Source organism: Vombatus ursinus, unplaced genomic scaffold (assembly GCF_900497805.2).
Source record: "Vombatus ursinus unplaced genomic scaffold, bare-nosed wombat genome assembly UNPS02015255.1, whole genome shotgun sequence".
NCBI classification, from domain to species: domain Eukaryota; kingdom Metazoa; phylum Chordata; class Mammalia; order Diprotodontia; family Vombatidae; genus Vombatus; species Vombatus ursinus.
Window position 1 is genome coordinate 25,404,639 of NW_020955033.1, and position 72,089 is coordinate 25,476,727.

The 72,089-nt window shown below is 37.4% G+C and overlaps 1 protein-coding gene and 1 pseudogene across 1 annotated transcript in view; both read right to left on the reverse strand.

Moving 5' to 3' along the window:
• Nucleotides 1–26,477: 26,477 nt before the first annotated feature.
• Nucleotides 26,478–43,992, reverse strand: LOC114031764 (annotated as a pseudogene).
• A 7,882-nt stretch (nt 43,993–51,874) lies between these two features.
• Nucleotides 51,875–72,089, reverse strand: part of LOC114031822 (E3 ubiquitin-protein ligase MIB1) — a 144,243-nt gene continuing 124,028 nt past the window's right edge. Inside the window, exons 17-21 of the mRNA XM_027846954.1 lie at nt 70,153–70,345; nt 64,112–64,190; nt 60,204–60,317; nt 58,082–58,182; nt 51,875–53,944 (exon numbers count right to left, since the gene is read on the reverse strand). Coding sequence (XP_027702755.1) covers nt 53,804–53,944; nt 58,082–58,182; nt 60,204–60,317; nt 64,112–64,190; nt 70,153–70,345 — 628 coding nt within the window. The 3' untranslated portion in view covers nt 51,875–53,803. The remainder of the gene's footprint in view (nt 53,945–58,081; nt 58,183–60,203; nt 60,318–64,111; nt 64,191–70,152; nt 70,346–72,089) is intronic.

Here is a 72,089-nt window from a genome sequence, read left to right on the forward strand (position 1 = left end):
TAATATATGTAAAGCTCTATACGAACATGATATAGTAATTATTATTACTCTGATTTCCTCTATAACGGAAGCTTCAAAATAAAAACAATTTTAATTAATATCTCATGTTAAAATATTAACTTATCAACTCCCTTTCTCCTCCCATTCCCCTCACCCTTGCCCCAATAAAAACTCATCCTTGAGACATGCATTAATTGCTGCCTTTTTTCTTTCTCTCCCTTCGAACTGGAGAAGAATGACGTCTTCCTGGACTTCCTCAGTAAGTATATGAAAACCCCATAGGACTGAAAGGAATCCTTGCAAAGGCAATGTAAGACTATTCTGAACCAAAGGAGTAGAAAGAAGCCTTGGTGAAGGACTGACAATGGCTGGAGAATCCCATTAAAGTCTTCTCTCAGGAGCCATATTTATGTTCATGAAAGATAAGCATATCCCCTGAATCCATCCCAACTAGCCCACTGTTGGCTCTGGGAATAAAGATGACAGACTAATTAATAGCCCTAGTTTAAATTCATATACATCACTAGGCCAATCTGGTTTTACCCTTAACATGACTAAACAAGCCCTGAATCTGAAGGAGACAAAAGAGGATTTAATGGACCTAGGATTTATTTTTTTAATTTAAATTTATTTTTCATCTAACATCTACTTTCTCTTCCACATCTCCCCTCGCCAAATGAACAACAACAACAGCAGAAACAAAGAAAGAGAAAACCCTCATAACAAATGTTTCATTGAGAAAAGCAAATCCCGCATCGAACATGTCTGAGTATGTACATTTCATTCTGTATCCTGAGTCCATCACCTCTCTTTCAGCAGGCGGGGAGGAACTTACAGATTCTTATGGGAACATAAGGACCCATTTTTGCAGAGTATCCTGTGCGTGCAAATGCATAACATTTTAGGAAGAGAAAGATGGGCAAAGCACTATAGCCACAACTCAGTCCAGCTCATTTCCAACACAGTTTAATGAAGACTAAGAGGGACAAGAAATCCTTAGTTGTCAATATGGAAAGTGACAGATAGAGTGATATTTGTTGATCTGAAAACATGGATGTGGTATTAATGGTTTCATAGAAAGGTGCGCCTGTCCCTCCCCCTTCTTTCCTTAAGTATCTTGTCCCATTTTCCCCCCAATCCAGTTCCAAAATATCCCCAATAGAAATCAGACCCTATTTCCCCATCCTGTTGCCCAAGACTAAGGCTAGAGACGTGTTTTTGTTCTTTTAATAAAGGGGAAAGGAATAGTCCTGAGAAGCTCAGAGGTACCCTTAATTTTACTGGGCTCAAACCCAGGAATGCCTTCATACAGAAGGCATCTATATTTTTTCATATAGGGTAGATCAATCAACAAGCATTTATTATTCAACTACTTCGTGTTAGGCACTGTGCTAGGCACTTAGGGTACAAAGATAAAATAAAGAATCCCTGTTCTCAAGGTTACATTCTATAAAATGATTCATTGGGATTCTTACCCCCACAGAGTTATGAGAGGGTTTGTGTTGTGCAACCCATGAAAGGTACCTCAAAGTTAGGTTTGAAAATGTAATTTAGGAACTTGAACCATTACAAATAGAATGCATCCCTTGCCAGACTCAGTAAACTTTTTTTGATGTGCTAACAGATCCTAATGAAAATAGCCCAACACTTACATAAACAAGGGATTAGGTACTTTTGATCTGTTATCTATGTTTAATAGATCTGTTATCTATTATTTGATGATATTAGCCTCCTCCTCCAGCTAGAAGACAAGCTAATATCACAAAGCAAAGCAGAGGATTACCCATCTCTTTAGAAACTGTGTGAGTCTGAAAAACCCCTGACCAGTGTCAGAAATGGTCAGAGGAATAAGAATAGATTTGAAACACCCAGATTATAAGAAGAAACCAACAGTTCTCTTTATGGAAAGGTAGTGTCAGAACCATCCCCTATTGTAGCCTATTTTTTGATTGATCGACCAATTGATTTAAGGTATTTATTTAAGGTATTATTTAATATTAATATTAAGGTATTATTTAAGGTAAATAGGTAAAAAGAAGTCAATTGGTCAATCAATCAAAAAACCTGAGAGGAAGTAAAGAAAGACCTTCAACTAGAATATCATGCTTGGATAAGCCTTCGAAACTTGATGAAGTCCCAGGGATGGTCTATATAACATCTTTCAAATTGAGAAGGGAAGAAATTCCAGAAGTTAGAGTGAATATGTAGTTCTAGCTGAACCCTCTGACAAGAAAACATCTGGAGGCAAGGAAAGGTCTCAACCAGGTTTACTTCTCTGCCTTTCCCTCTGACTGGAGAAGGACTTTGGCAACTTTGTCCTTGACTTGTGAGTTCCGGATTTTGGTTATAATATTACTGGGAGTTTTAATTTGGAGTTTCTTTCAGGAGGTGACTGATGGATTCTTTAAATTTCTACTTTGCCCTCTTCTGGTTCTAAAATACCTTGGTAGTTTTTCATTAAAATTTCTTAAAATATGATGTCTAGGCTCTCTTTTTTTGTTCATGCCTTTCAGGTAGACCAATGATCCTTAAATGATCTCTCATGATCTGTTTTCCAGGTCAGTTGTTTTTCCTGTCAGATACTTCATGTTTTTTTCTATTTTTTTCAGTCTTTTGACTTTGTTTTTTTATCTTATGATGTTTTATATCTATTTTTACTAAGCTTTTTTACTAGCTCTTTTCCTAACTTTCTTGGTTAGCTCCTATTTCTTTTCCCATTTTTTCCTCTATCACTCTTATTTGGTTATAAAAATCTTTTCACTCTTTAAAAATTGCTTTCTTTCGCTCTTGTTTTTTAACTCTTCCAGGAATTCTTGTTGGGCTTGCGTCCAATCTGAATCTTTTCTTTGAGGTTTTGCTTGTAGATGCTTTGAAGTCTTTGTTTTCGTCTGTGTTTGTGATATGAGCTTAGCTCTTTATGGTTGGATTCTTCTTTTGTTTACTCATCTTTCCAGGTTACTTCTTGACTTTGACCCTCAACTTTATATTAGTGATGAATTCTGCTCACTTTGGGGGGAGTGGAGGGTGGGGAGTATCTGGCCTGAGTTTTTGCTGTTTTCACAGCTCAATCTGGGGGCCTATAAGTTTTCAGTGCTTCCAAAGTAAGGAGAAGTCTGTCACGGCCCTCTTGGTCTGAGCTCTGCTAATTCTATCTTGTGTATAGTTGAGTTCTAGTAGATTGTTGCTGGATCCAGTCACTGTTAGCCTTCTGTGAAGTCCTGCAGATTCAGAATGACTGAACTCCTGGCTCCCTTTTGGTTTTGGTCTTCTGCCCTGGTTTTTCCACTGTAGGCTTGTGTGCTGGGTTAGAACTGAGTGACAGCTCTGCTCCTGGGCTCAGAGCCACAGGGCTAAGTTTCTGGAATTTATTTTGTATTCAGCATTTAGCTAGGTCTCCATGTTTAATCATGGCTGCTTCTCTCTGACCTGGATCTGTGACCCAGAACTGGGTAATGGGTGACAGAGGTGCCAAACAAAACCTATTCTTGTTCCTAGGGCTAGGTCAGGGGTTTCCCAGGATCTCTTTCTATCCTACTGCTTCCTGCCCTGTTACTCTCTCTCAGTTGCTTTTCAGTCTCTGGGTGCTGAATGCTTCTGGTCCTGTCACTACCGCCATGCTGCATTCCTGACCAGCCTCCACCTCAATGTCTACAGACCTCTCTGTCTTCCTAAGCTGCCATGGTCTATGGAAAAAAAATGACTCACTGTGACTTTTTCTTGGCTTTCTCCATTAGAATTTGGTCTCGTGCATTTTCTAGTTTGTGGTGAAGGAGTTATATTGGGAGAGCTAGGCAAAAAATGTTGACTCTCACTTTACCATCTTGATTCTATCAATCTTGACAATTTTTAAGGATCCAGGGGATGTTGCCTCTCCCCACTTTTCCATCTTTCTCCTGGCATCATGTCCCCTAGGGAGAACTTCTTCCCTTTGGTGTCCTAAACTGAATCCTTAGAATAGGTGTAATAGTGTCTGCATCACTGGGAGTCAAGGACATTCTGGACTCGTTGCTCTACAAGAAGCTCGGCAAAGAGACTCCATCATATCCAAGGGGAACAAACTTCTTGAGCATCCCACAAACAGGAGAAAAGGACTGCTGCTAACTAGGAGCTGTGAGTCAACCCTTTGCTCTCTAAATTTGAGCCTACTTTGCCTAGGACTTGTAGGTACTGGAAGGAAAGTGTGTCAAAGATTTTATTTTTTTGGGAGGAGGCATATTTGTACCAAATGTTGTTATTATCCCACCTTTGTAAATACCCATTTCTAAAAACACTACTGGCTGGCTGACTAAATGACTCTCTGATAATCTGATGAACTTGAGGGAAACCACATCACTGGGGGTTCGACCCAATGGCATTGGAAAATCAAGGATGATTTTCCAATCTCATTTCTTCCTCTCAAAATCCTTCCCTCCCTTCAAGGCTCAACTTAGGTATTATTTTCATGAAACCTCCTCTGATCCTCCCAGCTAATGATTGCTCTCTCAAATATGTATGTACATGTTTATTATTTTAATGTAAGGTCCTTCTAGGAAGGAACTAATTGTTTTTCTTTGTATCACATAGCCTAGCATGGTAAGTGCCTTGCACGTATCAACACTTAATGCTTGTTGAATTGCTTAAGTGAAATCCTGTGCAACAAAAATTTTTTTGATCCCTGACCATACAATAGTTGTGGTTTATAAAGGAAGTGCAAGACTAAAATGCTATTTATAGTACACACAGGAAGAAAGAAAAGCTGTAACTGATCACTTTACAGTTCTTTTGTTCTGACAACAAGTAGCAATTATTCGTCATATCCTAGTCACATATCCAAACTACCTGCCACAGAAAGGCCCACTTAACCACTTAGATTCACAAATTGTCCACTAAAAACACCTCTCCCCACACCCATTAGGTGGAAAACTGAATGTATTAGGGAATAGGGAATATTTGAACAATAGCTCTTTCCCCAATTGAGTTCAAAGCACTCTTTTTACCTGCTGATTTTCAAAAGAATTATACATACTTCTACTTCATCTTCAGATCCTACAGGCGTGATATCAACATTTTCAGCATGGCAAAATAAATTGTAAAAAGAAGAAAATCAAGAAGTCGCTTGGCTTGTTATATTGGGATTTTACTTAGCCTCTTTAGGCAGGATCTGACCCATTATTTACCTTTTAAAATACAATTAAATTAATAAGCATTTATTGGAAGCCTACTATGCTACCACATGCACTGATTTTGTTCATTTTTTAAACTAATGACATGAAGAAAAAACCCTTTGAATGCTTTATACTGATACAACACTGCACCATTTTTTTTTTGTAACCTCAAACTGCTTAACTAATTTCCTGTTTGTGTTTTTTTTTTCCTTCTAACACATATGTTGGGTCATGACCAACTGAGTTAAATCATTCTGGGGATCTTTGAGGCTCTCTTTTCATAGTTGCTCCCCATCACCCAACCTTTACTCAATTAATTTTTGTCAGATTAGTGCGAAAAGAAGTTTCAAATATATAGTATAAACAAGGGCCGCTAGGTGGCACAGTGGATAGAGCATTGGGCCTGGAATCAGACTCATCTTTAATTCAAATCTGGTCTCAGACACTTACTAGTTGTGTGTCCCTGGGCAAGTCACTTAACCTTGTTTGCCTCAGTCTCCTCTTCTGTAAAGTGAGCTGGAGAAGGAAGTAGCAAAACTACTACAGTATCTTTGCCAAGAAAATCCCAATTGGGGTCAAAAAGAGTAAAACACAATGACTGAACAACAATTATATATAAGTACCAGGCCTGGAGTCAGGAAGATTCATCTTCTTGAGTTCAAATCAGACCTCAAATACTCACTAGCTGTGTGACCCTGGGCAAGTCACTTAACTCCGTTTGCCTCAGTTCCTCATTTGTAAAATGAGCTAGAGAAGGAAATGGCAAACCACTCCAGTGTCTTTGCCAAGAAAACCCCAAATGGGATCATGAAGAATCAGACACGACTGAAATGCATTTTATACAAATGTGGATAAAACCAGGCATATAGATGTGGATATAATTTAGGTCAAATAAAGTTATAAGGACTCCAGGAGTCCCTCATGACCCAGTTCAAATTTCAGTTCCTCCACAAAGCCTGCCCTGATTCTTCCAGTTGGAAATGATCCAATGATCTTTTTTATTCCTCCATATGAAGAGTTAGGGAGGGGAGGGAAACAAGTATTTACTAAAAACCTACTACATGCCAGCCACTATGCTAAAAACTTTACAAATATTTCATTTGATCCCCACTACAACCTATGAGGTAGACACTATTATTATCATCATCTCCATTTTATGGTTGAAGAAACTGAGACAGATAGAGATTAAGTGGCTTGCTTAGGGACACACATTTGGTAAATGTCTGGGGCCATATTTGAACTCAGAACTTCCTGACTCCCAGTCTAGAACTCCATCCATTGCACCACCCACCCATCTAGTACCTTACTTGTACTTCTCATTCATTTCTCATTTTTCACTTTGCATTGTAGTTATTTCCCTGTGTTACATCTCCCAAGTAGATTTTTACCTCTAGAAAGTCAAGAACACTATCTTATTCATTAATGCATCATTGCATCTCCTCCAGTAAATCTCAGGGTGCTCTGCACATTGGAGACACTTGAAAATAATCGATGGATCAAAATAAATTCATTTTAATTTAAAAAGAGCCCAATTTAACAGTTAGCCTGTCAAATTCTTAGATGGTATAGTAATATATAGTATACAGGGTGGTATAGGGTGTGTGTGTGTGTGTATGTGTGTATACATATATATATAGTATATAGGGTGGTATAGGGTATATAGGTATATAGGTGGTATAGTAGAATCAGAACTGAACCTAAACTTAGGAGGCCAGGATTCATGGACAAGTCATGAAGAGCTTCAGTTTCCTCACCTTCTGGAATAGGGATAATACAACTCAGGGAAGCAAGGCAGTGCAAATGAAGGGAAAAGAATTTTAAAGCATTAAATAAAAGTGAGGTCCTACTCTTCCCCAAAGCTAGAATTATAGAGAGATTTCTCTCTACCATAGGTGTCAAACATCTCTGCCTGTGACCCTCTAACTGAACCAGATTAATGTGTGATTAGGAAATATTTAACAAAATAAATAAAAATGTAATAGAACATGGATGTTAATATGAGGTTTTCTAAGTCAATGTGTGTCCTGTAGGTATCCTTATGTATAGCTAAATGGCCCCTGTTTCTATCTGAGTTTGATATCACTGACCTACACTGAAAAATACAACAAAAACAATAGTATAGACTCAACATTTCTTTAGTCACACAGACAGTAAAATTCCATGCCTGGCCCTTTGGTCTGTTTATGGCCTAGAATTATTTTGCCTTATGTTTTTTTTTCTAGTTCTATATGAACCTATATCAGAGTTCTTAACCATTTTGGTATTACAGAACCTTTCCGCAGTCTGGCAAAGCCAATAGACCTTATCAGAAGAATGTTCTTACATACATAAAATTAAATACAAAGGATTACGAAAAATGCCAATTATACTGAAATACAGAATATAAGCTGCTTGATGGCAAGGTGAGTCTTTGCTCTATTTTTCTATCAGTAGTGCCTACATAGAGTGCCTTATACATAGTAGGTGGTTAATGACGGTTTGGTCAATTGAAATGATATCAAAGCTTGCATTCTGTCAAGGAAACCAAAAGATTGGCTAGGCCACTTTGTTTACAGATGGACAGCCAAGAAACACCAAGGGAAGTATCATCCTTGCTCTAGGCCTGGGAGATCAGCTTAACCAAAGAACAGTTTTAGAAAGAAAACATATTTTATAAAATTTCTTTTTTTAAAAAAAGAAACTTTGTATTTCTATCCCACCAGGGACTAGAATTTTAATGAACCCATGAAACAACTAGGTGACATCTTTATCAGCCCTCATAAACCTTGATTGAACACACAGTGATAAGGCCTGTTTAAACTGTCATCCTCCTGATAACATATACAGAGTCAGCTCAGGCCTTAGCAACCGAGTTGTGTAAAAGAGGCCTCTCCAAACCCCAAAGTGCAGGCCCGTTAGGTAATGTATATCTTGTAAACAGTTCAAAGCCCTGTGCAGTTGCTTTAGGTGAAGTTTGGGGGTGGGGGTGTGGGAGGGGAGGGATAGAAGACTGAGGAGAGGAGGGAGAAGAATGAAGGGGGAAAAGTACCACCCCCCTTATTTTCTTGTGCCATCCCTTTCCTGATCACTTTCTTCAGAGTATGTGTGGTTAAGTTGGGGGTGAATTAGGGGCTTGGAGGGAGGGTGGGCTTTAAAGGCAGAATGACCTTTAGCATTTACATTTACAAACAGAGAACTCTGTAGGGGAGATTTTAAAGGATTTGAGGAAAAGCTGCTCTGGTTTTCTAGTAGCATCATAAATGAGGGTAAGGCACCAAGATCCAAAAAAGAAAAGCGGATTATGGAGTTCATGAAGATGAACTCAGTTCTCAATGCTACAATTCTCAACCTCTCTGCCCCTCCACCCCTCACCCTGAGGCCCTCTCTGTCATCCAATTTCCTTTTTGATAATTTTAGAATCTCCTGGGCAGGCCTCCTTTCCACTGGCAACTTGTTCCTTCCATTGGGCTCTCCTCCCCTCCCCCCCAACTCTCACCCCAGTTCCTTGTGCCTACTTCTCAATCCCATGGTCACAGTGACACCCAGAGGCTGTAGCAGGGGCAGGACTGTGTAGTAATCTTAATAAACAGTCTTGCAAAGGGGCAGAACAGCTACACCCAGAGAATGGGGAGAGTTCTGGAAAGAAAGGGAAGACACAGCTTTTGAAATCAAAAGCTTCCCTATGTATATATTCACATACATATATATTTACCATGTCAGACACACGTACACACATAGATGCATATAATATACACAGTTATTTCATATATGTCTGTGAATACATATACATACATGCATGCATGCATACATACATGCATGCATGCATACATACATGAGTTCTGGAGAGAAAGAAGAGACAGGGAATTCAGTTTGTGGATTAATTTCCTATTTTGAGATTAAAAACCTCCCCTACTGCAACACATATATAATACTTATTTTCACCATGTCATATATTTATATGCATACATGATGTATATATATATATATATGTATGTGTGTGTGTGTGTGTGTGTATATATATATATATAGTGAGAAAGAGGAGAAACAAGAGAGAGGGGAGACAGACAGGGGAGATAGGGAAAAAGGGAAGAGACAGGGAGCAAAGTTTGAAGATTAATTTCCTATTTGAACTTAAAAACCTCCTTACTTCATACCTTGCTCCCTGCCTCTTCCCTTTCTCTCCCAAACTCTATATACATATTCATATATACGTCCATACACACACCATGAATGGCACCATCATGGATGGACAACTGGACACCAAGTACTACCTCTGACCCACACAGGCTGTATAACCTTGGGCAAATCATTGAACCTTTTCAATGCCCTAGGTGACTCTAAGACTATTGCTGTGGTAGAGAAGATGCCTGTATTGGTAGAAACAATTAAGAATGAAAAATGATAGATCACATCCCTCCAGCCCCAGTTTTTTTTTCAACAATTAAAATCAATAGACATTCTTTTTTGCTTTCCTTTCTTTATTTTTTCCTAATCGTATTTTGTTAAGTGAATTATTTTTTCCAATTACATGTAAAGATAGTTTTCAACATTCACTTTTCTTTTAGGCAATTGGGGTTAAGTGACTTGCCCAGGGTCACACAGTTGGTAAGTGTGAAATGTTTGGTCTGAGGCTGGATTTGGACTCAGGTCCTCCTGACTTTAGGGCCGGTGCTCTATCCACTGTGCCACCTAGCTGCTCCTCAACGTTCACTTTTATAAGATTTTGAGTTCCAAATTATTTTCTCCCTCCCTTCCCTCCCCTTCCCCAAGACAGCATGCAATCTGATATAGGCTACACATGTACAATCATATTAAATATATTTCCACATTAGTCATGTTGTGGAAGAAGAATCAGAACAAAAGGGGAAAACCACAAGAAAGAAAAAAAAAAGAGAGAAAATAGTGAGCTTCAATCTGCATTCAGATTCCATAGCTCTTTCTCTGGATCAACAAACATTTCTTAAGTGTTATGCTTAACCCAGGGATTGGAAAACAAAATAATACAGTCTCTGCCCTCAAGGTGCTTACAATAAAGGAAGGTTGAGAGAGCACTAGGGGACAAACACAGACCCCAACAAATTAAAATGGGCTGGGTGAAAGGGCGAGGTTCAAAATGCCAGGGGGCATTGGAGGAGGGAGCAATTGGAGGAATACTAGAAGGCTTCCTGGAGGAAGAAATGGGTGACCTGGGCCTTGAAACGAAGGAGGGATTTCAATAGTTAGCTATGGAGGAGTGGGGGAAGAGAGTCTATTAAGAGGGTATGGGAAATACAACCTAAACAGAACCTAAACAGAAATGACTAAAAAAAAAAGGGCATCCTCTTATACAGGACAAAAGAATATATTTCTTCTTAAGTGAACCACTATGATATATGTTTTTTTAATATATATTTTGTTTTTTTCCCAATTACATGAAAAGACATTTTTTTACATTCATTGTTTTTAAATTTTGAGTTCCAGATTTTCTCCCTCTCTTTCTCACGTCTCCCCTCCCTGAGACAGTAGGCAGTTTGATGTAGGTTCTACGTGTGCAATCATGCAAAACATGTTTCCATGATATAGTTTTTTTAACCACTTTTTTTGAGTGTACAGAAGACAATACATTTTATTTTTTAAAAGATGAAGCTAGAGCCAAATTTAGATGATGCTTGGCACCCATATCCCAAAGGTCATTAACCTGGAGCTTCAGCAGAAAAGGAATGAGAAGGGGATTTTACAGCTGGGAAATTCCACAGTTCTATGAAAACCACCTGGCTATTAGAGTGTTCAAGGAATGAATTTTAGCAATTCTCAAAATTAGTGAGTGTTCCAGCCTTTCTCAACTATGAGGGCATACTACAGGAAGAGAAGTAAGCACCAAAGTAACCAAGCTTTATGATTATAATTGGTCCTTTAAACAAACTCAGCTTATGTGCCAACTTACTTAATATTATGCACATCCATGCCATGTCATATCTGTAAAATGTTGACCTATCAAATCCAATCAAATGAGATATTTAGAAAGTCCTTAGCACAGTGCCTGGCACAGAGTGGACCCATAATCAACGTTCATTCCATTCCCCTTTCTCCCCTATCATTTTACTACCATAACATCAGGTAGGTTTTGTTACTCACCACTCTGCAGAAGAAGAATCTGATGCCCAAAGTGATTCAATGACTCGCCTAGTATACAAAGCAAGTTGGTGGCAAGTCAAGCATTGGTAGGTTCAAGCTTCTGAGTTTATAGTGGTGAGCTCAACCTTTAGACCTTTGTTGTTCATCATATATCAAACATAACTGGAAGAGAAACTTCCTGGTGGTTTTCAAGGGCCTCTCTCAAAGTCTTAAGCATTCTTGTGATCCATTCTGATGAGCAGCAAGAATAATAAGAGAGGTCATTCCAGGCATTGACCCCAAATGAGAAACACAGAACTCTAAATCAACTCAAAGCTATAGACCTCAATACCAAGAAGAAAAAGCAGACGTCCTGATTTTGTTTTTGTTGTTCAGTCATTTTTTAATTATTTTTCATATTCAAGTCTTTGTGACCCCATTTGGGGTTTTCTTTTTGTTGTTCAGTCATTTTTCAGTCATGTCCAACTCTCCATGACCCCATTTAGAGTTTTCTTGGCAAAGATCCTGGACTGATTTGCCATTTCCTCCTCCAGCTCATTTTATAGATGAAGAAACTGAAGCAAACAGGGTAAAGTGACTTGCCCAGGGTCACACAGCTAGTAAATATCTGAGGTCACATTTGAATTCAGATCTTCCTGATTCCAGGCCCAACACTCTATTTACTGAGCAACCTAGCTGCCCTAGATATCCTAATAACAGAGTTCAAAATAATCAACCACATTTCCTTACACTCTTACTGGTACTCATGAGTCCCCCTTTCACCCCTGCAACACTGACATAGGCAATTACACTCAAATATTCAAATGGAACTTTTGTCTCATTGATTTGGGAGTCCCTACCAATGATGCAGATAGAAATACATCCCCAAAACTGCTCTCTGTGCCTACTCATAAATTCACCACCAAGGGCACACCCAAGGTGCAGGAGGTCTTCCTTGATTTTTTCTGTGAAGTATTATGCCTGACCTCCTGCCACTATTTACCTTCACCCCATGAGCAATCCATCTTTTATTCCTACCTTGCATTTCCTTGATGATACCTTTTTCTCCTGATCTTCAAAGCTCTTCATCGTGTTTAAGATACTGTGGAGGGTACAAAATTGAACCATGGTGCTGGACGTGGAGTCAGAAAGGCCTGGGTTGGAATCTCATCTCCCATTACTTACTAGCTGTGTGACCACGGACAAGTCATTTAACATTTCTGAGCTTGGGTTTCCTTATCTGGAAAATGGCAATAATAATATCTATAATACATACCCCATTGTGTTATTGTGAGGATCACATGAGATAATGTATGTAACACACTTTGCAAACCTTAAAGTACTATGGGAATGTCAGCTGTTATTATATCTGATATCTTCTTGAGGGCAAGAGTTGTCTTTTTGCATCTTTTGGTATCCCTAGCACTTAACACAGCACCTGGCACATAGCAGGCACTTAATAAATGTTTATTGACTGACAAACTTTACAATAAACAAAGTCTTTTGCCCCTAACAACACTATTTATCATGTAATATGAATTGTTCCTACTTAATTTTTTTTACTGAACTTCACAAATACCAAATAAAATTAGCATTTCCATATCCATAGTAGAACGGAAAAGGAAGACGGCAAATGAAACTGTGAATCTCTATTATGCAGAGCTTGCTTTTCTCTTAAAGTCTAAGATAAATTCATACGTATACATAAATACATATGTACACATACACATACACACATATACATATACATATACATATATACAGCTAGGTGGTGCAGTGGATAGAGCACTAGACCTGGAATCAGGAAGACATCTTCATGACATCAAATCCGGCCTAAAGCACCAACTAGCTGTGTGACCTTGGGCAAGTCACTTAACCCTATTTGCCTCAGTTCCTCATAAAACAAGCTGTAAAAGGAAATGGCAAACTACTCTCATATCTTTTGCCAAGAAAACTCCGAAATGGGGTCATGGAGAGTAGGATACAACTGAACAACAACAGCAATAAAAATAAATTCAACATGTAACTTTCAAAGCTGTCTGGCTTGTCTAGGATTCCTTCAAAAAATGTTTCCATTACTCTTTGGTTTCTTTTTTGTTTGTTAGCACCAATATCCTTATCCTCTCTTTCCTTATCTCCCCTTTTTCCCCTTCCCCCTAACATTAAAAAAAGAGAGAGAGAAAGAGAACAGAGCCCTTGTAACAAATATACACAATCAAGGAAAATAAATTCCTGTCTTGGCCATGTCCAAAAATATATGCCTCATCCTACATCTTGAGTCTATCACCTCCCTGTCAGGAAGTGGGTACCATGCTTTGTCATCTGTACTCTGGAATAATGACTGGTCACTGCAATGACTAGAGTTTTTAAATCAAAATTCAAAGTTTTTTTTTCTTTATAATCTTTTTTATTTCTCTCCTGGTTCTTCTCACCTTGCACAGTATCAGTTCTTACAAGTCTTCTCAGGTTCCTCTGAAACCATTCTTTTCATCATTTCTTATAGTATAATAGTATTCCATTACATTCATATACCATAATTATTCCCATTTTGTGGAAGAGAAAACAAAGGCACAGGGTTAAGTGACTTTCCAATGGACCCATGGCTACCAAGTGAGAGATCCAGATCTCAAACCCAGGCCTTCTGATCCCTGGTCTGGCACTATAGCCACTGCACCACACTGCCTGGGAGTTTATATTACTCTTCCAACATTGTATGGCATTTTGAAAATGGTCTTTCCCTCACGCTTAGGTTGTACCCAAGAATCTATATGCTTTGTTGTCCATATGAAATGAACAGCTAGACTGATTGTCTGGCTTGCAGATTATCCAAAGCCAATCCACACTCCTCCTTCTATGTACTTTCGTGTAGGTATTAATACACGTGGGATAGTCTACCATTCATTGGTAGAATGGTAACAACAAGTAGAGAAACCATAAAACAAGGAGGGAGCAAGAGAGGGAGCAAATGCAAATTGGTTCATTTTGTGGCTCATTACCGAGGGCTAAGAATTTAGGGGCTGAAACGAATTGCTTAAACAATCCAAAAACTTTATTTCTACTTTCATGGCCAATTGGGTTCATCACACTTGCTAATTCCTAAACCTGAGTTTAGATGCATACGGGGCCACCTCAACAGTGACCCTCTGGTTCTCCCTGCAAAGAAATGGATTGCCCCAGAAGTCCTATGGTCCAATTTCAAGACCAACTAAACAAAAACATAGTGAATTCAGTAATCTTTCAGGAGCACAAACCCTGAATATTATCAAGAGCCAAGCCTGAGCATAGAGACACTCTAGATTCTTTTGTGTATTGGAATTCCCATTGAGACTTTCGGCCAGTCCTCCACAGGATTTTAAGTATGTAATGTCTTGCAGATTTCAGCACTGGCTTCTGACAGCTCTGACATAGCTGAACTAAGGCTCACCTCGGCTATTTACTTTAAATCCTGATAAGTTTTACTGTACCTGTCAGAGTCTCTCGCTTGACTCAGAGACTCTCTTTTCCAGGATGAAAAAAAAAAAGAGAGAGAGAGAGAGGGAAGGTGAGAGAAAGAAAAGAAGGAAGAAAGGAGAAGTAGGGAGTGGGAGGCTTTTTCTGACTTCCTTTGGCTATGTCTATGTTACAATTGCCATTGCTTGATTTTAATCTTGATTCGTACTAAGAAGGAGATAGAATCTGGGAAGAAAACCCATTAAAGCTATTCCCCTATCTTTATTGAGAAATTCTGAGATTAGGGTTGGGATTTGGGATAGTGGAATAGGGACTTGGACCTGGGATTTCATTGGTTTGAGAACTCCTCTGTCAATATAGGTAACTTAGACTAGTAAAAAGTTGCCTAAGGGGCAGCTCGGTGAAGACAGCACCAGCCTGCAGTCCAGATGACCTCAATTCAAATCCAATCTCAGACACTTATTAGCTATGTGACCCTGAGCAAGTCACTTAATCCCGTTGCCTAAAAAAAAAAAAAGTTGCCTAGAGCACTAACAGGCTCCATGACTTGCCCAAGGGCACACAGCTAGTATGTGTCAGAAGTGGGACTTGAACCCAGGTCTTCTTGGCTGTGATATCCACTATAACAGACATTGGTGAACAATTGTATTTTAAAATGTAAAAACCTTCCTTAGCTGGCTGTTAGAGGGCCATATTTAGCCTTGGATGCAGTCATTTGTTAACCCCTGTCTATACCATGAATAATGTTTGTGTGTATATGTATGTGTACGTTCATATATGTATGTGCATCTGTGTACATGTATGTGTGTATATGTATGCATATTTATGCGTGTATATGTATAAATAGATACATATAAACATATACCAAGGGATCATTGGTCTTTGACCACTTGATTTATTACTCACTCTCTTGCCCCACCTTCTTCTTCTCCATTGATGTAGCCATAAAAAGCAAATGGCAGATTTGGTCAGCAAACAAAAGAATTAGACTCATACAAATAGAGATGCTGGTATCCTTGGACTTTTAGCTAGAAGTGAGCATCTAGTCTAATCCCATTTTACAGATGAGAAAACTGAGGCCCAGAGAGGGTCTTGCCAAAGTCACACAGATAGTAAGTAGCAGAGACAGGTTTCAAACCCAGGCCTTCTTGACTCTGAATACAGTACTCCTACTACTATTGTGATTTGCCCCCAAATAGGCCCAGTTCTAGGGATATGCATTGATAGAACTTAGTAGTGGATGGTTCTTAAGTAATTCCTGTCTTTTATCAGACATGGAAAGAAGCTGAAATGAGATGGCAGCATGCATTGCTCACCCCTACCTACCCCACATGCTATCCCAGGGGAAGTTGGCACTACTAGAGCCTGCCATCTCTCATCAGTTGAGAACAACGAAATAAATTCTCAGGAGATCTCTATGGTAGCCACATATCCAATGACCCCTTCCCTCTGCTTGCAGGTCAAGCCTCTCTGGTTCCTGATCAGCAGAGACTTTTCTTCAGAGATGAGGGAATTTCTGAATCTACACAATTGCCTTGATCCAGGCAAGTAGAATAATTTTAAAAAATATATGAATAGGGGCAGCTAGGTGGCGCAGTGGATAGAGCACCCCGGCTTTGAAGTCAGGAGGACCTGAGTTCAAATCCGACCTCAGACCAAACACTTGACACTTACTAGCTGTGTGACCCTGGGCAAGTCACTTAACCCCAATTGCCTAAAAATATATATCTATATATATATCTATATCTATATAGATATATATATGAATAATAGAACATAATTATATAGCACTTTTACAAAGCACTTTCCTTATAATAATAAAAACGTTAGCTAGAGTTCTTATAGGCCACTGAGGTTGAGAAAATCCCACCCATACAAAATTATATTTGATTCTCATAACAAGCCTGGGGAAGGGGGTAAGATTTTACAACTATTATTGTCCCTGATTTACAGATAAGGAAACATCCTCAGAAAGTTGAAGTGACTTGCCCATGTTTACATAGTTAATATATGAAGCAGATTCTGAAAAGGTTTTCCTGATTCCAAGTCCAGTACTTTCTACACCACATGGCCTCTTTCATCAATAAAATCACAAATTAAACATGATGTTCAAAGAGGATTTTTCAGAAAGACTACCTTATGGAAAAGCAAAATTAAGAAACTCAAATAGAACAGATTTGTCATTTGATCCTAAAAAATTATTCTCCTTCTTTGTGCCTCAGTTTCTTCATCTATAAAACGAGCATTTCAAATGCTTTCCTCACAAAGGTATTGAGAGAAACATAAAACAGTTTTGGAAATCTTCCACAAACACAAATCCAAATGCTATCGCTAACTCTTCCTTTCTTAGGAAACAAAATTATTGCAGCTAAGCAAATATCATTGCTGAAATAGGATCCGTTTGACCCATCCTAAGATACAAGAAATAACTGTCGTTCTAGAATTCAGAGAGGCAACCTGAAGCCCATAGTTATTGGTTAATCTTGAAAGCTGGCTTGGTTCATAGTTTTTCTACAAGTTGACTCTCCAGGCAATTGAGATTGATCTATGTTAGTGCCATCAACTCTCAGTGATCCAAGGACTGATTTTTGGCTTCTTTTTTCTAGTTTTGGGTGCCCACCTTTAGGCTGCTCCTTATTCAGGAAGAGGGGCTGGTAAAATGGAAGGATTATAGTCAAATAGTCTGCTACTTGTTAGCACCTCTGCTAAGTGGTTCATAGGAAGTGGAGGTAAAGGCAATCAGCTAAAATAAAGCTCAGACCTTGTCTATAAGGTTTCGTTTGTCCACAGGGTACCTTCACACCCCCATCAGCATACATAATCAAGAGTTGGCTATAGCCAAGATTTATGGGGGAGTATATTTGGATTTCCCTGGTCTAATGATATCCCAGTTGGCCTACATTCAGGGCACAGGGCCAGGCCTATATTTTGGGGAAGGATCGTCCAGAAAGATAGGGTCTGATATGATTTGGCTGCTGTATTAGATCTGGCATGTGTTGTTACGTGCTTCAGTGTTATGTTTCCTAAACTCTGTACATGCACTTAGCTGCTTTTTCATCATCGTCAGAAAATATCAAGGCAGCACCTTCTTGGCACTGGCGGCCTTCTGAATATTTTTTTAAATCATATTTTAAGTGTGGGGCCCAGCAGATACAAAATGTAGTGGCACAGCATGGTACTAATAGGTTACTGTGGTACTGAAGTTACATAGAAAATTAGAATATTTTCCTTTTTCTGGAAATCAAAAGCACTGTGGGAAGACATGAGATAATAACATACTTTTTTTTTGCCACATGTATAAACATTGGCAAGTACTTTTTGAAGACTAGAAAATAGGACCTTACTACCTGAGCTAATTAAAACATCTAGGGAAAGAAAAATGAAAAACAAGGGAATGTTAGAATTACTTAATAATTTTTCTCCTTTACTAACTTGCTTAGCTAATCCACAAATGACATGAAAGAAAAAAATTCTTCCATTCTTTTTCTTAGTGTAAGCCTGCCCTAGCTGCTATTTGAAATTTTTTTTTCTAGATTTCCCTAGTCAGATTATCTCTAATTGGGATTTTCCACTGGTGAGAGTTGATTCTGGCACCAGATTCTCAGAAGGGAGTGTCTATATGCTGTATAACAAAACCTCAGTACTTCATCAAAACCAGAGGTACTTAACCAGGGGGCCATTAGCTTGCTTTTTCAAATATTTTGATAACTGTATTTAAATATACAGGAAAATTTAGACTTAAAGAGTGATACCATAAGCAAACTAGGAGAGCAAGGAATAGTTTGCCTGTCAGGTCTATGGAGAAAGAAAGAATTTATGACCAAACAAGAGATAGAGAACATTATGAAATGCAAAATGGATAATTTTGATTACATTAAATTAAAAAGGTTTTGCACAAAAAAAACCCAATGTAATCAAGCTTAGAAAGAAAGCAGAAAGATGGGAACCAATTTTTACAGCAAGTATTTCTGATAAAGGCCTAATTTCTCAAATATATAGAGAAGTGAGTCAAATTGATAAGAATACAAGCCATTCCCCAATAGATAAATGGTCAAAGGATATGAACAGGCAGTTTTCAGATGAAGAAATTAAAGTGGGGGCAGCTAAATGGCTCAGTGGATAGAGCTCCGGCTTTGGAGTCAGGAGGACCTGAGTTCAAATCCAGCCTCAGACACTTGACACTTACTAGCTGTGTGACCCTGGGCAAGTCATTTAACCCTGATTGCCTCACCAAAAAGCAAAAACAAAAAACAAGAAACAAAAAACTAAAACTAAAACTAAAACGAAAGCTATCTATAGTCATATGAAAAAATGCCCTAAATCATGATTGATTAGAGAAATGCAAATTAAAACAACCTCACACCTATCAGATTGGCTAATATGACAGAAAAGAAAAAGATAAATGTTGGGGAAGATGTGGGAAAATTGGAAGACTAATGCATCGTTGATGGAGTTGTGAACTGATCCAACCATTCTAGAGAGCAATTTGGAACTATGCCCAAAGGTCAGTCACAGTGTTTAATCCTTTGATCCAGCAATACCACTACTACCAGCAATACTAGAAGGTCTGTATCCCAAAGAGGTCATAAAAAACGTAAAGGACCCACATGTACAAAAATCATTATAGTAGCTCTTTTTGTGGCGGCAAAGAATTGGAAATTGAGGGAATGCCCATCAATTGTGGAATTGGGGAATTGGGCTGAACAAGCTGTGGCATATGAATGTAATGATATACTATTGTGCTATAAGAAATGATAAGCAGGTAGATATTAGAAAAACCTGGAAAGACTTACGTGAACTGATGCTGAGAGAAGTGAGAAGAACCAGAAGAAAATTATACACAGTAACAGCAGCATTGTGTGATTTTCAACTATGATTGACTTAGCAATACAATGATCCAAGACAATTCTGAAAGACTCATGACAGAAAAAGGTATCTAGATCCAGAGAAAGAATGATGGAGTCTAAATGCAGATCGAAGCATACTATTTTCACTTTTTTGGTTTTTTGTGGCTTTTCCCTTTTGTTCTGTTTCTTCTTTCACAATATGACTAATGTAGAAATATGTTTATGTGATTATACATGTATAACCTAAATCATATTGCTTGCCATCTTGGGGAGGAGGGTTGGAAGGGGAGGGAAGGAGAAACAATTTAAAACTCAAAATCTTATAAAAAATGAATGTTGAAAACTGAAAGAAAAAAAGAAGCATTAAGATGCATGAACTGAGGGGAAAAAATAAAGATTGCCTGTTTGATCCATACTCCAAAAATAAATAAATAAATATACAGGCAAGTCCTAATCAGTGTGAATAATGAATCCCTAAAGCAGTCACATATTCAAATTAGCAATATATGAAATTATAACGGTCTAGTCCAATGGAAATTCACAGTGCTGATTCCAGCAATGCCATCATTTCATTATTTGAAACAATAGAACTCTAGCTATAACTGGCTTCCTTTGTAATCCTATGAATTTTATTTTATGCATTTAAAAAACATTCTGCTGAGAAGGGAATAGTCTTCACCAGACTGACAAAGGGGTCCATGATACAAAACAAGTTAAGAACTCTTGATTTAAACAATTGCACCTTTTTTATCTTGTCATACAAATTTTTGCAGACTTTGGGTAATGAAGGACAGCCTCTTGTTAAGAAGAATCCCAAAGTCAAATACCTAAGAAAGCATAAGGGTTAGTTTTAGAGGAATAAGAAGTCAGCAAAATGTTTAAAGCAAGCTTGTCGCCATATTCTTAACATAAACCAACAACTTTTACAATGCACAACACGTTAATTCCACTAATAGGGCATTAACAGTCAACTGAGGCGATATAATGAATAGAATCTACACTGGTAGGAACAGTTTCTTTGCCAGGAGTTCCCTACACCAGTGAAATCACAAGTCCAGGAAAAACAAAAAACAAAAAACAAAAAAACAAGTCACCACTTCAGTTTCCCCGAAAGGGATGACAGCCCAGAATAGCAGGAAGAGGACTGGGGGGAATCAGGTCAGTTCTCTCACACAGCCCCACAGAGAAATCAGCATTGTCCACCACCATATCCTTATCAATATCTTTACTACAAATGAAATCAGAAGAAATCAAGAAATTGCAGCTCAGTGGAAAAACATCTGGGAGGCTCAAAGATCTGGTTTCACTCTGGGCTAAAGGCAACAAGTAACATCATTTCTTGTTTCTCCTGTGAACAGCTAGGTGACACAGTGGATAGAGCACTGGAGGCTGGAAAGACTTCAGTTCAAATCCAACCTCAGATACTTTCTAGCTGTGTGACCTGGGGAAGTCATTTAACTCTGCCTGCCTCAGTTCCTCATTTCTAAAATGATTATAATACATAGCATGTAACTTCCCCCTGGGTTGTGAGATAGAATAAGAAAATATTATTATTAATTAATATTTTAATTAATTACTAATTAACATTAGTATTAATTAATAATATTAGTGAAGTGTTTTGCAAACCTTAAAGCGCTACATAAATGTCAACTATATTGCCTTGTAGCGTCTGGGGAACTAGGTAAAAAAAAAAATCAACATGAAGTTTATGTACCAACATCCTACTGCGGAGGGTGAAGAAGTAGAGAAATTCTATAAAGATGTATCATGAAGCGCAGAGGGCATAGCGCCCAATATGGCATGCCATTTCCTTTCTCGCTTCTTCTTGTCTATTTTGCCTCAACTTATTCTTATTCTAACAGATATGAGGGGTTTTCCAGAGATGAGGGTGGACCACCCTCCATGAGGGGAATCCTCATGGCTCTGTTTCTGATTTTCCCTGGACGTTAAAATCACGACTATTCTATTGTCTCATCCTAGAACTTCTTTCAGCTATCTGAGGCATCCTTGCCCTGGAACAGTCTCCAATACCTGTGGCCTGATCACCTTAAGCTCAAATACTACAAGATCTTGAAGTCTGAAATCTGCAGAGCTTCCCAGGTCTGCTCTCTTGGCTAGGTGCTAAGGCAGCATGACACTTTTTCAGTGAAAAGCAGTTTTCTTTAATCTTGGGATCTGCAGAGACTTTAAAGGATTTTTCCCCCTCTCAGGCCACAGAGGGCAATAAGGAACAATATAGGCAAGCCTTTGAGGAGTTTCCCCTCTCTCAAGCTGTAGATGGCACTAGAGAGCAAGCTCCTCAGCCAGCTCTTCATGCAGTGTAGAGTACTGCTTCCACCAATTAGATAAAAGAGGCCATTCTCTGCCTCTTACCTAGCCTCAGTCACTGATTGGGTGTTGCCTCAGTCAAACTGAGACTAGTTAAGGATCTTAGCTTAAAAAAGCCAAGGTCTCTCACTGCCTCTGGCCCATCTCCAGTCTTCCTGATCTATATCTTGGAGAAGGTGAGGCTGGTGTCTTTGCACAGCCCTGCCTCACTTAAATCCAATTCATTTGCATGTAGTGGCTTCACCTCCCTGATGTCATGGTCCTCTTTGAGAACAAAGGACAAACAACAACAACAACAACACAATATCGTAGTTTTCTTTCTTTCTTTCTTTCTTTCTTTCTTTCTTTCTTTCTTTCTTTCTTTGTTTTTTCTGGTGAGGCAATTGGGGTTAAGTGACTTGCCCAGGGTCACACAGCTAGTGTCAAGTGTCTGAGGCCAGATTTGAACTCAGGTCTTCCTGACTCCAAGGCCAGAGCTCTATCCACTGAGCCACCTAGCTGCCCCTCATAGTTTTCTTCTAGTCAGATCAGCAACCTGCATCAATTGCAGAGCCAACCCCGCCTCTAGCTGGGATTTGCTAGGCTCACTTCCTATCAGCTTCTCAGTTCCATTAGCTTCTGTGTTCTGTGTTTTGCCTTCTGTAAGCAGTTTTCCTTCATCAGCTTTTTTAGCCAGCTTCTTCAAGTCTTCTCAAGTGGCTTCTCAACTAGCTGCTAATGCCTCAAATCAGATCATCATGTGTAATCTTGCATTGAGAAACCAAAAATCTATACTTCTGTCAAATATGATACAAATAGTTATTATACAATGGTCCCTTGGTTTCTTTTCACTAATGTCTTATTTTTTCTCCCCAATTACATGTAAAAACAATTTTAACATTTTTTTTAAGTTTTGAGTTCCAAATTCTATCTCTCCTTTCCTCCCCTCCTCCTTCTCTGAGATGGTAAGCAATCTGATATAGGTTATACATGTGCAATCATGTAAAACTTTCCATACCAGTCATTTTGTGCAAAAAGAAAGAGAGAGAGAGAGAGAGAGAGAGAGAGAGAGAGAGAGAGAGAGAGAGAGAGAGAGAGAGAGAGAGAATTGTATATCTCAGTCTGTCAGATAACATCAGTTCTTTCTCTGGAAGGGGATAACCTTTTTCATCAGGAGTCCTTTAGGACTGTCTTGGATCATTATACTGCTGAGAATAGCTAAGTCTTTCACAATTCTTCATCTTACAGTATTGCTGTTACTGTGTACAGTGTTCTCCTGGTTCCGCCACTTCACTTTGTGTCAGTGCGTGTAAGTTTTTCCAGGTGTTTCTGAAATCTACATTATTAACATTATTCCATTGCTTTCTCAAGTCTTTACAATCAACAAAACAATAAATTCAACCCAGATTTCTATCATTTGCCCATTTCTGAGGGGTAAATGCTCACACAGAAAAATTAACAATCAGCCTGTTTATACCTCTGCAGGTCGCTCACTGAAGTCAGCCTGAGCCAGTGGGGCTATCCCATTTCCTTTCAGTTCAGCAAGCACTCACTAAGTACCTGCTATGTACCAGGCACCGCTGGGCACCAAGGCTTCAAGGACAGAAAGAAAACAAGTCCTGCCCTGAATGAACTTGTAAACTACTGGCCACAACCCTCAGTTACCCCGCCTCATGCAGCGTTGCTGTATGCTGGTAATTGAAAGCCTGCTCTCAGGGCAAATGGGGAAATAAGATGTACAGATCAGTAAACACAAAGTGCATACAAAATAATATAGTCCTTTCCAGGAGCAAGACAGAAGGATGGGGCTGGTGGGGTGCAGAAATCAGGCTCTTGTAGAAACTGGTACCAGAGATGTGCTTTGAAAAAAGCAAAGATTCCAAGAGACAGAAGTATTTTCTTCTTCAGTGAAAAATGCCAAATACCAGTCTGACACATTTTACTCAAGTTGTATGGGTACTACTACAGTATTGTGGGATATCTGACAGTTTTATGACTTACTCATGGGAAGATAAAGAAATTCTATCACTGCTCCTTCTTAGACCGGCCATTGTTGTTATTCAGTCATTTTTCAGTTAGGGCCAACTCTTCATGATCCCATTTGGAATCTTCTTGGTAAGGAAATTGGAGTGGTTTGCCATTTCCTTCTCTAGTTCATTTTACAGATGAGGAAACTGAGGCAAACAGGATTGAGTGACTTGCGCAAGATCATACAGGTAGTAAATGTGAGGCTGGATTTGAACTCAGCAAAATGAGACTTCTTGACTCCAGGCCTGACATTCTATCCACTGTGTCACCTAGACTAGCTAGGCTTCCCAGCAGTCCATTTATTTGGTGTCTCATGGTTTATACCTTTAGATCAATCACCCAAGACCTGTGATATTTTTTCAACGGAGGAGGCAGAAACTAAAGTGGGTCCCTATATTATTATGTGGATTTTTTTAATTAAATTTTTTCAGAAATAGAAATAAATTTTTTTCTCCAACTCAACATTGAAAAAAATAAAAGAAAAACAAAGCTCTTGTAACAAATATCAATAGTCAGGCAAAACAAATTCCTTCATTAACTATTTTCTTTTTGTTTTGTCTTTGTTTTTTTTTCAGTGAGGCAATCGGGGTTAAGTGACTTGCCCAAGGTCACACAGCTAGTATGTGACAAGTGTTTGGTCTGAGGCCGGATTTGAACTCAGGTCCTCCTGACTTCAGAGCTGGTGCTCTATCCACTGTGCCACCTAGTTGTCCCCATTAGCTATTTTCAAAACATGTAGGTGCTATTCTGCCCTGAGTACTTTACCTTTTTGTCAGTTATCATAGATCTCATGGAATCACACAATCAACACTGGAATCAACATTGCTCAGGCTTTCAAAGTTGTTGATTTTTACATCATTGTATTTGCTGTATAAATCGTTCTCCTGATTCTGTTCACTTCCCTCTGTATCAGTCTATACTAGTCTTTCCATGAAACTGTCCCTTTCATCATTTTTTATAGCACAACAGTATTCCATTAAATTAATATGCCATGATTTGTTTATCCATTCCCTGATTGATAGGCACTCCCTAAAATGCATTGTAGATATTTGTGTCCCAGGAGATACTAAGGCATTGGAAAAGTCAAAATCAACTTGCTGTTGTTTACCTGTGTACAAATCCTTACTGAATTGTAACCTATAGTTTACAGGCCTTGCATCTTTTAATAGTGTGTATATCTACATTTCTGATTTTAGAGATGTTTGTATTATAGACACATAAACATATTTTTAAAGTAAAAGCAAACACTGAATTGGAATGCCAATGAATGGTTCACTGTCACATGGGAGCCAAAGGATAGAGTACAGACAGGTACTCAGTGAAGTCAATAAATAAGCTAATTTTAGATGAACTTACACAGTGAACAGGACAAAGTAAGCTCTACACACCCTGCTGCAATAATTCTCACTGGCCCTGGGTTATAGATGGTGAGTGGCAGCAAAATCTGAACAGGGAATGATTTCACAGGAGGAGTGTTTTACTGTCCCCTTGTGGGAAAGGCAGGTTGCTACAATCAAACAAAGGTCTTAAATATACTGTTCATTTTTCCTACTATCCTCTAATTGCAAAATACTGAGTGGAAAAGTGAAATAGATTTCTTAAAATATACATTCTATTCACTCATTGACAGATCACATTTTCGAAAACTTGTCAATTCATGTTGATGACATATTTTAATGCTCTTATTTTAAATAGCAATAAAATCACAACACCCCTGTTTAGTATAGTACATAAAAAAGAAACTAAAATTTGAGGTGAAAAAACAAAATGGTTACTCTTTAAAAAATAATTTTAAATAACATCTCGTTTTATAATTGAAGCAGCACAGTGCCTAAAATATAGTGAGTACTTAATAAATGCCTTTTTTCATTCATTCATTTATTCATTGCAAAAATACACTGAGAAAGAAAAGCTACTATTTCTTCCAAGCCTAGAAGCTTGATTTTTCAGGGCATGTAGAATCCAAAGAAGGAGGTTTTTGAGAAAGCAGAGTATACTCTAGCCAGTTAGATGGAGGGGGAGAACCTCATTGGAAAATACAGAGGATCTCTCCCTAGATGCCTGGGAATTGGGAGGGATGTCCTTCCACACTTTTGCATATTCATGCTCTCCAAGAACACTCATAAAAGGCTCCTTCAAAAGCAAATAACCTTTGCCAGAACCTAGAGGAGTGTTTCTTTCTTTAAAAAAAAGTACTTATTAATGTATATTGTGTAACACTCTGTAAGAATCAAACTGTTGCACATTTTCCATGGCCATAGTTAGCATCTACTGAAGGGATGGGATTCCAACAAGTCTTTCCTTCATTCCAAGTCCAACACCAATTTCCCATCAATGATATCCTAGGATGGAAATGTAAAGGAGGAAACAGGCAAGCTTTTACATATTAATTTCTGTAGTAGATCACATCAGACAAAGCTGACTTAAGGAGTAGACAATGCACGATCCCATTGTATTTATAGTTTCTTGATTAACAAAAAAAAAAAATTGACATTTGCCCTGGTAGAATAGCATTCAGCTTCCAATTCTCCCCAACAAGGCCCTCTTTTGTACATATAGGATTAAAAAGTGGGATACAGTTCTAGGATCATCCTGAAATATCTCTACTTGATTTGCCCAGGCCTCTGACCTAATGCCATTTTATTGAGGGGTAGGAAGGAAGTCATTAGGTGAGTTCTCCCTTTCAACTAGCAAACAGTAAGAGGTAAAGATGAAGTAGCCTCATCCCTCTACAGAAATCCCATCCATGTTCAGTTGTATAATAAACAAGTCTCTCCCATTCATGTAGTGGAGACTTCCAGAGGTACAAACAGCATACCTCTGACCTGAGAAAATACCTGCAAATGTGAAAGTCCTCTCTCTGTCATCAGCAAGCTATTCATGTATTACAATAGTCGAGATTCAAATAAGAACTGCTCAATTTTGGTGTAGAAGGTTCTGGCCTTTGAAGCAACAAGTGACTCATTCTTGCTCAGTGTGTCTTCTGCATCCTGCGGAAGGTCCATACTTGGCACCTGAGACTTTTCTTCCGATGCTGTGGTCATTTCCCTTAGGCCGTCCCTGGGTTGGGCCACTTGGAGGCTGCTTATCCTCTTTTTCTCTCTGTTTTGGATTTCTTGCTGGACCTCATGCTCCTTTGGCTGCTCCAACACGTCATTCTCCTCTTCATCCAGCTCCACAAGACTGTGGATCTCCTCTTTTTCGTCACTCAGGAATTCACTTATTTCTCAAAATTTTTCTTCAAACATTTCTCTTGACATTTCCACTTGTTCTGTCCACACAACAGCCCAAGTCCGAGGTTCCTTCTACTCTTCAAGCATTAGCCTCTGAACATCTTTTAAATTTCCATTTACAAGTTTCAGATTCTCCTGGAGCTTTTTCCTATAGAGCTCAGCAGCCTCTTCTATGGGTCAGACTGTGTGATCCTCATGTTCCTGGGATTGTGAACAGGACACACAGAATAGGGTCTGATCATCCATACAGAACAACTTCTTATCCTCCTGGTGTCTGTCACACTTGCTGGGTCCCCTTTGGGTCTCTGTTGATGTTGTGTGCAGGTAACAGAAGGTTTCCTTTTCCTGAAAGTAAATTTTCCCCTTCTCCTTAAAGTGGCATTCAAAGCTCTTGACTGGGAGATTTCCCTGCACCAAGGGCAGGAGATAGGCACGGAAGCTTCGCTGGAGCCACTGAGACAAGGTTGGCAAACACCGTGTCCACAATGGGCAGCCACTGGGTGTGTGAGATGGGCCTGACAAATGCTGTAGGTGAGCACATTCTGAAGACCTTCAATAATCTCTTTGGAAGCCAGGATCCTGAGTAAGAAAGAGATAGTGTAAGGGTGGTAAAGATCCTTTTCACAGGAGGAGCGCTTCAAAAGGAAGACAATCCCCAATTTTTCAACCTGCAATTTTACATTAATGTTGTTCTGATACTCCCTTAATACCTCATGCCTCTCTAACTGTATTTATACTTCTTCTTGTTCAGTCATTTCAGTCGTGTTGGACTCCCATTTGGGGTTTTCTTGGCAGAGATATTGGATTAGTTTGTCATCTCCTTCTTCAGCTTATTTGACAGATGAGGAAATTTAGGCAAACAGGGTTAAATGACTTGTCCAGGGTCACACAGCTAACAAGTGTCTGAGGCCAGATTTGAACTCAGGAAGATGAGTCCTTCTGACTCCAGGCTCGGCACTTTATCTGCTGCACCAGCTAGCTGTATTTATACATTTCTCCTCAAATTAGAGTTTCTATTTGGGTCTTATCTCCTCTACCAAACTGTAAGCTCTCTGAAGGCACACCTCCTGCCCTGTTTATCTTCCTACTACCAGCAAGCCTAGTACAATGCTTTTTATATAACTGGTGAAAAACAAATGAGAAGAGCTCCAAACAACTTTAAAATAACACCTCAAATCAAATTTTAGAGTGGCAGAGCCAACAAAAGGTCAGGGTGAGACATTTTTCCGGTCTAAGAAAACTTAGGAGGTCAGCAGGAAAAGTCTCTGACTATCTGGTGCGCAACTATGGCAGCACCAGTAGCACAGCAGCTTTGAGAACTCCAAGCCCAGAGATGGGAAAGGGGTCAGAAAACTGGTCAGAAAGAGATTACAGGTGACCTATTGCTGACACTGGGTGCAACTCTATTGCCCGTAAGCAGTTCTGGGTTGTAGTTTCAGGGTACAGAGGAGTGCTATGGTCAGTCACAAGGGAACACGGGCCCTAGTCACAGTTCTAAGGCAAAGAGGAGTGCTAGCATTCGCAGCTACAGGGGAGCAGGGGCCCTTCATGGGTAAAAACCAGAGTGCAGACCAAGAGGACGGAGATCATACCTCTCCCTGCACCACACCACTTCAGGAGCACGAAAAACTTGAGTCTCAGAATTAGCTCTGAAAAAAGCAGTATGAAAAAGCCTGAAGCTTGGGACTGTGCTTTCCTCTCCCCCAGGAGAACTGAGGCCAACTTAAAATTCAAAGTCAAGAAATAAGCTGGAAAAATGAGCAAATGACTGAGAAAGGAACTTGACTGTTATAAGTGACCACAATGGCAGGGAAGAACAAGATACAAACTCAAAAGAAAATAATAACTGAAAATAGCCACAAGCAAAGCCTCAAAGAAAAATGTTTGTTGGACACAAACCCAACAAGAACTCCTAGAAAAACTAAAGAGATGAGTGGTAGAGGAGTAAGAATGGCACAGTAACAGCAACACTGTAATGATGATCAATTGTGAAAGACTCAGCTACCGTGATCAATACAATGATGCAAGACAATTCCAAAGGACTCATGATGAAAAATTCTATCCACCTCCAGAAAGAAAACTGATGAACTCTGAATGAAAACTGAAGTATAATTTTCTCACTTTTTTCCTTTTTTTTGCAATATGGAAATATGTTTTGCATGATTTCATATATATAATTGAAATCATATTGCTTGCCTTCTCAGTGGATGGGGGAGGGCATAGAAGGGAAGGAGAGAATTTGGAACTCAAAATTTAAAAAGAAAAAATGTTAAAAAATAATAAATTTAAAAAATAAAAATGTTAAAAAAATAATAAAATTTTTAGAAAGAAAAGAAAGTGAGAAGAAAGGAGAATTGTGGGAAGGTGGTGACTATTAGAACCTAGAGGACAGTAAATCTTCCACAAATACCCCAGGAAAGTTCTAAAAATGCACTAGAGGGTCAGTGATAAAGAAGGCCAAAGAGAAATAGTTTTACCAGCCCAGAACTGCACAAAAAGAACTAGAATTCTATGGAAGCTCTGAGCATAGACAGGGCACAGCCAGTAGAAGGCATTGGCCCAGAACAGGAGACAGAGGTAGGTTAATTCAGGGCATGGCACTCAGGCAGCTCAGTACCTATGAAACCCTGCTGGAGGCACAACAACAGCTTGAAATGGGGCCATCCCAGTAAAGTCACAGTGCCCAGGCAGTCTCACCTGAGGCGCAGCAGGAGACAGGGGCAGATTAGGGAGCGCAGCGCAAGTCAAATCAAGTCAACAAGCATTTATTCAGGGACTACTACGTGCCAGGCATCTTGCTATGCTGGGAAAAGTCCTGCCCTCCAGGAGCTTACATTTTAATGACAGAGGCAACATATAAACAACCAAGTGGAGATAAGAGGCATATACAGAGTGGATAGAAAGCACTCTGAGAAGGGAAGGCCTTAGCATCTGAGGAAACCTGGAAAGGACTCTGCGATTAGGCTGGATTTGAGCCAAGTCTTGGGGGAAATCAAGGGAACTAAGAGATAAGGTGACAAAGCAGACCCTTCCAGGCATGGGGAACAGTCGGTACAAAGATATAGAGACAGGAAATGGAATATTATATATACAGGGGTATGCTAGAGCCAGCTCTAACTGGCTTCCTTAGATAGAGCAAATCAGGGTTTGATTTTTGTGTGTGTGTGTGTGTGTGTGTGTGTGTGTGTGATTGTCTAGACTTTTAAAAAGTGTTAATAATACAGATTAAATTTAGAAGTGTGTACATTTTCCCCCTAGAAACTCAGCTGCTAAACATTTACCAGCAGCACACCCCTGGTTATATACAAAGTATACCAACTAGTCCAATTTTGCAGGACCACAGAATGCTTGGAGGGGAGTGAAGAGGAAGAAAATTGGAAAGATAGGAGGGACCCAGGTTATTAAATGCTTTAAATTCCAAACAGAAGAGTTTTCATTTCATCCTGGAGGTACTAGGGAACCATTAGAACTCAATGAGCAGGGGACAAGTGGGTCAGATCTGTATTTTAGGAAAAGGGTTTTTGGCTGCTGAGTGCAGAATGGATTGGAGCGGGGAGAAATTTGACGTAGGGAGACAAGGGCTATTGTAATAGTCCAGATGAGAGGTGATGATGGCCTAAGCAAGGGTTGTAACTGCACGAGTAAAGAGAGAGAATGCATAAGAGAAATGTTGTCAAGGTAAAAGCAAGATTTGGCAATGGATTGGATATGTGGGTTGAGTGAGAGGAAGTTGTGAGGCTGGGTTACTGGGAGGATGGTAGTATCTATGGCATAATAGGGAGATTGGGAATAAGGGAAGATTTTCTGGGGAAAAAAAAATAACGAACTCTGTTTTTGACTTGTTGGGTTTGGGATGCTTATGAGATATACAATCTGAGATGTACAAATGACAGTTGGTGATGTAGGATTGTAAGCAGAACCAAGAAAACAATTTATATTTTAACAACAACATTGTAAAAACAATTTTGAAAAACTTAAGAATGCTGATAAATGAAACTATAAATGAACTGGGCATGCAATTAAAAAAAAAACTAGAAAAGCAACAGATCAAAAGATCCCAACAAAAAGCCAAAGTAGAAATTGTGAAAATCAAAGAAGAAAATAACAAAAATTAATAGCCAAAAAAATCCAAACCAATAAATTAATAAATAAAGCTATGAGCTGTTTTTTCCTCTAATAATACTAATAAACTAGATAAGAAATTAGTGTGCCTGATTTTTTTTAAAAGGAAAGTAATTTTGTATCAAAATGAAAAAGAATTAATAACTGAAGATAAAAGATCAGAAATGATTTTGCACAATTATATATCAGCAAAAGTCATAGATGAAATGGATGAATATTCATAATGCCCAAATTAACAGAACTGCATTATTTAAATAGATCAACTTTTTTATTTTTGGGGTTTTTTTGGTTTTGTTTTGTTTTGTTTTGTTTTTTGGCTAGGCAATGGGGTTAAGTGACTTGCCCAGGGTCACACAGCTAGTAAGTGTCAAGAGTCCGAGGCTGATTTGAACTCAGGTCCTCCTGAATCTAGGGCCAGTGCTCTATCCACTGTGCCACCTAGCTGCCCTAGATCAACTTTTTTAAAAGAGCCAGCCATAAATGGTGGATTTAGAAGTGAAATCTATCAAATATTCAGATAATTCATACCAATATTATAAAAATTACTGTTTTCAAAACAGGATGCAAGACACTTTTTAAATTTCTTTTCATGATACAAATATGGTCTTGATACCTATACCAGTGATAGAGTTGAGCTAGAAAATCATAGACCAATATCCATAGAGAATATTAATGCAAAAATATTAAGTAAATATTAGCAAACAGACTACAGCAATATATTCAGGATGGATTTATATCAAGAATGGAGGGTTGGTTCAATAAAAGGAAGACAATAAATATAATAAACCATATTAATAGCATAAATATTAAAAACTATATGATTATATACATTGGTGCTGAAAAGATTTTTGACAATATTCAACACATCTGTTAAAATACCAGAAAGCATAAGAATAAATGAATCTTTGCCCAATCTGTTAAGTAAGATCCATCTAAAACAAAAACCAGCATTATGTGTAATGAAGACAGGCTAGAGGACTTTCTAGCAGCATTAGGGGTAAAGCAAGGATGTCCATTACTGTTTAATACAGTGCTAGAAATGATAGCTATAGAAATGAGACAAGAAAAAGAAATCAAGAGAATAGTTACATGGAAAGCAAAAACAAAATTATCACTTTTGCAGATGATATGGTGATTTACTTAGAAAATCCTAAAGAGTTAATTAAAATTGTTTGAAGCAATTAATAAATGTAGAAAAAAGTTGTAGGATGAAAAGCACATTCACATAAATCATCAAAATTCCAGTTTGTTACCAACAAAACTCAGCAAGAAGAGATAGAAAGAGAAATTCCATCCCAAACCAACTATACTTACAAGTTTACTGAGATCCAGAAATACATGAATCCAGTTACAAGAAACTCTTTACAAAAATAAAAACAGACATATAAAATTAGAGAAATATTCATTGTTCATGGATAGGCCATTCCAATATAACAAAAATGACAACACTATTTAAGTTAACTTACTTATTCAGTGCCATCTAAACTATCAAGAGACTATTTTATAGAATTAGGAAAAATAATAATAAAATTCATCTGAAGGAATATAAGGCCAATAATCTCAAATAAAATAAGGGGGGAAAATGGGAAAGGTCTAACACAGCCATATTTCAAACTTCAAAACAGTAATGATCAAAACAATTTGGTACTGATTAAAAACAGAAGTTGACCAATGGAACAGATTAAATTATCACATACAGAAACAAATAAACACAGTGGAATAGTGTCTGATAAACACAAAGACCCCAGCTACTAGGATAAGGCCTCAGTGTTGAACAAAAACTGCTGGGAAAACTAGAAAGCAGTGTCACAGAAATTCGATGAAGACCAACAGTTCACACCATATGCTAAGATAAACTATAAAAGGTGACAAGAGTAAAGTGACAATTGTTGGAAGGGCTGTGGGAAAACAGGAACATTAATACATTGTTGATGGACCTGTGGATTGGTATACTTTCAGGAAAGCAATTTGTAACCATTAGCAAAAGTCATTAAACCTTGAATACAATTTGACCCTGTGGTATCACTAGTAGTTCTATACTCCAAAGAGACCAAAGAAAGAGGAAAAATACTTATATGTACAAGACTGAAAACTAAGGGGGGTATCTATCATTTGGAGAATGGCTGAACAAATTATGATGTATCAATATAATGGAATATTAAATAACAAAAAGGGATGGTTTCAGAGCAACCGGAGAAGACTTGCATGAACTGATACAAAATGAAATAAGCAGAACCAGGAGAAAATTTATATGACAATGTTCTAGTAAAAAGAAATTTTGAAAGACTTAAGAACTCTAATCAATACAATGACCAATTTATGACTCCAGAATATTGATAATAAAGCATGCTACTTACCTCTTGACAGAGATGTGATGGACTCAAAATGGAAAATAAGGCATATATTTTTAGAAATGGTCAGTGTGGTCATTTGTTTTGCTTGGCTATGCATATTTCTTATGAAGGCTTTGTTTTCTTTTTCTTTTCTTTTTTATTGCAGAAGGGATGTGGGGAGTCAAGGGTAAAGTATCCCTCCACCAAAAAAAAAAAAAAAAGCAAAAGAAAAGGAATAAAAGAGGACTATTTAAACATATTTTCATTTTCCTCCATTTCATTTTATTATTGTTTTCCAATCAACAAGCATTTATTTTCCTTCTCATCCACTTCCCCCAATCCCCCCAAAATCCTTCATGTAATATAATAAGGAACAGGTACATGTGAAGAGTAAAAAGAAAAGAGAATCATTGAAGTACATGTATTTTTAAATGCACAAAAGAGAACAGAAGGACTCATAATGAATCACAGGAAAATAAGACAGTTTTGAAAGTTGCATGTTGAATTTATTATAAATTAACAAGAAATGAAAGCTGTATATAATAGAGCTCTGCACTTTCATATATAATCTTTTTTCTGTTCTACCATTTATATGGTATTATATTTAACTTTTTTTTAATGCGCAGAGACATTTTATAAAAGGAAGGAAAAGAAAGAAAAGAAATGAAAGAAAAGAAAAGTGGGGCAGGATGAAATTTTAAGTCATTTACATGCTCTATTGGAAGAAACTTTACATATCCACAGGAGATAGGTTCTGGAAGTTCCCCCAGTAAAGAAGTTAACTCTGACTAGTGAATTCTTTCCCTCCTTTCTTTTTTTCTCTCCCTGCCCCCGCTTCACTCTCAAAAGAGGAAGGGCATGGACCATAAAGAGAGACTCTGCTGAACAGAAACCCTGGCGGATAATAGATGAGCTTGGTCTGAGGTAATTGAACCAAGCCAGGATAGGCTATTAGTAAGTCTTCCAAACTATATTTAACCTCCTAACTCAAGCAGCAGTAACCTAATGCCGGGGGGGGGAGGGGGGCAATCTTTTCCTATGTGTTACAGGCCCCAAAATAACTCCCCTCTCTTCCTCCCTCTAAACAAAAATTGTTTCGGTGAAGCTGTGGGTTAGATAAAGGAAATAAACTCTGAGTTGTAATTGGCAGATAGGCTTAATCCTCCAAAGTGTTAATTGCCCAAATTCATTGCCAATTCATTAAATGCATAGGAATTTATTTATCTGGAAGGGTGGGGAGGGGGAGAAGATTGTGGTTTTTCATCTTCCTTACCTCTCCCAGGCGGCTGCTCCCCAAATAAGTTACCCAAAGTGTAAAATGCCTGCTGTGGACATTGTTCAGTGGGTTGTTCGTATAGATGGCAGAGAATATTCAAAACCTCACATTGAATCTGCATATTCCAAAGGGTCTCCTACATTAAGAAAGTGACTTGGTAGAATATGAAGTCAGAGGACTTGGGTTCAAATCCCGGCTCTTCTTCTTACTACTTTGGGCAAGTAAACAACCTCTCTGGGCCTCAATTTCCTCATCTCTAAAATAAGAAAATTAGACTGAAATGATCTCTAAGAACACTTCTGGCCCTAAATCTGTTACTAAATTCTGAAAAGAATATTCAGGAGATAGGGAGTTCTAAAGTTAAGATTTCCTAAGAAAAGATATATGAATTTACACTCTACCATTTTTCTTTTGAATTTTCTTTTCAGTCACAGGGATTGGAAAAACACTGAGTGGAAAAAAAAAAAGATATGCAGAGTTGAATTTGAGTTATGGTAACACACTAGCCAAGGCAGCTAGGTAGTACAGAAGATAGAGCACGGGACCTGGAGCCAGGAAGACCTAGGTTCAAATCCAGCCTCAGATACTTAGTAGCTATGTGACCTGGACAAGTCTCTTAGCCCCTATTTGCCTCAGTTCTTCATCTGTAAAATAGGGGACACACTGGAGAAGGAAATAGCAAACCACTCCAGTATCTTTGCCAAGAAAATCTCATGGGGTCCATGGTATCACAGCATCAGATGCAACTGAACAACTAAACAATAACACCATAGCCACCCTCTTCAGATTGGCAGTAATGATCTGAAAGCCTAGATATCTAGCAGCAATCATTGCCCTTAAGGAATCTACAGTTTTGGGGAAATAAGACTAATAAAACTAATAACCCAAGAAACAGACAACAATACAATACATAATCAAGTATGGTACAGGTCTTATAGGGCAGAAAAGGAAGGGGGTCAAAGTGGGTTACAGCAGCTGAATGAAGGTACAAGTGGGTACAAGAAGGTACAAGAATGACGATATAAGTAAGTAAATTACAGGATGGAATATAGGATCAGGGCTCAGAAAACCTGAGCACTAGTTCCAGCTCTGCCACTGTGTGACCTTGAACAAGTTGCTTAACCCAAAGCTCCCGAAGTTTCCTCATCAGAAAATTAAGGGGGTTGGACTAGATCATCTTTGAAGTTCTCTCCAGCTCTAATATTCTAATTCATGGAGATGGTAGGACTTAGGGATAGTAGGACTTAGGGTGGGCCTCAAAGACTGGAGATGAGTTGGACAGATGGAGGACAAGAGTAGAAGATATTTCAAGCAGAGACTATCTTGAGGAATAAAGTAGGGAATGAATGATGCGTAGAAGGACAGGGGTTGGTTTTCACTTAGGAGGTATCGGGAAATAGTTGGAGATGATGCTGTTTAGGTAAGATGCACTAGATTGTAGAGGACTTTACCTACTCCATATGAGGACTGAATCTGATAATAGATTTGAAAGTTCTAACAAAAAGTGCTACATGCCAATAAGTTTCAACTATTATTATCATCCAGTTATGAACAACCACCTCCTGTATGGAAATATGAACTGATGCAGAATGAAGTATGCAGAACCAAGAAAAAAATATTCACAATGACTCCAATGTAAAAAAAAAAAAGAAAAGAAATGGAATCCCTTTAGATTATAATGAGCAGAAGTGTAAGACTATGGTTGTGGAATATTGCATATGCTGTCAGCCATTGCTCTTACTGAACAGACTTCTTTCCCCCACTAAGATCATTGTTACAAGGAATGACTCATTAGGTAAGGGAGAGAAAAGGGATATATTTGGAAATGAAGATCATTAAGTTAACTATCACTTATTTATTAAGCATCTATTATACGCTATGCCATGGTGATACAATGAAAGGTTTAAAAAAAATAGTCCCTGCTCCCAAAGAGCTCACATACAAAGGACTATGTGCAAACATGGACAGCTAAGTGGTGCAGTGGATAGAATGCCCAGCCTGGAGTCAGGAAGATTCATCTTATATGAGTTCAAATCTTACCTCAGACACTTACTAGCTGTGTCTTAACCCTGTTTGCCTCAATTCCTCATCTATAAAATAAGCTGGAGAAGAAAATAGCAAACCACTCCAGTATCTCTGCCAAGAAAACCCCAAATGGGGTCACCTGAAGAGTTAGACACAATTGAAGTAACTCAACAAGAAAAATGTACATACATGATATATACAAGAAAAAATGGAAATGATTTTAGAGTAAAAGTACTAAGGTGAAGGAGAATGGGAAAAGCTTTTTGCAGAAGGTAGAACTTTAGCTGAGACTTGAAGAAAGCTAGGAGGCAAGAGATAGGAATAGAGGGATAGAGTTTCAGGCATGGAGGAAAGCCAGTGGATAGGCTGAAAGTCCAGAGATGGAGAGTCTTATTCGAGGAATGGAAAGGACGCCAATGTCATTTGATCACAGAGTATGTGGAGGGGAGGGAGTAAAATGTAAAAACTAGCAAAGCAGAAATGGGTCAGATTATGAAGGCTTTTAAAAACCAAACAGAAGATTTTATACATGATCCTGGGGGCAATAGGGAGCCACTGGAATTTATTGAAAGGGGGAGAGAGGAGTAATATGGTCAGACCTGCACTTTAGGAAAATCACTTTGATAGTTGAATGGAGGATTGATTACAGTGGGGGAGAAAATTGAGGCAGAAAGACCAACCAGGAGGAGATCACAACAGTTCAGGCCTGAGGTGATGAGGGTCTGTACTTGAAGTGGTAGCTGTGTCAGGGGATGTGTTCATCAAAGTTGCTACAAAGGTAGAAATAACACGAATTGACAACTAATTGGATAAGAGGGGTGGGGGAAGGATGTGAGTGATATAAAAATGAAAGCTTTCAATAAAATAAGATAAACTTAAAAAATATTATGAGGGACAATCTGGCATAGCAAAAAGAAGGCACCCAAATTCAAGTACTATTTCATATATACTAGTTTCTTAGTCTTTCATTGTCACCAGGCAATTCTTTAAGACTTTAAGTCACACAGCTCTGCTTCAATGGGGGAAATTTTTACATGTCAGATTTTGTACATCAATTAAATCTCAGGTCCAGATTAAAAAAAAAGTGCCAATCATCTATTGCAATATTGCTGAACCTCTCTCTTTACTAAAGCATTTTCACATTTACGTTGGACACAGAAAAAGAAAGTCAGGAGGAAAATGGGAATTATTTTTTGTTTAAACATTCCTCGGAGCTTTCTGAAGGGTAAATGGGGAAGAGGGCAGCTAGGTGGTACAGTGGATGGAGCATTGGGCTTGGTGTCAGGAAGATGACTCTTCCTGAGTTCAAATTAAGAGTTATTCCACTACACAACCAGAAGAACAACCCCAAATGTTAAGAAAAATTCATTTCCCCGTCCAAGGAAAGACACAAAGTGTCCAAAAGGGAAAGCCTTGTTACAAACTCAAAATATTTCAATCTGTCAACAATAAACTCCAGTCATGATATTTGTGGGCTTGGTATTTGTGACCACATTATGTTGTTTCTGGGTGTTCCTTGTCGGTTGTCAAGTCCCATTTCTTTGTAGACAGTGACCCTGTTTGAGGACACTCACATGTGACAACACTTAATGTCTGCCATGATGCTTCGGTAGATTTTTTTTTTCAGAAAAGAAAATTACATAAAAATTGTCCTATTTCATTAGGGCTTTGTTTAATGTTTATGGAGTTTTGAGGGCAGGAGACAGAACCTGGCTAATTAGTGCTTCTGATCAGTCAGGGTTTTCTTCTTAAACTCTCCTTTACCCTGAATTGTTGGAAGTCCAAGTGTTGTGGTGAACTGTTTCAGTTAGCATATTTGTTTTATAAACTCCTGTGGACCCATGCGTATTCCCTTCAGTGATGCAGACTGGTTTTCATCTGTGCCTGTTCATTCCATGTTCCTATCCTGTTTTATTAGAGGGAATTCATTGAAGTTCTGGGGCAGTAGCAGGGAAAGGAGCTTCATGCTTTCTTTTAAGAATATTAAGGGGAGCATACTGTTACCCTTCAGTTTGGGACCATATATTCTTTTATGACATCCTTTACATCCTGCACAATCCCCAGTAACGTGTTTTCCCCTGATCATACCCACCATGACCTCTTCTTTGTTTTCTGGATAATCTTCAAATTCAGCTCTTCAGTGACCCACAGTCACATATGGCCATGAGGAAGAACACAGGCATTAAAAAGATGGGCCTTTGTTTCAAGGAGAAGCTTGGGGCCATTATAGGAACTTTGCCATTTCCCAAAGGCAATCCAGTCCACTCTGGGCAACTCAGCCTGCCTTCTTCCTCCTGTTCAATTCTGAGCTCAGCTAATTTTCCATCTATACGGTCTGCTGAACAAATACATATATGTGGACAAGCTCTACAGATTGTTTATTTAACTGGACATCATGGTCTAGATAATAGACATTCTTTATCCACTTCATTTCTCTTATGTGGATAGTTCGGCCAAACTCTATAGAGGAACTATGGATCCAATTTGGGGGTTCTGAAATGATACACAAATTACCAGTTTTTAAATGATTATAATGAATGCAACACTAAAATCTTAGCTGGTATAGTGTAGCTGGAGGAGGGTTACCTTCACAGCAAGGCAGTAAGCAGCAGGAAAAAGAGCTCTGGCCTTGGATGGACTCAGATGACCTGAGCCTCAATCCTGATTTTATTACTTACTACCTATTTTTAACTCTAGTACTGCATTTCTAAATGCCTACTAGACCTTTCCACTTGGATAGGAACGCAGTAATTGACATACAAAGTCAGATGCATGCTTCAACTGCCCAAGTACTCTCTGGCCAACAGAAACTGATGAGATATGTCATGGAGGGCAAAGTTGTCCTCTCTGACATTAACCTGAAAAGCTTTCTAAGCCATTTGCGGTCATCATTTGAAAAAATTGTCCAAACACTTTTTGAATCCACTAATACTTATTTATACCATCTCTTAAGAGTATAAATTTATAAATGGTTATTACCCTACATATATATTTGTCCCAAACTTCCCTCATTTAGGTTCTAAAGTGTGCCCTCTCTTCCTGATATTTTGATGAACAAGTCTGAGGTGAATACCTTATCCATTTGATTTGTAATGTGTAGATTTAAATACCATACTTTCCTTCCTTTTTTTCCTTCTTTCATTCCTCTCTCCTTCCCTTTCTCCTTCCATCCCTCCCTCTGCAGGTCTGTTATACACACCTTCCTTCCTTCCTTCCTTCCTTCCTTCCAACCTCCCTCCCTTCTTTCTTCTTTCACATGGCTAATGCAGGAATATATTTTGTTCAACTACATTATATATACTTGTAATGAGATTTCTTTTCTGCCTTCTCAGGTGGAGGAAGGCAAAGTGGGAGGGACAAAATTCAGAATGGAAAATAAAATAAAATTGAGTTAAAAATATTTAAATGCTATCATCTCTCATAGCCTTTGCTTTCCATTTCTAGTATTTTTTTAGTTCTGTCCTCATACAACAACCAACCCAGCACCACAGGCATTTGGTTATAGCCTTCCTGAGATTCCAGAGTGTTCCAAGGACAGATAGATGATACTTTATGGGAGGGTTGACTTTTCCCTTTTACTTTCTCTACACTTCTTAGTATGTTATAATGATTATTTCCTAGTGGCTGCCCAAGCCACAGAAACTCTTCTTCAAGAGTTAAGATTTTGACCCTGCTACCAGACATTGAGAATGGAGGGAAGAGGAAAGGAGGAACAGGAAAAAGGAAAAGAGAAATGAGCAGGATGTTATCTATCTTATAATCATTTTTAAAGGTTGTGAGAACATTTTGTCATCTCATAGTGAAATTCTATAGAGTGTGTTGTAGCCTGAATATAAAGCTACTTTACATAGATTTTTTTGGGGGGTGTCTATATATATATTTTTAAAAGATCTAACTTGTCCTATAGTAATCTTTTTTTTTTTTTGGTTAGGTAATGGGGTTAAGTGACTTGCCCAAGATCACACAGCTAGTATCTGGTCTGAGACCGCATTTGAATTCAGGTCCTCCTGACTCCAGTGCCAGTGCTCTATCCACTGTGCCACCTAGCTGCCCCTGTCCTATATAATCTTAAATTTAAAATGCTAAAAAAAAAAATTTCCCCTCCACCCCCCACTCAAGTGCCTCCCATTTCCTTATTTCTATTGATGGCACCATCATCCTTCCAGCCACCCAGGCTCACAACCTGAGCCCTCTCCCTCAATGTCCACATCTGATCAGTTGCCATATCTTGTGGATTCTATCTCCACATCTTTCACATCTATCCCCTTATCTCTAATTACATGGCTGCCACCCCAGTTCAGACCCTAAATGTGCCCCTCACTTGAGCTATTACAGCCACCTTTTAAATGGTCTCCTGGCCTCCAGTTCATGCTCTAAGCAGTTGCCAAACTGATATTCCTAAAGCATCACACTGCTCAGGTTGACCTGCTCAAAATGCTTTACTGCCTCCCCACTGTCTTTAAGATCAAATACAAGGTCCTCTATTTGACATTAAAAGATCCTCACAGTCTGGCTCTGGCCCTTCTTTTAATTACAATTTTTTAAAATTTTTGTTCTGAACTTAAAATACCAAATAAAATAGGCATTTGCATATACGCTACAGGACAGAAAGAGGATTGTACATGGAACTGCAGGTCTCTGTTATATACAGCTTACTTTTCAAGTATTTAACATCGATCTGTAGCTTTTTTAAAATAATAAATATTACCTCTATGTCTACATAGTCTGGCAAAAACAATTTCCTACATTTGCTGTGTTTGAAAACACCTATCTTTTTCTGCATTTTAAGTTCCCCTCTCTGTCAGGGAGTGGTGGATAACATCTATATTCTTCTGGATTTGTGGTTTATCATTACGTTAATCAGAGTTCTAGTCTTTTAAAGTTGTTTTCATTGTTTTTCTCCCAAATGTCATTATTATATAAATTGTTCTCTTGGTCCTGGCCACTTTGCTCTCTATCAATTCATAAAGGTCTTCCCAGTTTCCTCTGAAATTGTCTATTTCATAATTTCCTGTGATAAAATATTTCTTTATATTCATATGCCATAATTAAAGCCATTCCCCAACAGGATCCCTTCTCCTTAGTTTCCAATTTGTGGCTACCAAGATCAGAAGCATTGATATGCTTTCCCATATCTATAAGTTTTGTTGAAGTCCTAAAGTCTACAGAATGACATGACAGGAGGAATGAGAAGCAATTAAAAATCTCTTTAATTAATGGAGTCTGGATCAGGATGGTAGTCAGGAAAGAAGAACAAGGAATGGATTCAAGAACCGCAAATAGGAAACAAGCATTTATTAAGCTCTCATTATAGTCTAGGCGGCTAGGTGGTACAGTGGATAGAGCACCACCTTGGAGCCCTTAAAAGACTTCAATTCAAATCCAGCCTCAGACACTTACTAGTCATGAGAACCTGGGCAAGTCACTGAACCCTGTTTGCCTCAGTTTCCTCATTTGTAAAATGAGCTGGAGAAGGAAATAGCAAACCACTCCAGTATCTCTACCAAGAAAACCCCAAACAAGGTCATGGAAAGTCAGCCATGACTGAAAATGATTGAACACACACACACACACACACACACACACACATTACAGGCATGTGGGAGGAACAACATGCACATAGCTAACTACAAAGTAGCTTCAGAGAATGGGGAAAAGCCCTAAGTGAAGAAGTGGGATCTTGTGTAGAAGATGGCATATGAGCCTCGTGGGGAGCTAAAAGCAGGGAATGTTTCATTTTTGTTTTTGTGATGTTAGTGCCTAGCAAATAGCAGGTGCTTAATACATGCTTGTTGAATTAGCTTCAAGAGTCTTGATGGCCCAGATAGACTGTATGAAGGCAGAGACAGAAGATGGCTCTCTACATGTGGATGAGGGTCCTTAAATAGCCTGGATGGGCTGAAACATTGTGGGTGGGAGTAACGTGAGATCAGTCGAAAAGATAGTTGAAGTCACACTGCAAAGTTTTAAATGCCAAGCACAAAAGTTTGGCATTTGTCCTAGAAACAAGAGGATAGCTAAAGCTTGAGAGAGGATAGCCATGGTCAGAACTGTGCATTTTCTTTTTCTTTTTTCAAATTAAAATTTATTTTCAAATAGATTGACCTTTTCACCCTCCCATGTCTCTCCTCCACCTCACTCCTTGAGAAGGCAAGATAAACAGCACTCCTGTTACAAACATGTATAATCAGGCAAAATAAAAATTTTCAATGGCAATGTCTAAAAAAGTATGTTTCAGTCTGTGCTCTGAGTCCATGATTTCTCTGTCAGGAGATGAGCAGTGTATTTTATAGTGAGTTTCCGGGTATGGTGGTTGGTCATTGTATTAATGAGTCTGCAAGTTCCCCCCCCCCCATTTTGTTTTAATCAGCCTTCCCACTCTCCTGTGCCAATAACACTACTCCCGTTGAGAACGCAAGAAAAACAAAATCCATTATACACATGGATGGTCAATTAAAACAAATTTCCATATTGGCCAAGTCCTAAAAAATATTTGTCTCATTCTGCATACTGAGTCCTTTGCCTCTCTATCAGGAAGTGGGTAGCATGTTTCATTATTAGTCCTCTGGAATCACAGTCAAACATCCTGTTATGTTTCTCTTCATTCCCGTGTTTGTACTTCAAAGTTTTTCTGCAGCTCTGATCCCTTTATCAGGAATGCTTTTAAGTCCTGTTTCATTAAATGTCTATTTTTTCCTGTGTCGCATTATACTCAGTTTTGCTGGCTAAGTTATCCTTGACTATAAGCCCATATCCTTTGCCTTCTATTAATGGGAGAAGAGATGATAGTTGGAAGGGACAGAAATATCAAATTAAAGGTTTTTTTAGTTATCAGGAAGATCTGGGCATCAGGGCAGGAACAAATAAAGAGACTGACAAATAGGAAAGAGAGAGGAAAATCGAAGGGATAATCCTCTAGAAGAGTCAAGACTGATTGACTTTGGCAAGAATGACCATATTTTTCTCCAAGCCTGGAACAAAAGAGAAGGAATGATGCTAAGGAGATATGAGGGATACAACTGTAAGGGAAGGCACACTAGTGCAACACAGCCTTGGTCTTTGCTCTCATTTCATTACCAGCCTCCTCTTATAATCATGTATTTCCTCAATGATGCCTTTCATGCCACTTCTTGCTCGTAAGTCACCATTGGTCATATGCATCCACCATACATATTTTCATTGTATTTTGAGTCATCTGCACTTTTTTGAGTCTTCTGAGAGCATGGTGCTCCATGATTTCTAGCTCTATACAGTGGTGTTGAAAAAAATGGAATTTTCTATCAGGAAGCAATTGAGGATCATTAAAGCATTGCATAATTTCCCAAATTTAACCCAAATGATTTTGGGCCTTGTTTACTGTCCAGTCACAGTGCCTATCTCAGGTATATGTACTGATGGTTTTACTTATTGTCCATTCAGCTGTCAGTCAGTCTTGTCATCGTGAATTTTTCATCCACTTAGTTTTTATGTGGATTGGTAGGTCAATTTTTTTCTAACAACTCTGAGAAAGCTCTGAGATGTTTCATGTAATTAGTAGAACATCAGCAGCAAATTGGATTCTGTAGATCCAAACCAGTAATAGCGAATTATTTTATTTGGTCTTTGTGAATGACATTGCCTATGACACTAGGGGAAACTTTTTATTTGATTTTGATACTCAGAAAAACCGTGGAAAAAATTTCAACTTTGTGGTTGTATCTACAAGGGGATCTTGGATTATCAGATATAGGCATGGGAGATTAGTTGTTTAAGAATTCAGGCAGTTTTCAGACAGAAATCAAAACTATAGTTATAAGGAAAAAGATACTCTAAATCACTATTCATCAGAGAAATGCAAATTAAAACAACTCTGAGATACCACCTCACATCTATCAGACTGGCTAATATGATAAAAAAGGAAAATGATGGATGTTGGAGGGGATGTGGGAAAACTGGGATAATAATGCACTGTTGGTGAAGCTGTGAGCTGATCCAACCATTCTGGAGAGCAATTTGGAACTATGCCCAAAGAGCTATAAAACTGTGTATATCCTTTGATTCAGCAATACCACTATTGGCCAGACATCAAAAAAGGTGTGGGGGGAGGGAAAGGACGTATTTGTACAAAAATATTTATAGCAGCTCCTTTTGTGGTGATTAAGAATTGGAAATCGGAGGCATGTCCACCAATTGGGGAATGGCTAAACAAACTATGACATATGATTGCAATGGAAAATTGTTGTTCTTCGTCTTCATCATCCCCCATTCCCTCCAGCTCTCAGTTCTTTGCTAGACCATCATCCTTACACTGGCTATACTCTCCTCCCTTTCTTAACTCAACCTTTTAGTAAATCAACTTAACTCTACACTATCATCCACCCTCAAAGTTTTCTTACCCTTTCATCCAATCTGTGATTACCCCAAGCCGAGTCTCAATCCTGTAAAGCAATTTGAGGCTACATTAGGAGGAACACAGATTCCAGGAATAAGGATGTGATGACCCCAGCGTACTCCACTTCTCAGACCTCATCTGTACTCAACTAGAATGGTGGTAGGCAACCAGGATGGTGAAGGATTTCCAGTTTATGACATATGGATGAGTTGAAGAAGCTGTTTAATCTGAAGAAAAGAAGACTTGGGGAAACATGCTTGCTGTGATCATGGGCAAAAGGGATTATTAGCCTTGTTCTGCTTGGGCCTTAAGAGTAGAATCAGGAGCAATATGTGGATTTTGAAAAAAGGGTCAATTTAGGCTTGATGCCAATAAAAACTTTCTAACAACTGGAACCCTCCCAAAGTGGACTAACCTGCCTTGAGAAGTCATAGGTTGCCTCTCCTTAGAGATCTTCAAGCAGAAGCTGGACAACCATTTATTATGCAAATTACAGTAGGGATTATTTTGTGTATGGGTCAGACTAGATGGCTGCTGCAGCCTCTTCTGACTTTCAGATTCTTTGACTTCTTCAGTAATATTTCAGGCATGGTCACAGATATTTTGTTTGTTCATGAGCCACATTATATTGATTTGTCCGGTTCTCAACTTCCCAGTCAAACTGAGGATTATATCATCCACACTTATGTTAGATACTAATTATTCATAAATTTTGCTATGTGAAATTTTATATCAAAAGTCATAAAACTTCTTCATAACCTTCACAAGTTTTTAAAAAATCAATGATTAAAAATGTAAATTATCTTAAATATTTTGTTACATTTATTTAAAAAAAAACACACCTATGCACAGTTTTAACGTAATCAAAGGTAACTTAGAATTATACAGTGTTTAAAAAAACAATTAACCATAAGTCATTCAGACCTAAATCCTAGTTCTTGAACTGGTGATCACTAAGACTGCTTTAATTAAACAGTTTAAGTAGCTATTTTGTTGTTACTGTTGTTACAGTAATTATCTTTCTAATCTATGCCAACAAAATCATCCTCAAATGTCCACGATTAATTTGTTATACTAGAAATAGCTCCTATCTCCCAATGACTTTAGAGGTAAATTCTTCAGTTAGTTTTACTAAATAGAATAGTCCAATGTTGTTATTCTATGATGTAACTACAAAAAGAATTTGAAAAATATCAAAATAGTTTACTGCTTTAAAATGAGTATTTTCTTTTTTTTTCTTTTTAAATTTTTAGGCAGTTGGGGTTAAGTGACTTGCCCAGGGTCACACAGCTAGTAAGTGTCAAGTGTTTGGTCTGAGGCCGGATTTGAACTCAGGTCCTCCTGACTTTAGGGCCGGTGCTCTATCCACTGCACCACCTACCTGCCCCTAAAATGAGTATTTTCTAAAAGCAAACATATCAATTTTTGAGTTATAACACACTTTTAAAGAACAAAAATTATTAAATCAAGTTCAGTTGACTAATGATACCTAACTGACTGAAATCAAGTCAACTTTACTAACTTATCTCTTACAATAATCTTCAATTCTAATTGGGAGGAGGCCAATTATGATGAAAGTAAGTTAATGGTGCAGTTTTGAATACCAACAACATTCTTTTGGATGTGGATATTTTTTCTTCTACAAAATTAATTGGGGCATTTTTTCTCAAAGCCAAACAAAGGCAATAGCTCCTTGCTTTCTCTGTTGTTAAAGATTTCAATTACAAATGAAGTAGGAAAAGAATAAATATACCAAATGCTTGAAGCATCCAGCAACTCATGCATATACTTTTTAAAATAATATTTTTCAAAAGAGCAGATTAAGACATTATATAATAAAACTTTATTAACAGGAAGATATTAGCATTTAATTTTAAAAGCTTAGGACTTGCTAAGCATTTCTTAAAAACTCAGACTAATAAGCAAAATCATTCATAGTACAGAAATTAAGCTATATTCACACAAAAGACTTCAAATTCCATTGAACACATAAGTCTAACAACTATGGGGGGAGAGGGAGATGGAAATAAAATGTTACAATGAGTCAATAAAACTTATCTTCTACTGAATATATTGTATATGGGACTGATGATAACTAGCATACTAAACTTAGTAAAAAGAAAAACTTGTGAACTCAGACAAAATAAGATTACTATTAAGAAACACCATGCAGATTCTTTTTAAATGTTAATGTTAGAACACAAAAGATTTTGGGGGGATGTAAGGGAAACCTCACTGTTTATAGACTGAATCCTCCTTTCAAACTAAACAGGCATAATTATGTAAACTCCCTAGATCCTCTCCCCAGGTATTTCATACATGTGACTTAGTATGAATATAAGTACAGAATTATTCTGTCTACTAGTATAGTTGTCATGGACGTGAATGATCAGTTTTTAAAAAATAATCTTCAAATTTAAATCTACAAAGCTTCCCTTACAGAATTACCAAGGCCCAGTACACACATGTAGTATCTAAACGATGAGACACATATGTCTGCATATACTGACAGACATAGGCACACTGTAATGGTCTAATCATTGTTGCCAAGTCAATAATTCTTTCAAGGCACTAAACAATGATATGAGTGGGGTTTTCTAAAAGTGTAACAAACATATAGGAATTTGCTTAAATTGTTAAAAAGCCCTGAATCAGAACTTTAAATTACTGCAGTTATAACTTTAAAAGGAAATGACGTGTGGGGAGGGAAGAAAACATGTAAATGAACAAAAAAAATTTTGATTTTGGAGGAAATTAATTCAAGGAGCCTACAAAATGGAAGAGAACAGTATGTGTAACACTTCGCAATTTTATCATTATACATTTAAAGATCAATTTTAACCTTTTGTTATGAATTTAGGCACCAAACTTGGGTGATAAAACCCCAAAGCAGTGTCTTAGGGGTGGGTTTTGCTTTGTTCGTGTTTAAAAAAAAAAAAACCACCACTAACAAAACCCTCCAACTCCAGACTTCCACTTTCCTTTGACTATAAAGACTAGAATAGCGGCAAAATGTAACACTTTGACAGAAAGGAGGTAGAAAGTTTCGAAGTCTTAAGCTATGAAACATTAACTGATCAACACTAATTGTCCATGTTTCTACCATTCAACAGCAATTACTAAAGAGAAAATTCAAACAATCTAAACATTTTTTTCTAAAGCAAAACAAATAGATCGAACCAGCTTTAAAGTTTCCTCAAACATGTTTTAAACTAGCCACAAAAATTAACATTCTTAATACTGCTATGATTTTGCTTACTTAAGTAAAATTCCACCTCTACATGATTATCAAGTGGTATCCGTGAGTATTCCTATTACAACATATGGGTAAAGTAAAATTAGGTTCTTCTGTTTTAACAAAAATAAATTCACAAATAGATTTTAAAGCTATTTTACACTTCTACTATCAAGTTGTCTATTTGTGAAAATGTTATAATCCCACTCAGCTCAAATTCAGAGCTAACAAAATTACAACTTAATTTTTTTCTAGCTAAAAAAGGGGGGGAGGGGAACAACTACGTTTCAATGAACAGGCATTTTTAAACTCCCCCCAAAATGACTGTATCAAAATTAGTAATTATTAGTGAAGGGAAGGAACCTTTGGCACATTGTTTTCAGTCTGATGGGAGTGCCAAAAATATTTTTGTGACAACCATGTTTACCAATAATTTAAGTCTTTTGATTAAATCATTAAGAAATGCACACACAAGCAAGTTACTATTGATAGAATTTGTGTTTTTTGATTTATATATACACAGAAGAAAAAAGTTTAACTTCTCTAGAATTGTTTCCACATGAACAATTATTGTTAAATCCTTGAGTTATTTATGAGAGGGGTTAATTTCCCTTTTGGACCAAATCAAAAGCCATTTTAAATTTGCAATTTACAAAGCAATTGCCCATTATGTGAAAGGTGATAAAATAGGATTTTATTAACTGAAATAGTTTTTTTGGTATTAAATATTTCCCACAGGCTGCCGTGGTGAGACCTCAATAATCCCTTTTCTCCTCTATGTTCAGACACCAAACACCCCCCGACCCCCTGCCCTGCTCCTCTACTTTTCACCATCTTCCTTCATCATTTTCTCTTCTCCAAAATCCTACCACTTCTTTCCTACTCTAAGTTTAAGTGAAGACCCTATGAGAACAGGGAGGCAAAACCTGACTGAACAAGGCAAAAATTGTTTGGCAGCATACACAATCTAAATGGCACAGATATACTGTGTGCACATATGGCAGAGTTAACTTCTTAGGCTACCTAGATAATGTGCTTTGATATAGATATGAGCTGTACAAAAGTTAAGTAACATAGATTTAAATATGTTAAAAATGGTCTTGCAAACCAAATCAGTCATTTAAAAAAATTTAGTAAAATTAGACTTCAACAAACACTTCCAAAATTTGTCAATTTGTAGTGTTTGAACTTTAGCATTATCTTAATTTAGCTTTTAAAGTTATATTACCTATTATGCCAATGAAACTAATTTATTGGTTAGAACTAGCATTATCCTAACAAAATTTTAATTTGCGCTAGGGTTTTCATGTTGGGCATGAAGGTTTTTACAAGATATGTATATGGTATATATAGCAACAGGAACAAGTACATTAAAAAGATTGTGTTTAAAGAATAGCACCTTCAGTAAGTTTTCATTTTAAACTTACTAATATTATTCCAAGAATTGGCAGTGTTATAACAGAAAACTCTTGTATTATAATACAGAGAGTAAAAAGAGACAAATAAGATACATATATACTCTGACATCCAAATTAACAGGGATCTTGTTTTCTCTAAATTTATTTTCCCCAGCCATAGGTGCTTAATGGTGATTAAACCATATTGTACTTCTTTTCTTATCAAAATTAATTTTAACATCTACTTCTAAGAAGATGTTGAATATAAAATGCCAAATGAAATTACAGTAGTGATTATATAATTACCAGCAGAATCTGACATATTAAAATTCTGACACAACATTCAGAAAATCCTGACATATCAGGAATGAATATTTGAACTAACACTGAACTTTGAAAGCTTGGTGGTTGACAGAAGGTCTTATAGAATAATTTAAGGTTGGGATATTAAATAATTTGTTATATGGTAATGAATAAGAAGGACTAACAACAATGAAATAAAAATAGCTACATATATCTGGCTAAATATATGTAAGGATAATTTAGGTAAAACATGTAAAAATATGACAACATACTTGTCCCTTCTACTTCTCCCTCAAAAAAAAAAAAAAAATCACCCAACACACACAAAACAACAAAGGACAGGTATTAATGCACTGGGAAGAACACCAAACAAGATTGCTAGGGAGGATGTCAAAGGGAAATTGGATACACAAATGAAGATCTTGCCCATAAAAGTTTCAAAGGTCTCCAGTGCAGGAAATGGCATTGACTAAAGTTAAATTAATAGTGTCTGAGATCCATCTTCCCTAGCTCAAATTAGGGCGGGGAAAAATAGATTAAAAAAAAAAGATAAGCTCAAAATAAAAAATTAATTTAGTAGCTGTTTCATAACTAATTAGTATTTGGAAATTCAGAATCCAAAAAGGTTGGTCATCCAACTCAGTGCAATGTGATATTCAATACATACTACTTGATTATACTGAAGAAATTAAGAATTAAGGAAATGGCACAATTGCAACCATGATTCTGAAAAGACATTAAGGCAAAACAACACAAGTGGCCCTACATCTTTTCTAAAACTAGAGTCTTCTAGAGATCTGACCAACTAGTAAGAGTTCAACACATAACTGAAAACAATAAGAAATCCTTAGTGACAACAGGATAAAAAGAGATGGTTAACGGGATGAGAAATAACTTATCAGGAACTACTCCTGGGAGATACAAAATGAGGTCAAAGTTTCAAACAGCTGGAGAACATGTTAAATTCTGCTCCTCATCATCTCTCACAAAATCAAAATTATTAAAAAAAAAAAACTTTCAGTTGATCAAAACAAAAGGATTATCTGTTCACAAAAATAACTTCAGAAATGTAATAACTGACATAAATCCACAAATTCATTAACAATTACTACAAAAAATTATGAACTTTGGGATAGAAGTTTAGAATACTGTATTTTAAAACCATGAACAAAAGTACTGAGAACACTCTGAACGGGCAAAAATTCCCCTTTAAAGTCAATTCCAGAACTAGGAGTCAGGGAACAAAGAAAAGGTTTTGTTAAATAAAATTATTATTTTCACAACTAAAATTATTACTACCACCGTCAGGCTAGCCAAAACGAGTCCACTTAATCAGTCAACATAATACTTGGCTATGTGGAAATAGTATTTGGTAGAGCAGGAGTTTCTTAATTTTCATTGACCCCTTTGGCAGTCTGATGAAGCCTACAGATTCTTTCTCAGAATAATATTTTTGATATATAAAATATATAGGATTTCCAAGGGAATCAACTATACTGAAATAAAGATGTAATTTTTTTCCATCAAAGATCACAGACCTTCTGAAATCTATCAACGGACACCTTTGGCATCCATGGGCCCCAGATTAAGAGACTTTCTAATTATGTATAGTAGGAAATTTTTGAAGAAGGAAGTGTTGCTAACAGAAGGCAAATGTAAAAAAAATTTTTTTTAAATACACAGGAGAGATATCTGTGTATGTATTATATATATATATATATATATATACATATATATATATATATGTATATATATATGAAAATAAAGAGCTTAGGTACTGGTCAGCAAATTGTCGCTCTGAACTGCTGACAATGTACACTTGTCCAGCAATGAAAGATCTAAAAACACTTCACTTCAATCCACTGTTCTTTCTGATATGCTAGCATGCTTCTGCTCATTTAAACGCTACAAAATCTTTTGATTCTCTACACAGCCAATGACAGTATCAAAGCAAATGATATCATCAATAGAAATTATTCCTATCTTTGTACTGACCACCAGAGCCCAACTCTTCCCCCGAAAATGAAAAATCTATTTTTACTTTGTTCTCAAATATTTTCTGGAGGGCACTGGCAGCAATAGTTGAAGTAGTTATTTGTAGGTACCAAGATTTATAAATTCATAAAGATACCCCCCAATAATTTGGGGAGATAGCTGTATCATGTCATGTAAGACCTATGAAGATACACAGAATTACCAACACTGTCAAAAGTAATGGAACTGATCCTGCAAGAAGAAAGAGAAAACCTGGAAAGCCTTTGGGAAGGTTCATTATTCTAAGTGTGCTGGAAAAGTTAATTTACTAAGAGGAAACTTAGTGGCCTGTGAAAGGAGCAATTACTCTTCTTAATGGTCAGATCAAGACCAATATTGGCAATTATGTAACTGTAACTGGAGTACTTAGGTGAATATACCATGTATTCACACCATTTTTCTATAAGGCTTAATAATAACAGTGTACTAGGTCACAGAAGAAGGGCAGTGTCTTTCAACAACGGCCAGAAGCTACACAAACATATATAAATAAATAATTCTATTTTTGCAATGTTGTAGGAAAATGATCCTTAATATTATTTTCTTCAATTCCTCATTGTGATTGCCCATTCTTATTTTTTTTTTTCAGTAAGAATATCAACTACTTTTAGGTTAACAGATAACAAGAGTCAAATTACTGATTTTTCTTTTACAATCTAAGAAATAAACTGTTAATATGAAGTTGTGATTGTTCTCTCATTATTCCATACTCCAATTTGTTTCTTTAAGAAAAACTGGAAATCATTGGAAATGAAAATGAAATTTCGGATGTTTGCTTTTAGAGCATAGGCCATGAGATCGTAGCTCCAGAGTTGGAAGAGACCTGAGAAATCATCTAGTCCAACTCCCACATTTTACAAGTAAAGTAACTGAATTCCAGTGAGGTTAAAGGACTTGCTAGCATCACACAGGCAGTATGTGGCAGAGCCTGATTCAAACTTGTGATTCCCAAGTTCAGCAGTCTTTCTACTCTCTCATTACCTCTTTCAAAACATTTCTCAAACTTATTTACATTATGTAATGTTCCATTTACAATTATGATTTTATACTGGGTGTCCTAAAAGTCTTAGTGCAGCCTGAAGCTATTTTTTGGAGCCTCAAACTACACTAAAGACTTCTGAAACACCCTATATGCCTAATATAAATGAGGTAAAGGTTTGACTTGCCTACTTCACTTGGTGCTATATGGCATTTTAAAGAAGTGTTAATTTCTTAGTATCTATGTTAGGCTTAATGCGAAAAATGACTATTAATGTTAAGGATAAGAGAAAACACAAAAAAGTATATCATCTAAGGGTTGATGAAACTGAATAGTAAAAGAAAATTTAATGGAAGTAGTAAAGAATTAGGAATTAAATGTATTTTTAAATCTGTCCCATTACAAACCATACTCTATAAGACTGGAGTAAAAAACTTTTTTAAATTAACTGTGGCTTACATGGATTTGATCCAAATTTCAAAATGACTATCCAAATACTGTTTTGTGGTTTGTTTGGTTTCAGCGCATTCAAAGTAATTATAATGTATTACACAGGCTATGGTATTATACAGTATTTCACTAGAACTGCCTGTTATCAAACGCATTTAAATTTCGTTTAGCCAACAAAACCCACTGCTATTTCTCATTTAATACAAAAGGATCCTCCGTTCAATGGCTTTGCGGCAAATAGGGCATTCGCTCATTCGATCTCCACAAAGCTGACATGTTCCATGGCCACAGAGGAATATCATATTCTTCAGACGATCCAAACACACAGGACACATTGTCTGTGAAAGAATGTGGCAACACAAGTAGTATAATTATTGAGGAAACATTAAATTGCAACTTTTCACAACTGTGATATCACTAGTTTTCCCATATTATTTTTCTTGAGAATCTGTTATCGTAGCCTTTTCTAAGCATGACAAGTAATTTAATTATAAGTGTCCTTTTTTCTTCCCTATATGTAGAAAACACTGATGTTCCACAATTTTAATTTTTAGAAAAAATATCCAAGGGTTTTAACATTAAGGTAGAACACAAGCTGCCAAGATGAGAAATGTTATAAAGAAGGTAAAAAATGGCTCAATATGGTAATTTCCTTGATCTTGCCATTACCCAAAATTACCACAAACCTTCAAGAATTTTGAAATCCCCTTATCTAAGCATGATCTATTACCTCTCCCACTGATTTCCTTTACCTAAACCTATTCTCAATCTATACTGTGGCCTCCAATCCCCTGCCTCCTCAAATTCTCTCCCAGGCCATCTCCTTTACACTAGCCACTCTCTCCTCTTTTCCCCATCTTGACCCACTGGTGAACTGATTCAACTCTACAACAGGCTCATCTCTTGACTTTTTAGGCCCCTTATTTCACCAGTCACACCCTGCCAAGTCTCAGCTTTGGATCACTCCCACTGTCTGCCACCTTTGCTCCTACAACATGCTGCAAAACGAAGGTAAAGAAAAGTACACAATCATTCTGATTGAGTCCACTATAAATTTATATTATACAACCTCAACTGGGCCCTCATTATGGCTAGGTGATGTACTACACTTGCCTTATCAAATCATAATAACTCTCTTCACAGTGGCTCTTCCAAACCTTTCCATTCTTTCTCAAACCTCCCATGGCTCCTTCTTCCCCCCACCCTCTCAGCTGAGAACCTAGCTTCGTATTTTATAATTAAAATTGAGGACATTCAACATGAGTTCCCTCTTCTTCTCCCATCACTCAGAAGCCTTCTACCATTATTTCTTCCTTTACCCCTAACTCACATGCTTGGGTAACCTTAATCTTTCCAAGGCTATGCCCTCTATGCTCAAGTGATCCCATTCCATCCCTTCTCCTCCAACAGACTGCCCCCTCTGTCATCCCCATTCTATTATTTTCAATCTTTCCCTGTCTACTAGTTCATTCCCTACTGTCTATTAACATACCCATGTCCCCTCCATCCCAAAAAAAACCATTCACTTGGATCCTTCCACTCTTGTTAACTATTGACCTATATCTCTTCTCTTCCAAAAGGCTGTCTACAAGAGGTGCCTCCACTTTCTCTATTCTTGCTTCTGACCTTATCACTGAGCCAAAATGGCTCTCTCTAAAGTTACCAATGATCTCTTCGTTGCCAAATTCAACAGCCTTTACTCAATCCTCATTCTCTCTGAACTTTCTGCCACCTCCAAAACTGTTGATCATATTCTCCTCCTAGATACTCATCTTTTTAAGTTTTCAAGCAACTCCTCTCTCCTGGTTCTCCTATCTATCTAACCACTCCTTCTCAGTATTCTTTGCTGGAGGTGTCCCTAAGGGTTCTGTCCCAGCCCTCTTCTTGGTGAAGTACATCAGCTTCCATGGATGTAATTACCATCTCTATGATAATGATTCTCAAATTTACAGGTCCTGCACCAATATCTCTGCTGACTTTTAATCTCATATCTCCAACTGCCTTTCAGACATCTCAAAGTGGATGATCAGGCAATGTCTTAAACTAAGTATGTCCAAAACTGAACTTATCTTTTCCCTTAAACCCTCCCTACATCCCACCTTCCTTATTATTGTAGAGGACAACACTATCCTTCCAGTCCTTCAACCTCCCAAACTAGTAGTCATTCTGGATTCATCACTATCTCATGCCCCTCATATCCAGGGTTATTATGAGAATCAAATGAGATAAATTAGTATTAATTAAAGTTATATAAATATCAGCAATTGTTATGTCCTCTGGACCCCCAATTCTATCAACAAACTTCCCTTTATATCTCTTCCTTGCCTTTTTCCTTCCGTGTTTTGAGACTCATGAAAACTTAACCTCAGAAGGCTGGCAAACCTCTCCCAGTGTAATAGGTCAGGAGGTGGAAGATGCCTTTGTCTTCACTACCACTACTAGACCCTCTAGACGCTACCATCACCCAGCAACCTCTTCTACTTTGACCCTATTTAAATCATTAAGTACAGTCACCCTATTTAAATCATTCACCCTATTTAAATCATTAAGTACAGTCACCTACCAGGCATCAGATTATTTCTCCTCCCTTTTTCAAGGAACTCAGAACCTGGCTCATAATCTTTTCCTCCTTAAACCCAACTTCAAAATTTGGAAACTTCAAAACACACACACAGACACACACACACACACACACACACAGAATTCCCTCAAATATTCTGGCCTTACAGTTTCTCAATCTCTTCAACTCTCATGATCTACTCCTTCATTCAAACTACACACAGATTTTTTGCCCCTGATTTTACCATCAAGAGCAAGCATTTATATGGAGGTGTAAGTGCTTGTACAACCTCTATGACCCAGAATTCTGATCACAACATGCTATACTTCCATCTCTTCTCATGCCTATTCACAGAATCCTGAAATTTCAAAGTTGGAAGGAACTTGAATGGCCATATACTACAACCTGTATCTGGAAAAGATTTCACAACCTTTGTCTGAAGACTTCCAATAAGGAAAAACCTACAACACCCCCAAGTAAGTCCATTCCATTCTTGGATAGCTTTAATCATCAGTAAGTTTTGCCTTATATATTGCCTAAATTTGCTCAATGTGCACAAATCTACCATCTGGGGGCAAAGACTGACACACTTTCAGTTTATCATGTCCTCTAACACCTTTCATTTCTCAAGATAAACATTCCTACTTCATAGGATCACAGTTTAGAGTTGGAATGGATCGCAGGAACATGAATTTAGGCATGGAAGACATCAGATGTTATCAAATCCAATATTCTTACTTTACAGATGAGGAAATTGAAGTACTAAAATTAAATGACTTGCCCAATGTCACATAGTGAGATGAGATTTGAACTCAGGTCTTCCTAACTCTAAATACAAAATAGGGAGACCAAACTCCAAATACAGTACTGTACTATACCAGGCTGCCTCTCTGGTTCCTTCAACCAAATTTCATATGCTATAAATCTGAGGCCTTTTTTTTTTTTCTGCCATCTTGTTGCTCTTTTCTGGTCATTCTCTAGCTTTTCATCATCTTTCATTAAATATGGTACACAGAACTGAGCATAGTACCCTACAACAAGACTATTGTACTCGCTTATTACTGGAAGATGTGCTTCTCATAAGGCAGTCCACAATTTCATCAGCTTTTTTGGGTTTTGATATCAAGACTACTGACTTATGCTGAGATTACAAGAACACTAAAATTCCCAGATCTGTTTCATACAAAATCATGTCTGTGACTAGACCATGGAAACATAGCTATTAAGTGTCAGGGGAGAGCTTTTAATAAAGGTTTCCCCTGGTTACAATTAAAAATTTACAAATCCACTACATTACCAATCTATTTTAAAAAGTTTTGGAACTATTTTAAATGTTTTTATATCTCTCAATAAAAGGAACTTCAAAACAAAATGATACAAAATAACTTTCATGAAAAAACTACTATTTTCTTCAAAAATTAGCTTCTCTGCTCTGTGCATGTGCATTTCTTACATGAAAGAAAAAGATTCTGAAAATTCAGCACCAATCTTAAATTTGTTTTAGAATGAATTTAGTATCCTATCAAAATCAAGAACTTACAAGGCCACAATTACATCAAGAAAATGGATCTAATTATATTATTTTTAACTCCTTCAGTTCAGGAATTTTAATCAATTGATTGTATATAATTAATACATAACTCTTATCTGGCATATGAAAATAAGCACTGCTCTACATCACCATTTATTATGGGACTGTTTTATATGTACAGATAGAAAAGAAATGGTTCTAGCAGTAAGATAACATTGATATTTCAAGTTTTTATCCAACGAAATAATTCTGATCAACCAGATTTAGATTAGAGGACAAATGTGAAGTATGAAATAGAGCTTTGATTTCAGGAAGCAAATAGATGCCCTCTTCTCCTAAAAGCCATTCATAAAAATCAGTGTTTTAACATAAAGATATTTTTACCTGCTCTTTGATATCTTGTAACTGTTGCTGTAACTTCTGTACATCAGCATTGACATTGGTGTTGTCTTTGTCCTTCTGTAAAACTGGAATGTTTCCACTTGCTGCAATATAGATAGAGTATTTTTAAATCCCCTCACCATAACTGGATGTAGTACTTTACATGAATTCTTCATGAAATGGCCTCTATTATTAGGCTGTTTTTTTTTTTTTTCCTGGTGAGGGCAATTGGGGTTAAGTGACTTGCCCAGAGTCACACAACTATTGAGTGTTATGTGTTTGAGGCCGGATTTGAACTCAGGTCCTCCTGACTCCAGGGCCGGTGCTCTATCCACTACACCATCTAGCTGCCCCCTATTAGGCTGGTTTTTAAAACAAGACTCTTTTAAACAATGGGTATATTTGGCACAGTAACATAAAAAGCAGATTGCTTCATTTGTAGTGCCTGACTGAAGTAAGCCTCAACAAAGTTTTTAAATTGGAGTCAGCACTTTCCTTGTTTCCCCTTCTCAGATTCATAAATATCTCTATTATGCTTGCTTTCTCTATACTGTACTAGCCTAAGAGTAACTAGTAAAAGCTATGGGTCTGAAGACTTTGGGAATGGATTGAGAGGCAATGGAAGACAATTTTACCCCAAAGGTCAGTTTCCTTTAAAAAAAAAAAAAAGATAAGTTTTTATTGATATTTTCTGTTTTTTACATCATAATAGTTATTCCAAGTGTTCCTTTCCCCTCCCTCTACCAGAGAACCATCCCACATAACAAATCCTATTTTTCAGAGAGGGAAAAAAAACCCAGTACAACTAACCAATCCATTGAAAAAGTTCAAAGACATGTGCAATATGTAACACCTGTGGATCCAACCACCATGAAGGAGTAGATTGGGGATGTCCTCTCATATTTCTTCAATCTAGGCATGCTTAATCTTTACAATTTTGTTATATTTACTCTTGGTATGTCATTGTTCTTTCCATTTACATTGTTGTAGTAACTGTGTATATTGCTTTCTTGGCTCTGCTTACTTCATTCTATATCAATTCATATAGATCTTTCCATGCTTCTCTATACTCATCACAGTAATTTCTTACAGCACAGTGATACTCCATTACATTCATATACCATAATTTTGTTAGCCATTCCCTAACTGATGGGCATCCACTTTGTTTCCAATTCTCAGCTATCATAAAAAAGTTGCTGTAAATATTGTGGTGTATATGGGGACTTTCTTATTGACGGCTTCCTGGAAGTACAAACCCAGTAATGTCCTTGGTTCAAAGGGAATGGACATTTTCCTAGTTTCCTTAAAAACCTTACAAAAGGTTTTTGTTCAGCTGAGGAGATCGTTTTTATAGGAATCTTAACTCTTGTTAATAATAGTGTAAGATGAAAAAAATGAAAGTGCTACAAAGTATCAAATAGTCTCATATAAAAGAGAAAAAAGAATGGTGTCTGATCTCATTACTAGCCCTATTCTGCCATATTCTCTCCCTCTACTTGAAGACACATTTACAGTTGTATTTGACATGAAAAGTCCTGAATAAATATCCATAATTCAATGTCCAGTATTATCTGTATTAATGCTCCCTTCTACCACATCATAAGAAATAACTGTATGCTACCAGTTTATAGTGGAGTCCCAGATACAAAACAAAACACGTAATTCCCTTTTTATACAAGAGGTGTGTTTTGGGAAGAAGTTGTACGTGTATCCAATTATGTCAAATTGTATAATTTTCTGACCCACATTTCTAATTTATTGAAACAAAGATATAACTATAATCTTTTAAAATTATCCCTTTTTTTTTCTTCATTTTGGAGGAAAGTCTTTTGAATGTTTTCAGGTTTGTAATCACCATACAAATGGCTTTAAAATAACTTTTTTTCCTGACTACTAATTTATAACAATAGACCAACAAACATATTAATCTTTTTATGTGTAAGAAAATAGTTTATTATTAAGAATTAGGAGACAAAAAAGAAAATAGAGCGTAACCTCCTTGAAGACAAAAACTTTCATTTTTGTCTTTTATTCCTAAAAGCAGGAGCTTAATAAATGCTTATTGAATTGAATTAATTGAAATGGGTCCAACTGTAAGAAAAAAATTTTAAGAAAATAAACTTACCAATATCATCAGTGGCATCTTCTGAGCCTTTGCCACCACAACACATAATGAAAGGTACTCTCCGTTCAACTACTGCCCGACATTGCACACATTTCTTCATCAGGTTAGCACAGTCTGGAAAAACAAAGGTAGATACATTATTTAGACAAGGGACACATATTACCCTTTCCTCTGCAGTTGACTCTTCTTCTATCTAATCTAAATAACTTTTAAGGGAAGCCCCACTAAACTATCCTGATATGCCTACCAGGAAGGTAACACTAAACATGTTATAAACCTTAGAACAAAAATCAAACCTTTCCTATATTTTTAGGACACCAGAATCAGTGGTCCATAATTTAAGGATTAACTACACTCCCTAATATTTTGGTAAACAATTTTTTTTCTACAAATAAATAACATGATGTCCATTTCAGGAGTTTAATGTAAAAAGGAAAGAAAAAGGGAGACTTTTCTTTCAAAACACAAATTAATACCAGAATGATCCTGGTACTGCCCACCTCTTACCAATACACTGCACTGTCTTGGACTGGTGACTGGTTGCTTGTAAGCCCACTGCAGTTTTCTCTAAAACTCTTTTCTGAGGCAAAATACTGTACTCCAAAATTTCTGCATTATGTTGAACCATTCTCTTCCTGCTGTTTCTATCAAAATGAGTCAATAGAGTAAAAATAAAAATAGCCACTGTACTGAAAAATAATTTCTATGCAAAGAGTAGCATGAAAGTACCATAGTAATAAACATTCTTAACAACTAGAGCAGTTCAAAAATGGAATGGGCTGCCCCTGGTGTGGGGCTGAGGAGCACAGGGGAATGGTGGGTTTCCAACCATTGAAAGCAAAAGCTACATGATCACTTGTTAGGAATATTATAGATGAGCTTCACAATCTGAAAAGGAGATGAACTACATGACCACTGAGATTTTTTGCCCATTCAGACTCTATAATGCCTTTTTTCCACTACTCAAATATTAGGTAACTCATGGCTTGTAAACTAAGACTGAATAATACTCTTTTTTTCTTCCCCAAAAAACATCATAGGTAGGTACTACAAGTACAGTTAAATAAGAAGCTTTACATATTATTTATAATTCTATTTAATTCATGGTTACAAAGATCTAAAATTACAGGTGAAGTGAAAGAGTATCTTTTCCAGTATTCAAATATTGATGGAAAACATATATCTTTTTTTTAAGGCAATTGGGGTTAAGTGACTTGCCCAGGGTCACACAGCTAGTAAGTGTCCACCTAGCTGCCCCCTACAAAACATATATATTAAAAAAAGAAACAGTAAAAGCTGCTGAAATGGCAGCACTGGAGAAAAGGTACAGTATCACAGAATTTAGAGCCAAAAGGGATCATAATTATAGTCTTATCCAACCCGTTTCAGTTTACAAACTGAGGAAACAGGCTCAGGGCTAACATTTTACTCTATGTGGATCATTCCATGGCCTTCTAATTCATTCCTTTGCCTGCAGAAGAGTCTGTTTAGAAGCTTCCTATCACACATCAGTATTTTGAAAGGAAAAGACACTGAATGATTTTGGGGATAAATAGGATAAACTCTAATTTGACATTCCCTGATTCTAAAGGATTCTGACTAGAGGTACAACAAAGGTGTACTCCCAAAATAAAGCGTAACTCAATGAAAATGGGAAAGAGTAGGTAAATCATCTGTCCACGTAGAACATGCTACACAGGAGTTGAATGTGTAAAGAACTCTAGCTTGGAATTGTATGGTTTTAGGGAAAATATTTTTCAAGTTTAAAAGGTTGTCAATTTTCATGCTATATAAGACATTCCCAAAATAAACCTTATTTTGGTAACTTCAAGCTGGGCTTTTCTTTAAGAAAGCCCTTCCAAAAGTTTAACTCTTCACAAAAATGAGCTCCCTACCCTCTAAATCTAATTCAGGATGTCATTTTAGCTTATGAAACCTTAACTGGATGTTACTTGACAAAGATCATTTCCCTTCCTATTTGTGGTTTTGACAGCAGAGACTAGTTACAATTCTGAATTCTCAGACTAGTCCTGCAAAATAGGAGGCCAACAGTCAAGGCATGTCAGCAGAGTTAGAAAGCTCAACTCCAGGTTTGTCTTTATTAACAAATATATTTCATAATGACAGGCCAAGATCAGGTCACTTTACTACTTTAATTACTATCTTATTTAGATAGCTTATTAAGTGCTGCTTACTAAATTATTTTAGGAGCATAACTTACTGTACTTTTACCCTGAAGCTATTCAAGTGAGGAGAATGGTTTTTAAAACCTTTGAAAAACCCTGAATGAAAAGAACAAAAAAGTAGAGAGAAGAACATGGTATGCTGGACAAAAACTGGACGTAAAAAGGGAGGAAATACAAAGATTAGGGGGAGTGAAAAAAAAATACATATAGCTAACATGATCTAATTTTTGCCTGTATCTCCAAAGAAACTAATTTTATTGTGACATCACTTGGCACAAAGAGTAATGGAAAGTAGTAAAGAGGTGTAATAGCTGGTAAAGGCTCAAAAGCAGAAACATAAAGGTTGGTGTACATTACAAGTAGATATGTTAATTTGGTAAAAAAAAAAAAACTTAAAGTGCACTTTTAAGTGGTTCAAAGTATAAAGGGGCAGTTCTCAAAAAAATTATTAAAAACCACCTCCAAAATTGTTCAAATTCTTTAACTGGCACACATACATTGCTGGTGAGGCTGTTAATTGATTTAACCTTTTTTAAAAAATTTACTTAATTAGCAAGTGTTACAAAACTAGGAATAACCTGTAACCCAGTGATCCTACTATTAGGGCCATATCCTAGGGATATGATCCACACAGAATAAAACACAGGGGAGAAAAGGGTTTTGTTTTGGTTTTTTTTTAACAAAAATATTCATATCAACATAATTTATAATAGCAAAAAACTGAGAACCATCTATATGTCCAATGTTTGTGGAATGGTTAATTGTGATTCCAAGTTGCAGATTATAGTATAAGAAATAACAAATGAAAATAACATAAAAAAAAGAGGAGGACTTTATAAAAGAAAACAAAACCAAAACAATATGCACACTGTTTACATAAATAATAACAGAAGGCAAAAATTAAAAAAAGAAAAACAGAAACAGGATAATTGTTATTACCTTATTAAAAAGCTTATACGTATTTCTGTATGTGTATACAAATATGGATACATACATCTAAATTTTCTAAAAAAACAAAAACAAACCACTACACACAAATATAATACTATATAAATAAAAATGCCATCAAAAACAACTAAACTCATAATAAATATGATGACCAATCCTGAATCTGAGGTCAGATGACAACATATTCCAAATGTTAGAGATACAATTATTACATCAATTAATTATGCTTCCCTGCTTTTCTTTGTTACAAGGGAGATTTGAGGCAAGGGCAAAGGGTGAGGAAAGTACATGAAGAAATCATTTTGGTGTAGAAAACAAAGACTAACTGTAAATAATAGAAATAAAGTGCCCTTTAAATGAATTTTGTTTGCATATATTTTTTCAGAACTAAACTTTGCTGAGTGATAAAGGATCATTTATTCAGGATGTCCCATGAGTCTTAGTGCAGTTTTAAGCTATTTAGCTGCACTAAGACTTTTGGGACATCCTGTAGACTATATAGATATCTACAGCTGATACTGTGCAAGGGCAAGACAATAACTTCTATTTAGAGCTCTGTGGAGGATGTAGGAATCAGCTAACATAAGAACACAGGAAAAACTGACATACTAAATAGGGAAGCAAATGTTAAGCAGTGAAGTACCCTCCAAATATCAACAGATTAGGGTTTTTAGTGAGGTAACATCTGGGCACAAAAAACGGAGCTAGACTTCCTCTTATTCTATTCTTACAAAACGCTATAATGGAGGTTGAGTATTGCCTAGGCATACTTACTCTCACAAGCACACATGTGGCCACAGGGCTGAAAAAGAACAGCAGCTTTCTTGTCAGAGCACACCACACATTCTTCAATCTGCAGGAGGAGGCCATGGCATTAGCACAGATATCCAGTCAATAATCAGTCAAGCAATAAGCATGCACTCAGCACCTTCTATGTGCTAGACTTGTGCTGGATGTTGGGGATAGACATATGTGAGAATCTCTGCTCTCCAGGGGCTCACATTCCACTTAACCTAAACCATATGCAAATCTAGGATCTAACATTTATTTCTACTCAAATTTATTTCTCCTAAATGTAAAAATTCCAGGTAGGACTGGGATTTCAAAATCCACAAATGAAGAAGCTATCAGAGTCCAAAATGGGGTGTGACATCACTTCTCTATGCCTCAGACCCACCATCTATTGCTGATATCAGCACTCCGAATTCCATACTCACATTTCCCACTCCTCTTCCCCCTCTCCCCCCACGCCGCGCCCTCCCCCCCGCCCCCCGCATTGCTGCTTTCACTATATTTCTCTCAAAAAAGACTGGATATTTTTCTAAAGTAATTTTTCAAGGAAGTTAAGGAAAAATAAAATACATAAAGGGACAGAAACAGATAAGTTTACAGAGCACTTTTCCTATCCTAACAGATGAGTTCAATCCCAGATTGTCTGGGCCAGCATTTTACTTGGTTCCTTTTTCTTGATTCAGCTTACACGGGGAATCCCCGCGAAGTGTACTGGCTAAACACTTGCAATTGGAGTCAGAAAGAGCTAAGTTCAAATCCAGCCTCAGATACTTTCTAGTTGTATGACCCTAGGCAAGTCAATTACATCTCAGTTTCCTCAGCTATAAAATGCTACCCATTTCCCAGGATTGATGAGAAGATCAAATGAGAGAGAAATGTAAGTGAAGTGCTGTCCAAAAATTCAAACACTATAAATGGGAATAAATTATCATCTTTATTATTATTATTATTATTGACTACTCTGAAACTTAGTGGCCATCATCTCCCAGACAGTCTCTCTTCTCCCAAAGTGTCCTTTGCAGGATCATCATCCATGTTCTGCTTCCTATATGTGGGTGAGCTCCAGGACTCTATCCTAGGCTTTCTTCTTTCTGCGCTCTCTTTAGGTGAATTTATCAGTTACCATGGGTTCAACTATTATCCTATACAAATAACCCTCAAATCTATATATCTCTTCTGAGCATCAATCCCATAACACCAAGTGGATATTCTATAGACATCTCAAACATATCACATCTTCTCTTTTACCCTAAATCCAAACACTTTCTCCTAATTTCTCTATTTGATTGAGGGTACCATTATACTTCTAGTGACCCTCAAAGTCACCCCCATTCTTCATTCTCTCTCACATACCAAATCAGTTAAGTTTTTTTTTTTGGTGTTTGTTTTTTTATTCTACTCTACAACTCTCTCAATCTAACCTGTTTTGTCTACTCACACAGCCACCACCCTAGAACACCTCTCCCTAGATTATTACAATACCCCCTCTAGTTGGTCTCCCTCCAGTCTTTCCCCTATCCAGTCCATCCTGTATATAACTACCAAATGTATATTCCTAAATAAAGCACAAATGTGACTCATCATTCCTCTTCCTCTGCTTAACAAGCTTCTGTGGCTCCCTACAGCCTTGTACACAGAATTGAATTTTTTTTGAGAACCTAGAAAACAGAGAGGAATTCCTCTCACCCCTTTGCCTTTTCTTGTAAGAGGGAAACCTGTCTACAACTCAAACATAGTTATTTGGCTATTGCAGATTTTTAAAAAAAAGCAAAGGCTTTTTGAAGATGGAGGAGACATGGATGTGTTTGTAGGCAGTACACAAGCAACCAGTTGTCAGGGAGAGACTGAAGAGAAGTGAAAGTAGGGTTGCTAAAGGGAGGAATATACTAGAGAAGAAAGGATGAAATGGTAACTTTTGAGCACGTAGAGGGGTTTGCCTTGATAAGGTGAAGAGCCACCTCATCAGGTGAGACAGGTGTGAAGTGAGAGATAATGGCAGAAGGCATCTCAGTGATGTGAGATGAGGAGAAGAAAAGAGGGAGTTCTTAATGAATGACTTTAATTTTTTTCAGTAAATTATGAGGCAAGGTTCTCAGATGACTTGGGAGGGGGCAGGGACACAGGCCACCACATCCATGTCTCCTCCATCTTCAAAAAGCCTTTGCTTTTTTTTTTTAAATCTGCAATAGCCAAATAACTATGTTTGAGTTATATACAGGTTTCCCTCTTACAAGAAAAGGCAAAGGGGTGAGAGGAATTCCTCTCTGTTTTCTAGGTTCTCAAAAAAAAAATCCAATTCTGTATACAAGGCTGTAGGGAGCCACAGAAGCTTGTTAAGCAGAGGAAGAGGAATGATGAGTCACATTTGTGCTTTATTTGGGAATATACATTTGGTAGTTATGTACAGGATGGACTGGATAGGAGAAAGACTGAAGGGAGACCAACTAGAGGGGGTACTGTAATAATCTAGAGAGAGGTGTTCTAGGGTGGTGGCTGTGTGAGTAGACAAAACAGGTTAGATTGAGAGAGTTGTGGATGTAGAATAAAGAAACAAACACCAAAAAGCCATCACTCACAAACAGGTTACTGCGAGTTTCTCTTTTCAGAAAAACAAATATGAATCAGTCAGAAGGCCTGGATCCAACTTCCAGATTCACCACACGAATGACCTTGAGTAAGCCACAAACTCTGAGCATCAGTACACTCACACATAAAATGTGGACAACAATATGGGTTGTGGTAAGAAAACTTCTTGCCTGTGTCCCTGACCCCTCCCAAGTCATCTGAGAACCCTGCCTCATAATTTACTGAAAAAAATTAAAGTCATTCATTAAGAACTCCCTCTTTTCTTCTCCTCATCTCACATCACTGAGATGCTTTCTGCCATTATCTCTCACTTCACACCTGTCTCACCTGATGAGGTAGCCCTTCACCTTATCAAGACAAACCCCTCTACATGCACAAAAGTTACCATTCCATCCTTTCTTCTCCAGTATATCCCTCTCTTCGGCAACCCTACTTTCACTTCTCTTTAATCTCTCCCTGATAACTGGTTGCTTCTGTACTGCCTACAAACACACCCATGTCTCCTCCATCTTCAAAAAGCCTTCATTTGACCTGGCCATCCCCACTAGCTTTTTATCTCTTCTGACTTCTGTGGCTAAAAACAAGAAGGCTGTCTTCCATTGATGCCTCCACTTCCTTTCTTCTCATACTCTTTTTTAACTCATATCTGGTTTCTAACTTCATCAATCAACTGAAACTGCTCAATCCAAAGTTACCAATGCTCTTGATCGCCAAATCTAATATTGCCTTTCCTCAATCCTCATCCTTTTTGACCTCTGCTCAGCCTCTGACATTGTTAATCATCTTCTTCTCCTTGATACTCTGTCTAGATTTTCTTGGCAATACTTTCTCCCTTTTGTCCTTGATATTCTCTTCTCTCTAGGTTTTTGTGATACTCTCCTGGTTCTCCTCCTACCTGTCTGACAACTCCTTCTCAGGTTCATTTGTTGGATCTTCATTCAGGTCATAACCATGGGTGTCCTCCAAGGCTCTTCCTGGCTCTTCTACCTCTATACTATTTCTCTTGGTGATCTTACCAGCTCCCAGGGAATTCAATCATAATCTCTGTGCCTGTCGTTTGTTGTTCAGTCGTAGTCAACTCTTTGTGACCCCATAGACTATAGCATTCCAGGTCCTTCTGACCTCCACTATTTCTCAAAGCCTGTCCAAGTCAATGTTTATTGTTTTCATGACACAAACTACCCATCTCATCCTCTGCCGTCCACTTCTCCTTTAGTCTTCAATACTTCCCAACATCAGGGTCTCTTCCAATAAGTCCCGTCTTCTCATTATGTGGCTGAAGTACTTAAGCTTAAGTATTTGACCTTCTAGTGAATGGCCTGAATTAATTTCTTTAAGTATTGACCTACTTGATCTCCTTGCTGTCCAAGGGAATCTCAAAAGTCTTCTTCAGCACCACAATTCAAAAGTGCCGATTCTGAGGCTCTCACAGTCATACGTGGCTATTGGAAAAATCATGGCTTTGACTATATGTACCTTTGTTGGCAAGGTGATATCTCTCCTTTTTAGTATACTGTCCAGATTTGCCACAACATTCCTTTCAAGGAGCAAGCATCTTTTAATTTCATAGTGCAGACAGTCCAAGAATATAAAATCTGACACTGCTTCCATGCCTCCCCCCCCACCCCCCCACCCCATTTGCCAGGAAGTGATGGGACCAGTTGTCAAATTCTTAGTTTTTTTAAACTCCAAGCCAATTTTTACACTCTCTTCTTCTTTCATCTTCATGAAGAGGCTTCTTAATTCTTTTTCACTTTCTGCAATCAGAGTGGTATCATTTGTATTTTATAATCCAAGGCCAAACTTACCTGTTATTCCAGTTATCTTTTTTTTGGTCCATTAATTTATTTATTTTTAGTTTTCAACATTCACTTCCACAAGATTTTGAATTCCTCCAATTATCTTTTTATTTCCTACTTCAGCATGCCAATCCCCTATGATGAATGTGACATCTTTTTTGGGTGTTCTTCTAGATGATGTTGTAGGTCTTCATAGAACTGATCAACTTTAGCTTCTTCGCCATCACTAGTTGGAGCACAGACTTGTATTACTATGATGTTGAATGGTCTGCCTTCAATTGGAACAGATATCATTCTGTCATTTTTGAGATTATACCCTCGGTACTACTTTTCTCACCCTTTCATTGACTATGTGGGTTACTCCATTTTTTCTAAGGGATTCTTGCCCATAGTAGTATATGTAATGATCACTGAATTAAATTCACCCATTCCAGTCCATTGACCCAAGATGTCAATGTTTAATATTTCCATCTCCTGCTTGACCATATCCAGCTTACCTTGGTTCCCAGATCTTACATTCCAGGTTTCTACACAATACTGATCTTTACAGCATCAGACTTTCCTTTTGTCACCAGATGCATCCACAGATGAGCTTCCTTTCAGTTTTGGCCCTGTTGCTTCATTAGTACTAGAGCTACCTGCAGTTGTCCTGTACTCCTCCCCAGCAGCGTACTGGCCACCTTTCAACCCGAGGGGTTCATCTTCCAATGTCATCTCGTTTTTCATTTTAATACTTTCCACAGGGTTTTCTTGGCAAAGATACTGGAGGAGCTTGCCATTGCCTTCTCCAATGGATCACCTTTTGTCAGAACTCTCCACTATGACCTGTTCATCTTGGGTAACCCTGTATGGCATAGCTCATAGTTTCATGGAGCTATGCAAGTCCCTCCACATAGCACTGATCCAAGAGTAGCATCTCTATGCAAATGATTTTTAAATCTACATATCCAGTCCTAACCACTTTCCTAACCTCCAAATTCACATCTCCAACTGCCTATTGGATATCTTAAACTAAATGGTACTGGCTTCCTTTGCTATTCCTCAGAGAAGAAACTCTATGTCTCAAATCAAAATATTTTCACTGGCCCTCCCCTATGCCTGGATTCTCTTCTTCTTCATCTCCATCTCCTGGCTTCCTACAAGTCCTCCCTAGAATCCCATCCTTTAAACAAAATAGATACTCCTTAATACTAGTGTCTCACCCATTAGATTGTCAGCTCCTTAAGAACAAGGACCATCTTTTTACCTTTTTATGTATGCCCAGCACTTAACACAATGCCTGGCACATAGTAGCTGCTTAACAAATGTTTGTTACCTTGACCTTTAAATTATAAAAATTATATAAAACAAAAATATGACTACTCAAAGAGCTATATCTAAAGTAGAACCATGCTCTTTTTCAGAAATACTAACTTTTTTCTCTTGGTCAAATATATAAGATACACAAACCCCTATACATGTATAAACACAGAACAGGAACGCAATAGATATTCCTACTCCATTCCCACTCTTGAGCTCTGTTCCACTGAGGAGTTATTTGACAGACACAGTGGCAACAGACAATATCATTTATCATTAAAATTGCCTTAAAGAGTGAAAAAAGGATAAAAGAAACAAAGGATAATACATGAAAGTTACCTTTGTTCTAGACTGAACTTGTTCTTTACAGATGAGGCATTTCTTGACACGTGGAGAACACAAAGAACATGTAGCAATATGTCCACATGGGCCAAAAAGAGTATCTCTCTTCATATCTGAACATACCATACACTCCTCCAAAGTTTCTGAATCGTTACTGATCATAGAAGGACTCCGTGAACCCACCTGACCACTAATAAGATAAAATATACTCAATCAGGCTTAGTTCATAATCATAGATAATTATTCTTTGAACAGCTTCTGAAAAAATGTCAACCACTGTATCTCTAAGTATTAAAATAAAATAGTAAGAACCACCCAGGAATGGTATATAACTTTAGTTATGTAAGGGAGAAAAAGAAATATTTACTATTTAGAGTCTTCATATATTATATTTTCTCCATTTTTTTTACTATGGAATAATTTTCTTAAAATTGAAGCTACAAAGTAGAAAAATTCTTAAAAATAAAACTTACGTCATGCTGAAAAGGACTGCTTAAATAATTTAAGAGTTAAGTAGTCATTATTACCAGTCAAAGAGATCAATATCGTCAAAAAGTGTTGTTCACTAAACACAACTACAACATAAATGAAAAGATTTCTTAAAGGCGAAGCCAAACTTTTGAGTATTAAATTGTAATTATCCAATAGAATAAATGATAAAATATATCCTCCATTTTCTCAGCAGAGAGGCAGAGTCTATAAGAGCAGTTTATTGCATGTGGAATCAGACAGGGTCACTAATTTGCAAAGGACAAGGGAAGACTCATAGCACAAAATAGCAATGATGTTAAAAACCAAAGGTGTCAGTAAAACTTATTTATTTTTAAAAACTATCTTCATTAATATTTTATCTTTTATAGAGCCAGCAGAGGGAGCACAGATACCTAAAAATCTAACTCCCATATTTCTTTATATAGAATGAAGCTAGCCAATAACATTTATTAAATGATGAATACTGTAGAACTTTAGGACACAGTGGGGGATTACAGATATAAGGCAAGTAAAATCCTGCCATTCAGAAATACACAATTCATATAGTAACACTGCAAAGAAAAGGAACTTTGAAAGACTTAAAAACTGTGAAAAATGCAATGAACATCTACTGACTCCAGAGGACTGATGATGGCATACGGTATCCACCTCCTCCTGATAACATGGGTAATACAGTCAAGGAGCAGCAGGAAATAAATTTCTACACATGACAAATGTGTATGTTTGTTTTACTTCACTATGTTTATTTGCACAGGATTGTATTTTTCTTTATTGAGGAGAACAGAGGAGCTAGTGGTAATGTTGGCACCCTCAAAAAGAAAACATATGGGCAACGAAGTGGCCCACTACATTAGCTGATTGATATGGGTATCTTAGAAAAGTACTATGGGTGAAAAATAAGCTGGAATTAAACAGGAGGAAATAGTGATGGATTCAATTCTGGAAGTGTGCATTACTTTCAAAGATCTCAAAACCTGAATCACTGCAAAAGCCCATCTTTTCAATACCAATAATTACCTAAAATACTATAATATCAGAAGAATTTAAATTAGTATATCCCTAAGTGTAATGGAAAAATGTACACCAACATTCCATGGTATATCACATCAGAAGAATTTAAATTACAATAATTTAGTCAGTGAGTCAATTTATTAAGCACCTACTATGTGCTATGTACTGTGCTAAGCACAGGAGATATAAAGAAAGGCAAAAGACAGTCCCTGTCCTCAAGTAGTTCACAATCTAATATGGAAGACAACATGTAGACAACTACGTACAAATAAGCTATATATAGGATAAGAAGGAAATAATAAGCAAAGGTATGAGAATTAAGGGATATTTGAATAGGGTGTGGAGAGGCTTGGGGAAAGGTTTCCTATAGAATACAGAATTTTAACTGAGACTTGGAAGGAATCCAGGGAAGCCAGGAGGTAGAGCTGAAG